The sequence below is a fragment of the Ursus arctos genome, unplaced genomic scaffold (genome assembly GCF_023065955.2).
Source record: "Ursus arctos isolate Adak ecotype North America unplaced genomic scaffold, UrsArc2.0 scaffold_9, whole genome shotgun sequence".
NCBI lineage: Eukaryota > Metazoa > Chordata > Mammalia > Carnivora > Ursidae > Ursus > Ursus arctos.
In genome coordinates, this window is record NW_026623111.1 from 81,869,548 (window position 1) to 81,941,636 (window position 72,089).

Here is a 72,089-nt window from a genome sequence, read left to right on the forward strand (position 1 = left end):
TATATATGTAATAAGTTGAAGAGCAGGGTCATATACCCTATGTCTTGTGTTTCACTAAGTGTTTTAGGCATCATGTTATTGTCTTAGGGGAAAAAAACCCTGCTTTATGAGCCTATAAAGAACATTTTGACACCCTTTGATTTATAAGATTTGTTAGTTGGGCATGCATCAGATTTTCTTTAGTGCACAACAAAATAAATTTAGAAGAGTAAGAATAATTCAAATTCCTAAAGACAACATTGAGTAAATATTTTTAAAAATCAAAATACTATCAAAGTTAACACACACACGCACCCACACACATACGCACACAGCACAAATTTCAAGATACACAGCACAAGAATTTAAAGTCTATCTCCCTTCTGTCTCTTGCTGCCAGAAGTATCCCAGCCAAACAATTATATCTCCCAAGCGAAGATATTGAAGCATGATTTCTTTTTGCTTCCCTGCCCTTTATTTTTAACACAATGATTCTGTCCTACAAATTAGTTTCAACTTTTATCACTTAGCTCCATGGACAAGTGTGCTTGCACGCGCACACACACACCTGGGGACGCACACACTCTTCGTTCCGTATCAGCACAGGATCTTCCTTATTTTAATGGCTATAGAAATGTGTTATAATTTATTTGACCAGTTGGACATTTAAGTTATTTCCAAATAAATCTTGCACAGATGTCATTTAGATAGCATGTATGTCACTGGATAAATTCCTAAAAGGGGAATTATTAAGCAAAATGAATTATACATTTCAATTTTGAGAAATATTGCCAAACTGCCTGTTGTATTGTATTAATCTATATTTCCACCAGCAACGCATGAGAATGCATGCTTTCCTGACACCCCATTGACACATTGTGTAATTTTTTTTTTTAACTATAGGAATAGGATAGGTATGTTACATAGCTGAGTTTCAATTTGTATAAGTGAGGATGAGATTTTTCCCCACATGCATGTCATCTTCCCAATCCTTCATTGGACATTGGTCTTTTCCCAACTGATTCACATGGATGCTGGACATGTTAAGAATATGAATTCCTTAACTGTTAAAGGAATTATAATTTTTTCCAGTTTTATCTTTTGTTTGTAGAAGTTTATATGCAGTTTTACTTTAATGTAATTAAACACAGCTATTTATATATTTTTGAGCTTTTTGTCATTTTAAAAAAGCTTTCTCCAATCCAACACCATAGCATTTGAATTGAGATTTCCCTTGATAAGTTAACTAGTGGTATGTTTTATATAAAATGTATCATGCAGATGAAGGAATTATCCTATTGGAAAAAAATATCTCCTATTTAAATTTTGGAGTTTGAGATAGTCAACATTTTGCTTTTTGCATGGTTAATATTCAAATGCACAGGCATTGGAAAACAGGCCTAATTGTTTCTAAAGCTATTTCTGGTTCTAAATGATAAAACCACATCTTTGACACAAACAAAGATACTTTGTTCTCATTTCCAGTAGAAACTGACAGCCTCCAAGTCATCTAGTAGTTACCCTAAAGGATCCAACTATAATTAAGATGTAGGAGATGTAGTTTACATCCCTTTGACCAGAATTAGAATTGTATTTGTCAAAATATTTTTCTTATGTTTATTCTAGCTGAAACTAGAAGCTACTTCTCATGAAGTAGATGGTGTAAAAGCATTTGTGGTTTTGTATCTTTACTGAGATTTTACAGTTTTCTGGTGATATTTCTATCTGTGGACTCAAAGCCTCGTAATTAATCATATATGTTGAAAACGTCTTTGTTCTTCAGGACATGAAACTGTATTTTTTGAGTGACTTAAATGGGAGTATCTACACATAAACCTATATGCTCTTTTTATATTGATATATACATTTAGTACAAAAAGTACACAAGTATACTGTTGGATAACAGTAATATTTTGAAGGGATATTCTATAGATTCATGGCTTTGTTCTTTTGTGAGAAAAGATTTTCCCTTTTTAAAAAAGAAAACTATACTCACATTTCTCGGTAAGGCAATTCTGTGTAGTTAAATCAGAGAAAGAACGTTTTGTAAGGTTTAGAGAACTCTTCAGGAGAGACTACAACATAGACTTGCAGTTAGTATACGTGAGTTAGTATAAGTGAAGTAATTATTTAAAGTCCAAGGACTTCATGTGAATCTCCAGAGCAAGTCAAAGCATACCAAGAATTCTCAACATAAAAGAGAGGAGTTGGGTTTGTACACGAATAAGATAATCAGATTTTAAAATTCCAATGTAGTTATCTAAACTGTCCGCCTGTACCAATTGTAAATTGTATTCACTTACTTAAAATGTGTAATTCTACCCAAAAGTTCATTTGTCCCTATAATTTACTTAAATGATGTACTTTTAACCAAGATTTCAATTTCATTGATGTCCCTATAATAACGTGGAAAGTAAAATGGAAAATTCGAACATTTATCCCACATGGAGCAATATGGAAGACTCTAAATAAGAGACTTCAAATAAATGAATTTGATACAATGAATTGCTTTGAATGAACCAAATTTCCAGTGTTAGTGACATATAAATGGAGATGAAGGAAAATCTTGTCTTTTACTTCTATTTTTATTATTACATACAGAGATAAGATTTTAAACAACAGAAGGAATAAAATCAAATATTTCAGAAAAATAGAAAGTTTTGAGGAGTAATTGTATATGGCATTGTTTATCCATGAGTATGATTTGGTAGGTCTCTCAACCCAGGTGGGAAAAGCAGGAGAGCAGCCCTGTGGGTGGGAGTGTGGGGTAGAGTGGGTGGGTGATTGGCACCTACAACTCCCAGACATATCCTGTGCAGGATTTAATACTGTAAGTGTGATGGAACTTCACTTTAACATTCCATAGCAGAGTGTAGCTTTGACATAAAGTGACTCTACCTTCGATCCACAGCAAGATGGTTAATTGCAAGTACAGAAGAACCCTATTAGGCAGTACTTCCTTAGACGATGACTACGGAGTAGTTTACCTGCCACCTGCCTCTTGGCCACAACTTTTGTAAGCGAAAGGCCGCCTAACTCCCTAAAGTTGGCTAGTATCCATTGCTTGCTTCTAAGCCAGTGCATTTCTTCTGCTCAATATCCCAATTAAATCTGATCTTTCTTTGGGATCAAGTAAGTGAGCTGTAAGTAATAAATAAAAATACTAGCTAGAGAACAGGTGGATAGGTAGTGAAGGTAAGAGTTTGCCTGGAAGGAAGAGAAAGAAAATACAAACATATTAAGAGTCTCTAAAAAGTTAATACACATTGAATGTGAATGTAACTACTCATTTTTTTTAAACTGTGACTCTGTCTAAAATAAAAGAGATGCTTTTCTGTGTGACTTTGGGATAATTATCTTTTATTTAAAAAAAAAAATCAAAATCTGTCCATGCGTTCCCAAGAACATGTACTTTGGCAATTAAATGCAGCAGTAGGGCTATCAGAATGGGAAGTATTTTAGCAATTATTAGTTCATAAAATAACCTTGATTTCTTTTTGAGTCAAGTTCATATGTTTTAAGTGGGATATGCATGGAGCACTTTACTGTGGTTTACAAAAAAACTATTTCATATGGGAATCTGATCTCCATCAAAGCATTAAATCCTAGTCAATCACTAAAACCACTAGATCTCAATCACGACATCACCTTTTAGGTTTACAGTTCTTCCTCCTATGTTGGAGGTTCTCAGAATAACAAAGTTTTTCAACTAGATCCAGGAGAACTATGGAGGTCCTCATGTCAGACAGGTAGGTAGCAGAATTTCAAAAATCACATTTGGACAGTCAGGTGCCTTTCTCAGTTTGCTACATAAATTTGCCACAGCCTAACAAGTCTACCATTTTATGTTGCAACCATGTAAGTTATATACTATTTTCCAAACTGAACTTTTAAGAGTAAAAGGGACACCGATAATAAGGATACCAGGAAAACAAACATAATCTGGGCCTATTTCAGGCTAGCTGGAACTTAATGGCCACCTTACCAGGGAAGTGTTAGGGTCCTTTGTCTGCTTCTATTTCAAGAATGCAAATATTGACTTTGATATTTATATTGATTAAAGCAGGAAAAACATTACATCTCAATTTCTTTTGATGAAATGTGGATACACCATTTAGAATGATGGCTCACCCTTTCACATCCTATGATCTACCAATCTCGTTACCACTTTTTAAAGCTGGTTCGTACAGAGAAAACCCAAAACACCACTTGTTTTAATATTGTAAATAAAAGACTTGAAACAGGGTAACAGGATCTCTGAAAAGCCAGGCCTTAAAAGGCATAAAATTGCAAGTCATTGTAATGTTGATCTTTATCCCCAAGATGATTTTGATGATGATAAGGTTTGTTATCATTCCTTGGATGAGTGCTGTATGCCAGGTGTTTTGCTATGTGCTTTTCATATATTAACTTTCCTCGCCTATCCAACATCACTCTCAATCTGTCCAGATTTGCTTTATTCTAAGAACAAGAAAAATCAGTCATAGATAAGTTTGATTGATTTGTTTAAAGAAGCCCAGCTAGTCACCCAATGGAAGCTTCTGTGTTCAAACTGGGATACAATTCCAATCCCCATGCTCTTCTTGAATAAGCTACAATACCTTTATGTCATCTTTCTTAGGAATTTTAGGATTCCTCCTGACATAGTACTGTGGTCAGCCTTGTTCCCACTGCTGACTTTTACATTAAGGAATTAGTGGAGACATTTGAGGCCATCAGGAAACAGAACATGATGTACATTTGCCAATGTGTAAAGAAGGAAAATGTCCACATTACTAGCAAAATAATAAAAGCCACGTGTACCTAATCCACAGCAAATAATATTGACCGGAGACAATAAACCGTGGGAACTGACATGGGATTGGAAGATAAGAAATTCTTAGTAACTGCTTTGTCAACGCCAAATTCCCCATGAACTCCTCTTTGCAGCCCAGTAATAAGGGGCTCCTCTACCCTGCCACCTACCAGGCAGTCACGTTAGGAGAGATGGGAGGTCTACCCAGTACACGTTCCATAGCAGGCACCAGAACACCTACGTGCTGGTAAATATCTGTTAATTGCAAGAAGGACCTAGAATTAACTAAATCAGGGCATTAGTCAAATGGATAGGAGTATTTCCCATCTGCAAGGCCTCTTTTTTCATTAAGTTAGTATTAATATATGACTATTATCATTTCCATCTCTCAAATCAGAAAACCAGGCACAGCAACGTTACTAATTAGATCACACCCTTTCTAAGTGATTTAATCAATTAAAAGATCTGGGTATTTTAATTTGAATAAGACTGTAGGCTTAAGTACTATGCCCCACTCTGCTTTTACTAAATTCTACAAATAAAAATTTAATTTGCAATACTGAAGAAAAATCATTAAAGTACAGATATGTTCGATTTTTAAAATGAAGTGCTTCTATTATTTCAATCCACATTATTATAAAGCTATATTTAAAAAAAAATTATCTTCAAAATGTTAACAAGGTTGCCCAAGGTCTACTCCTTAAATGATCTGAGCTAATCATCCTGCTTGGCCACTCCCTGACATCTCGATTTCAAGAAATAAAAGTTCTAGATGAAAACACATACTGAAAACATGTGCTGAAGTGGTGATTTGAAATCAGGCATATTTCACTTCATCAGCTACACGAAGTATCAGGGATTATGTGATGTTTCTACGTACACCTTGTCCTGATAGAAATAAAGTTGTATTTTTACCTATATTGTGATTTTACGAAAGGATCACTGTCTTCCTCTCTACTCTCAGCTTCATTCTAGCAACTAATACTAATTACAGGAAGGTTGAATCGCCATCACGTGTGATTAACTTCAATGGCATCCCTTTCTCCTCCACTTCAGACATCCTCTCCTTTCATGGAGTTCTTCTCAAGGCCACTTAGGACATCGGTGACACCTACAGAGAATACTAAAACCAAACTCATTATGAAAAGTAGTAGGGAGAGCCACTGTAGACAGGAGGAGGCATCTGGGGAAACCCAACAATAACAACAAAGGTAGAGCTGGAGCAAATGAAGATTGCAGCTGTGTCCCTACATCCCTTAGCACTATGGGAAAGATGAAGTAGGAAATGCTTTAAAGAAAAAATTACACCGAATTTTTAAAAAATTGTTTAACACTGTTTAATCCTGTTTAAAGCATACAAGAGAGTATCATTAAAAACTTCTCGAGAAACAGCTGTGTTTTGATGCTTTGCTACTTAGAAATGTAACAATGGAAGATGTAGGGTTGGAAGGGTTTAGATTTCATGTGAGCACTCAGGGTAAAGAGAGCAGAGCACTGGGATAAGGCACAAAGAGAAGATGGAGAGAGAGACAGCAAGAAGATGGTGGACTTGGTATGACATGCCAACCTTAGTGGGCTCAGCTACCACCCTGCAGGGCAGCTTCTGAGTCAGACGACAGGAGAAGAATGAGACACAGCTCAGTCCCTACAGATTCAGTGAGGACTTGGTCTCAGTTCTGAGATTCAGAGGTAAAACCGGTACTGCTGTGCTCTCTGTGGGTGGGTTCTGGCACTTGGCTAATAGCAGAAGAACTACTGCATAGGGGAGAGAGACAAGACTTGCCCCAGGGCTGTATATAGCCAAGGTGTACTTGAAAGTAAATCTGTCTTCATAAACCAGTAAGAAAAAACAAACTTCACTCATAGTGGGCAAGTTAAAACTAGACTTATATCTTTTTATTTTCACATCTTGCTTTATTTTTAAAAGACTATTTGAGAGACAGAGAGTGAGCAGGAGGGGCAACGGGAGAGGGGGAGAAGCAGACTCCCCACCGAGCATGCAGCCTGATGTGGGGGCCTGATCCCAGGACTCAGAGATTGTGCCCGGAGCCAGTCAGATGCTTAACCAACTGCGGGGTGAGGCGCCCCTCACATTTTGCTTTAACGTCATTTTGTCTTGTAATGGAAATGTATATATGTTTTATCCATATTTGCCTTTATATTTAATAAACAGCTATTTTTATATAGGTAAAACACTTTGAATTTTAGTAAACTATGACCATATAAAGGACGCTTTCTCAGAGCACTGCTTTTGTCTGTCAAGCAGCTACGTCATTTAGTGGAAACTAAGCCAAACTGTAGCCATAAGCACAAGCATGGTACTCCAATATATATGCTCTTTGAATGCATATTAATCACATATTACACTCTCAAATGGCTACTTGGACCAAGCAAGTAATACATGAGTGAAACGAGCCAAGATAAGAAAAATCATAATTGTTGAAATCTATGGTAAACTGATGTGTACTTGCCATGGCTAAAAGGACTCGACTCCAGAAGATTTCTTCCCTGTAGAAAGTGAACTCCATGTTGGCAAATCCCACAATTTTCAAAAGCCAGGTTACATGAAATTTCCCGATTTTTAAAAGTTATTCAATTAAAAAATACTACAGAGGTAAAAACAAAACAATACAACTCACAACAGTCATTGCAATAGAAATACATCTGCTGAATGAATTTGGCTTACAGGCTGCCAGTTTATGACTTCTGATCAAATTTTTGAAATTATCTTTGGGAGGGTGGGGAGGGGAAGACTCAATTTGAAAGGAGCCACATGTAGTTTTGCAAGAGAATTTGTAGACGTCAAGTATGCACTCAGAACATTGCCCAAGGGAAAACGAAAACTAAAATAAGACACATTAAGGTTAATACTCAAAGGAAGGAAAAGTCACTCCTTTGTTATCATGCAGACGTACATTCACACATGATTGCTGGCTGTAAGACCAAATCAGTCTGTGAGACTAAACCAGAAAAAGTAAAAAGAATATAAACAAAAATAAAATATAAAAATCTTTCAATTTCTCATAGACAAGGACTAGAAATCCAATGTCAATAAAAACAAACAACCCCACCAAACAACTTCCCTAGGTATTACCTGGCAAACATGGGCATTAATCACAGTTTCACACTAAACTGCAGATTTTATAGCAGTATTTGCTGCAATAAAACTTGCTTAGTCTTAGCGCTAGTTGTAATTTATGTTTTGTTTAGATGAATTCATGAGTTCTCTGTACCTAAATTTAATTAATGAATGAAAATAAATAGTTTAGCTTATGTGCTTGCTTTGAAAAATAGATATAAATAAAAAGTAATAGTATATAGGTGATGGACACTGGGGAGGGTATGTGTTGTAATGAGCACTGGGTATTATATAAGACTGATGAGTCACAGACTGTATCCCTGAAACAAATAATACATTACATGTTAATTAATTGAATTTAAATTAAAAATGTTTTAATAAAAAAATAAAATGTAATAGTACATTTAAAACCACATTTTGCATGGTAAGTATGTCCTATCTACTGGTGAGTTGATTACCAGAAAACATAGCAGGTGCCAATGGGGAATGTAAATATAGTTATTGACCTACTGTGTCAGTGACAAGAGATTAGTCTTTTTTTCCAGGAGGTTGTAATTAGCCTTGCAGAAAATATTCATTCCATACCAAATTAGACTACACATTGTATTTCTGTCACTGAATGTTTTCCTTGATGGTTGTCTGAGTAAAACAAATTGGATGTAGGTTGAAGGTATATCATTCAGGCACCTTCTTTCAAAAGTAATTAGGGTCTTACTCACTTGAAACCAGATAACTACATTTAATGTAATCTTAAAAGGGCCCCTAAGGATTGTTTTCCATTGGTAAATGAATGAGAAGTGGAACAAATTGACTTTCATGATCACTAAAGTTTAGAAGAACTAGGAAAAGAAAATAATGCTGAATCGAAAATTTAGTCTCATAAGACTAATAAAGGTAAAATACTTTTTTCCATTTATTCTCATGTAACCCCCAAGGGATTTTTGTCCAGTGAAAGTGGCACATGGAAGGATGTTCCACAAAGACTCATTCAGTGATCAGCTCAGCATGGTTCCACACTAGACCTCCAACCAAATGAAAGCTAGACACTCATCCCCTTGGCTTCAATTCATTTAGGAAAAAAAGTGTATCTTTGGATAGCTCACTGTACTCCATGCTAGCACACCAGGATGATAAGACTTCATTCCTGACTCAAAATATAGGTGGAGACCCATCACTGTCTGACCTAAACCAGGCCACCTGTAATTAGAAAATAAATTCACTACCAGCCCAAGAACTAGGTTAGTAGATACACAAAGATTTTAGGAGTAACATCATAAAATTAGAACAGAGGAGGTCTTGAAGGGAAAAAAAGGGTTTGATAATTATTAATGGGCAGAAATACTAATAATTATTTTAAAAATTCAGCAATTTTCAGAAGAAATCTTTCCCCTATTTCAAGTATTTCTAGAAAATGAATCTAGATGCAGTTTTGAATAGGTTTGTATACCAGAAAACATAATTATATTTGATTTTTCTTATTTTTCTATGTCCAGTGTAAGAAAAAAATTGTACTAAATCACTGCACGTACTGTCTAATTAAGTCATATTCAATATATTTTAGTCTTCGAATGTACCCTACTAAAAGAAATACAATTTTTGAATCAAATAAAAGCTATTTTAAATTTCACTCTGCCAATTTCTAAAATGTATTCAGAAATTTATATGAAAATTATTTCAATGGCCACCGTGCTTAAATCTATTTTAAAATATACATTTTCTTATTAAATCTATTTATTTGAATTTTAATTAACATTTGAATATGTTAATTTGTAAAGATACTTAAATATGCCAATGCTCCTATTTCCTTCCTCTGGGTGGGTATTTGAAACACATTTCTGTAAATTTAAAGGACCCTTTAAACTTTGAAAACATAGCTATTATTTTGTACTTTCAAAACTTGGTGTTGCCTATGACCCTTTTTAACTGAATGTCTTCTAAGCAGTAAGCCTGCCACACTTCACCCATGTAATGGACACCCTGTGGATAAAATCATGATGCTTCATCTTCCTGACAGCATTCTCTTCTCTCCTGAGGGAACTTCTAATGGGATGACTCCGGTGTCTTGAATGTTTCTTTCAATTTCCTTCATATGATACACAGCCTATTCTTATTATGCTGTTTTTTTTGTTTTGTTTTGTTTTGTTTTTAAAAATTCTGATCTAGAATTTGGCCTACTGTAGTGTATTGCTTATAGGACTCTCTTTTCAGCAACTTTGAACAGATTATTGAGGTTTAATTGACATACAATTAACCACACATGTTGAAGGATACAATTTGATAAGTTCTGAGTATGTAAATAAACATATATTGGTCAAATTCTAAAAAGATATGTTGAAATATTTGTTTCTTCAGGATGTGACCTTATTTGGAAATAGGGTAACTGCAGATGTAATTAGTTAATATGAGGTTGTATTGGAATTCCAATATGACTAGTGTTTTTTGTTTTTTTTAGTCACCATACAGTACACCATTAGTTTTTGATGTACTGTTCCATAATTCATTGTGTATAACACCCGGTGCTCCATGCAATACCTGCCCTCCTTAATACCCATCACCGGGCTAACCCATCCCCCACCCCCCTCCCTTCTGAAACCCTCAGATTGTTTCCCGGAATTCATAGTCTCTCATGGTTCGTCTCCCCTCTGATGCCCCCCCCCTTCATTTTCCCCTTCCTTTAAGAAGTGGGAACTTTGGAAAAAGACACAGATGCAGGGAAGATGGCCATATGAAGATGGAGGCAGAGACTGCAGGGATGTTGCCCCAAAGCCAGAAACACCCAGGACTATTACAGACTGGAAGAAGCAAGGAAGGATCCTCCCGTAGAGACCTCAGAGGAAGCATGACCCTGGAACACATTGAGTTTGAACTCCTAGTCTCCAGAACTGACGTCATAAAATTCTGTTACTTCAAGCCAACCAGTTTGTGGTAATTTATTATAGTTGCCCTAGGAAACTAATAAAATTTGCAATCAGGAAACTGACAACAAAAATAGCAAACAAATGCATCACCTCAAAGAGTTACATGATCCCCTTGCCATTGACATTTCCCTAACACTCACCCCATCCCCATGAAACCACTGAACATTTTTCTGTCATCCTAGATTGCATTTTCTACAATTTTACATATATTTTACATAAATTTATAAGAATTCTAGAATTATATGAAATATAGACATATGGCATGCACTGGATTCTTTCAGCGTAATTATTCTGAGACTCATTCATGGTGTTGTTCATTCACGTGCACATTCACTTGTTGCTCCTTTGTGTTAACAAACAGTATTCCATTACATGACTTTACCACCATCAGTTCATTCACTCACCTGCTGACATACATTTAGATGGTTTACAAAATCCTGGCTATCCGAAATACACCAGCTATATACATCATCCGAGTGTACAAATATCTGTATGGAGTTACACTTTCACTTCCCTTGGGTAGAGAGACCCCTAACTGTGGAATCACTGGGTCACAAAGCAGGTAAATGTTTACATTGTAAAGCAACTACCAAACTGTCTTCCCAAATGTATGAGAATTCCAGTTCCTCCACACCCTTGTCAACACTCGGTATGTGTATTAATTGTTCTTGGTTATTTTCTGTATATTATGACGTTCTGACCTCTCTTGGGAGCCTTCAGACCCGGGAAGAGACTGCCCTTCCCGGAGCTAGAGGATATCTGAAGATAATGACAACCTTCCCACAAGCACGTTTTCACGTACACACCAAGCAGTGCACTGTCCGTGCCCCAACTATGTCTTACCCAGCTCTCCCTCCCACGCCCGTACGGTCATGTCCCCTTGCTGGGGAGCACACGTGCCAGGACCGCAGCGGTGCCGGAAACCGTGGAGAGTACCCAACCCCGTGGACATGACGCCCTTTCCTATGCCTAAGCCCCTCTGACAAAGCTCAATGCCTACAGGAGGCACCGGAAGAGACACAGCAGTACCCAGTAGTAAAATAGCATCATTATAGCAATATACGTTCACAAAAGCTCATGAACGAACGTGGTCCCCCTCTCCCCAAATCCCTTATTACAACGCACTCACCCTTGTCTCTGTGACGTGCTACGAAACATCCACAGCAGGACAGGAAGTGGGACGAACGAGACGGGCGCGCCATGTGAAGCAGCTTCGGCAACCGGCTATTTACGCTCCGACCGGAAGGAGGCGGAGCCACAGCTGCTCCCTGATGCAGGTGCAAGTGCGGAGCTGAAGATGCGGAGTCCGGTGCTTTCTCTGCCCTGAATGGGTTTCAGGCAACTAGAGACCACCTCTGTGGCCCCAGACGCACCAGAGTAATTCGAACCAGCTGAGCCTAAAGTGTTGACTCCTTCTTGCCTTGTCTTTCCTGGGGGAATTCCAAGGCGGCTCTGGCACAACTGCCTTCCTGGTTGGATTTACACTCTGTTATTAAAGAAAGTCTTTCGTATTGATTTGTTTTTTCAAAAGTCTTCCCTAATTCATCTGTCTGTTCTGCCTCATCATTCCTTTTTGATAGGCATCGAGCATTCTCTCATCTGCAAGGATGAAAATACGGTAGCTATTTATGAGACCGCCATGAAATTGGAAAGGTTGAAAATCAGTTTTTGATACAGATTTCCATAAATAATTTTATTATTATATTCCTAATCTCTAACTGCTGAATGCTAGATGAATCTCTTACTTTGTTTTCTTGAAACAGAACATAATTTAAACTATTTTCGGGTTTTTTTGGTTTTGGGGTTTTTTTTGTTTTTGTTTTTTGTTTTTTTTGTAGCTGGTCTGTGATGTCTTTTAGCTTGAACGAAGTTTTGTTTAGAGAAAACATTTCTTCCTTTATCTGTATAGTCACACAGATTATAGTTTTAAGGGTGGGGGAGGGGCATAGGAAGAAGGAGACCGAGAATCTCAAGCGGACTCCATGCTGAGCACAGACCTGTCACAGAGCTTGATCTCACAAGCTTCAGGTCATGACCTGAGCCCAGATCAGGAGTAGGACGCTTAACTGACCGAGCCACACAGATGCCCCTCTTAGTAGATCTTATTAGGAGTGTATCAAATCTATTAGTCTATAATTTATAGAGAAATCAACTTTTGGCTGTTTAATACTTTTATTGACTATTTAGTGTTCCATAGATTTTAAATTTTAATTTCTGCTCTTTATGTTTTTCTTCCATTTTCTTAGAATTGATATTATCTAACTCCTTTAGAATAATCATTTTTAGCCTTTCTTTTTTTGTATATATACATTTAATGTAATACCTTCTGTCTAAACAATTTTGCCTGCCTCTGCAGGCAATACTAGATTTTTAAAAAATTGTAATTCAGTTCAAAATATTGTCTGTGGATTATTTAGTAATATATAGCTTTACTGTATAACGCTTGATCTGTGGATTATTTAGTAATATATAGCTTTATTTTCAAATATAAGGACATATTCTAGTCATCTTTTATGACTGAATTCCAGTTTAACTACATTGTGATCAAAGGACTTTCTGAATTATCTAGTACTTTAACATTTGTTGAGATTTTCTTTTTACTCCAGTCTATATAAAATTTTTTTACAATACTCTTTGATAAATGTTCATGTGAATGTCAAGAGAATCTGTGCTTTCATCTATTTTGGTCTGCAGCACTTCATATATATCAATTAGGTAAATATCTTAATAACTTCTATAGATCTTCTATGTGCTTATTGAATTTTTTTCCTGCTTGGACTTAGTTATGAGAAATGTGTGTTAAAATCTTCTTCATTGTGGATTTTTGCACTCCACCTTTTATTTTTGCCACTTTGTTCTGTATATATTTGGAACTTAAATTATTGGATGCACACAATTTTAGAATTATTAAATCTTCTTGGTAGATTGACCTTTTTCATTATGAAATGTTTTTCTTCTATTTATTTTTTTGCTCTCTCTTTATTTCTAGTGATACTTCTTGCCTTAAAATATTCCCTATTTGACATTGGCATAACTACATAAGACTTCTTTTGGATACTGCTGAAATAACATGTTTTTCCATTCTTTAGTTTTTTTAGCACTTTTACTCTTTTCTGTATTTATTTCTAGGAGTATTTTCCTTCTTCTTGAAGACTTCCTTTTAGTATCTATCTACTACTAGTGAATTCTCTTCACTATAATTTTGTGGACATGTCTTTATTTCACCTTTACTTTGAAGGATATTCTCAGTGGGCATAGAATTATATATTTTAAATTATTTTGTTTAAAATGATAATTGCCATTTTTTAAAAAAATTTCTATTAAGAATTCCACTGTCAGTCTTATTTTTAGTCTTTTGGGTTGCAGTTAAGAAATACACCCTTCCTATAACACTAACTTGACTACTAAGATAAGGAAAAACTGAAAAGCGGGAAAAGTTCATAGTGAGGAAAAAAAACAACTATAAGGGGAAGAAACACCATAGAAAATAATTTATTAGACAATTAAGTGACACTTACTTTGACCAAAGTTTGTAGACTGGCTGGAATTTGATTATTAGTGGTCAGATGAAAACAAGTAATGCTCCACTCTTTGTCAGAATACCTTCCAGAATGTCCTTTAGTAGAACCTGGATGTTACATGAAACTAATTGCCACAAATGAGGTTATAGTTTTAGTAAAATCCAGCATGGATGTAAATTTTGACTCGTACTCCAAACCTAAAATGAAAGTAGAACTATGTTAATAACAGTCATATTTGATGAAAATAATTAATTCACTTATTCATTGATCAATATCATATACCAATGAGGTGACAAAAGTTAATTTTCTTTCATTATAATTCACTTGATATATTTTGTTAAAGATATTTATAATATCAGTCAATAAAAATAAATACTGACTTTCAGTGAAGACACGATGCAGACATGGGTATTACATGAGAACATAAACCCTATGAGACTGTGAACTTTGTGTATCTTGTTCTCTGTGGTATCTCTTGCACTGAGATTAAGGTTTATTTCATAGTGCTCAAAAATATGTGTTGAGGGTGCAGGAATGCATTACACAGGTGATGGGGATTAAGACATGCCCTGGGGATAAGCACCAGGTGTTGTATGTAAGTGTTGACTCACTAAATTGTACACCTGAAACTAATATTACACCGTATGTTAACTGGAATTTCAATAAAAATTTAAAAAATATATATGTGTTGAACAAATGGATCAGTTTTTCTCTAAAAGTTGACTTAAAAACATCTTAAGGGTGATGATAATAAGCAGTATAATCTAGTTGGAGAGGCATCTAACAGAAGTCTGTAAACATCAATCTCTTATTCACTCTAAACACATAGTCCAGATAGTATTTACAAATGAGGCAAATCTTGAATGTCCCCTGAGATTGGCTCCCTCACTATTTTTAGGGGATACTGAAGTTACCACGTAGTGTGATCTGAGATGTCTTCAGGCCTAGTTTGCTCTAAAAATTATTAACACCTTTCAATGGTATAAACCACCTCTTGAAACTTTGAACTCTTCATCGTTTGCAGCACTTCTGGCGAGGCTACCAAGCTCTGTATATATTCAGTATGTTTTGATGGTAACAATAGTTTGAAAAGAAAAATATGGAAAATAACTACATATATTTGGGTGAGAAAGATAACTCCAAGTTTAGACATATGAGACAGGCCTACGTTTCTCACCAATAGCATTTCATGATTGTCTACAGTTCCTGCCTGGCTTGAAGATCTTTAATGTAAAATACTTATTTGGTTAGATAGTGGTGAGGCTCCTGCCTCCAGACTTATTTAGCAACTACCATAACTTTTACTCTCTTAGCATATTATTAGATTCTATGAGTGGTATAAAAAGTGCATAACACAGTCTGTTTTTATGACCATCACAATTTTGTTTTCTGCAAGGAAAAAATAGAGATATCTGCATTTGCTTGAACATGTATTAGAAATTCTGAAACCTCATATTAGAAGTCTGAAACTTCATAGTGGGATTATATATTTGAGGTCTAAATCTTGACTTAACTTTCCTAAAGATATCCATGGTTGGCAAAGCTGGGAAGTTGTGTTATGTAAAACCTTCCTGGTCTACTACTTCTGGGTTAAATTGAGAGTGTTATCACCCATCCTTGGAAAGAGAAAAGTTTCCTTCCCCACCCCCCCGGAAAAACCGGATTACTTTAACCTTTACAAATGTAAAATAATGCCACCTAAAGGAGCTCCACTGATACAAAACAGAATTAGCATGCAGAATCTACTTTCATGTGAAAAACAGAGCAAAGAAACTATAGTCTGCATCCTTCACCACTACTTCCCTGGAATAATGGAAAGATCACGGCCTTTTGAATGAGATAAATCTGGATTTGAGTCATGTTTGTGAATTAGCACAGGTTTCTTAGTTTCTCACCTACAAAATGGCCTTAATAATGTCGCCACAGAGCATTCTTGTGAAGATTAAATAAGAGAATGCATGTGAAAGCTCTCAGCAATTAGATTTTCAGTAAAAATGAAGTCTAGTCTTCTGTTGTTCTTATAGTTGTTTCCACAGAGTTTAACAGAAATTGTCTTTCATTTCATACATTAGCTTTGTCTTTCTATTGGGTTAACATATAATTGAGGAAATGGCCAAGAGTTACGTGGAAAAAAATCACTAATCATCAGGGAAATGCAAATCAAAACCACAATGAGATATTACTTCACATCTGTTAGAATGGCTGTCATCAAAAAGAAAAGAGGTAACAAGTGTTGGTGAGGATGTGGAGGAAAGGGAAGCCCCCCATACACTGTTGGCAGGAATGTAAATCGGTTCAAACACTATGGGAAACAGTTTAGAGTTTCCTCAAAAAACTAGAAATAGAACTACCATATGATCCAGCAATTCCACTTCTGGCATGCAGCCAAAGGAAATGAAATCTCTATCTTAAAGAGATATTTGCACTCCTGTGTTCATAGCATCCTTATTTACAATAACCAAGATATAGAAACAGCCTAGAGCAATGAGAGATGAATGGATAGAAAAATAGCAAATATACATATATATTTATATATTCCATATATATTCCATATAAATAGATGAATGGATAGAAAAATAGCAAATATACATATATACATATATATGGAATATATATATATTCCATATAAATTGATCAATGTGGAATATTATGCAAACATAAAAAGGAAAGAAATCTGGCCATGTATGACAACCTATATGGACTTTGAGGACATTATGCTAAGTAAAATAAATCAGACAGGGAAAAACAAATACTCATATGTGTAATCTGAAAAAGCCAAATTCAGAATCAGAGAACAGAATGGTGGTTGCCACAGGATGGGAAATGGGAAGAGTTGGTCAAGGAGTACAGACTTCTAGTTATAAGATTAATAAATTCTGGGCATCTAATGATAATTACAGTTAGCAATACTGTGTTATACACTTCAAAGTGGCTAAGAGAGTAGATCTTAAGTGTTCTCACCACAAAAACAAAATGGTAATTATGTGAGATAATGGAGGTGTTAACTAACTTTATTATAGTAGTCATTTCACAAAATATGTGTTCAAATAATCACCTTGTACATCTTAACCTTATACAATGTTATATGTCAATTATATCTCAATACAGTTGGAAAAAATACAATAATAATGTCTTAGTCTTCTCCTTAGTACCAGTTTTCAGTCAGTTATAACACTGTGGTCTGGAAATACTACTCACCAGTTTGAGAAATAGACTGGTTCTCTCATTGTTTCATTTATGCCTATCTGCCTATCTGCCTATCTATCTATAATCTATCTATCTATCCATCCATCCCAGATCTTCTATACCTGATATGGATACAAGTGAACTTCAATATTTCTGTATTTATTGTTAAATTTGGTATTTTATTCCTTAAATACTTGAACAAAATTATCGTAAGTGCTATATAAATAGTAGATGCCATTATTATAGCTCAATCAGTAAATACTTAATTTTACAATAATTCATTCAAAAAATTATAGGAGAAAAGATATAAATTTCTTCTGAAAACATGGTTAAAATCAAAATTCAAGTTCTAGGCTGATAAAATTCTTAGTAGTAACAATAAAGCTGACAATACTTACTCAACCAGAAAAGTAGTTGACTTATCCCAATCTTACTCAAAGATTTCTGTTAGGTGACTTTAAATATCTCTTCTCACATACAAAAATGTGTACCTCATTTAATTGAGATAAAGATGCTTTCAATTTCCATTTATAAAATAATGGCCCTAAAGACTTTAAAACAAATAGTTAACACCAGTATGATTTATGGTGGGGATTTCAACAAAACTCCATCACAGATAAAGGTCAAAGCGATAAACTTATATTCCTAATGACAGAGAGTTCCAGAAACAGAGGTAAATCGAAGGTCTGTATACATAATCATGGAATGATAATGTACTAGAGAACACCTGCATTATAACTCTGGCAGAAACCCTGCATCCTAAATGGCTAAGCAGGGAGCAGAGAATGAAAAGATGTTGATCACAACATAGTTACCAACACTCCCTTCACTGCCCCCCCCCCACCAAAAAAAGGAGTAATCCAGATTTATCAGGCAGTCATGGACATTTTTTTAAAAGGAAGTTTTTTTGTTTTTTGTTTTTAATTTATTTATATTGCATTTTCTTTTAATTTCTGGAAGGATGAATGCACTTACAATAAGTTTTAGCAAACGTATATGATATTTGTAATTCTGTCTTCTTTGTGTAGACCACTCATTATACACATTGGCATTGCCCAGGTGTGTCTTCTTCCCTTGACTACTTGTTTTTCCCATTCTGTGGATTTAACTATCACTTTAGCCGTGTGTGTGTGTGTGTGTGTGTGTGTGTGTGTGTGTGTGTCTATACATACAGATATAGAATATATCAGAATCCAGTGTCTCTGTAAGGTATCATTCACAATGTTGGATATAATCCCATATTATTAGCTATACAAAGAAACCTTAAAATGTAACTAATACTCAGAATAAAAGGCAATCAATGAACAACTCTATAAATATACTAAAAACCACTAAATTATAGACTTTAAATGATAAATTCTATCATATGAGTAATTTCTCAAACTATTTCAGCAATAACAAGCAATCACTGGGGTTTCTGAGATGATCCATATGTAATTAGCAGACAAGATTTTAAAAGCATTTATAATAACTAGGCTCAGTATGTAAATTAAAATACACACATAATGATTAAACACATAAATCTTAGCAGATAAACTGAAATGTTCATTGAAGAACCAAATGGAAATTCTAGAAAAAAGTATAGATACATAGATCTTATGTATATGTATACTCCATGTACTTATATCTACATTTATAACTATCTATAGTAAAGTTTTCAACCATAATCATTCTCTACTTGAGACTTCTGTAATAGATACAAGGGTCCAATGGCCATCTTCACTTTGTCTCATATGCACCTTGAAGTCAACACATTTAAAACTGAGCTTAACATCTTGTCTAAAACTCCACCTTCTGTATACCTCCACAGAAACAACAGATTCCACCCATCCCATCCAATATGGAAACTGAGATTTACCTTTGAACTCACATTTTTCTTCTCCACTCACATCTAAACAATCACCCAGTGAACACAGATTTTACTTTCTTAGTTTCCCTTTTCTTTCTTCTGCATCACTACTAGATCTATCATGGGTAATTGGGGGGAAAATCTCCTTTGTTCTCTTCTGCCTCTGGTCTTATTTCTTTAAATCCATTCTCTAAACAAAGCATAGTTACAAACTGAAATATAACTAGGGGCGCCTGGGTGGCGCAGTCGTTAAGCGTCTGCCTTCGGCTCAGGGCGTGATCCCGGAGTTATGGGATCGAGCCCCATGTCAGGCTCCTCCACTATGAGCCTGCTTCTTCCTCTCCCACTCCCCCTGCTTGTGTTCCCTCTCTCGCTGGCTGTCACTATCTCTGTCGAATAAATAAATAAAATATTTTTAAAAAAAAGAAAAGAAATATAACTATACTACGGTTATGATCAGGTATTTTCAATGACTCTACATATCCTTTGAATTAACTCCAATCTTCCTATATTATGTGCAAAAGAGAAGATAGTTCCACATCCCCTTCTTCAACTGGAAGAAAAAGATGGGAAAGGGAAATTTTAACTTTAAATCAACTAGGAATCTTGACTATTTTATGGGACTGGGCATTTTAATAATTGACTGAAGGAACTGACTGAAAAAATCATGAGGGAAATCCCATCTGAGTTTCAGCTGGAGAAAAGGGAAATGATTAGCCTCATCAAATGAATATAAAGAATAATAAGAGGAGGATCAGGGTCATGTATACTTTCATTCCAAGGAGGATGGATTTGATACACTAGTTATATGTGCAATTTTTTATACTCGATACAAGCTCTGTACTTCATGTTCATTTAAAAAAAGAGAAAGAAAAGCTTTATCCTTAGTTTAGAATGCCCTATCTCCTCCTTCTGCCTTACTTGAATAATTACTCTTCATTCTTTAAAACACAACTGGTGATTTTACTTAGCAATTCCTGATTATTCAAATCTTAGTTTGTATTCTGCATCCTTGTTCCCATCATACCCCTTGATCTACACATGCCATCATCCTTACAGTATTGGATTTTGACCATGTGTTTTGGTTCTGACTATTCCATGAATTCTTTAAAGCCAGAGAATATGGCCCATTCATCTTTGTGTTTTCAAAACTGCAAACTGGACCTGAAATATTAGGTTATCGATAAATAAATGAAATGATGTTGCAGAGAAGGAGAGACAAATGGAACTATCAACAACAATAGAGAAGTAAGTATGATTATTTTTGAGAGGGGATGAAGAACTCCATCTGGGGAAGTTCATACTGGAATGGCAAAAGGTCGTTTTTAAAAATAGAGCTTCCTACAGACCTAATAAGCACTAGTTGAAGTTAAAAGAGCACAAAAAGCTAGTTAGCACAATATCATTGGGATGCTTTGAAATTGCACTCTCTTTAGATACAGGAATCTGAACTGGAAATTCTGGGAGTTACAAAAAATAGAAGGTATGGTCCCTTCACTCCTTAACATCTCTGTAACCATGCACCACCTTTGGGGAATAATCATCTTCTGAGAAGATCCATCTGATGACTGAGATACAGAGAATACAAGTGATTCTCTCAATTGCTTAATAACGAAACTAAGACAAAACAAAAAACCTATCTTCTCTAAGGAAAATAACCCAGTGCTTTGTGTGAGAGAAAATAGAACTAAGGAATGATTTAGCTATAGAAAACACAAGTATGATGATTATTTCAGTTCCTCTCAGAAGAAAGGAATGTCTTATGATACCACATACAGAAAACCCAAAAGACTACCAAAAATCTATTGGACTAATAAAGGAATTCAGTAAGATCACAGGATATAAAAATAAATATACAAAAATCCATTACATTTCTATACACAATAAAGCAGCAGAAAGAGAGATTGAGAAAATAATCCCATTTACAATTGCACCAAAAATAATAAAATATCTAGAACTAGGGACCCCTGGGTGGCTCAGTCAGTTAAGCGTCTGTCTTTGGCTCAGGTCATGATCCCAGGGTCCTGGGATGGAGGCCCACATCGGGCTTCTTGCTCAGTGAGGAGCCTGCTTCTCCCTCTACTTCTGCTCCTCCCCCTTGTTTGTGCTCTCTCTCTGGCAAATAAATAAGTAAATCTTTAAAAAATATATCTAGGAATAAACTTAACCAAAGTGACGAAAGTCTATACTCTGAAAACTAGAAAACATTGATAAAAGATATCAAAGACAACACAAACGGAAAGATATTCCATGTTCATGAATTGGAAGGACAAATATTGTTTAAATGTCCATACTACCCAAAGAAATCTACACATTAAATGCAAACCCTATAAAAATACCAACAGCATTTTTTACAGAAGTAGAACAAACCAACCTAAAATTTGTATGGAACCACAAAAGACCCTGAATAGCCAAAGCAATCATGAAAAAGAAAAACAAAGAGGAAGTATCACAATCCCAGATTTCAAGTTATACTACAAAATTGTAGTAGTCAAAACAGTATGGTATCAGCATAAAAATAAACACACAGATCAATGGAACAGAATAGAGAGCCCAGAAATAAACCTGTAATTATATGGTCAATTAATCTTTGACAAAGGAGGCAAGAATATGCAAAGGGTAAAAGAGAGTCTCTTCAACAAATGATGTTGGGAAATCTCTATGCAAAAGAATGAAACTGGACCACTTTTTTACTTGGTACACAAAAATAAACTCAAAATGGGTTAAAGACCTAAATGTGAAACCTGAAACATAAAAATTCTAGAAGAAAGCACAAGCAGTGATTTCTCTAACACTGGCCATAGCAACATTTTCTAGATATTTCTCCTAAGGCAAGGGAAATAAAAGCAAAAATAAACTATTGGAACTACATCAAAATGAAATGCAAAGGAAATGACCAACAAAACTAAAAGACAATCTAATGACTGGGAGAAGGTATTTACAAATGACATAATCAACAAAGGGCTAGTATCCAAAATATATAAAGAACTGATACAACTCAACACCAAAAAAACAAATAATCCAATTAAAAATGGGCAGAAGACATGGGAGGTTACTCAAAAAATTAAAAATAGAACTACCATATGATGCAGTAATACAAAACCACCAATTCAGCTAGATATATGTACCCCTATGTTTATTGCAGCATTATTTACAATAGCCAAATATCCTAAAGTGTCCAACACTAGATGAATAGATAAAGAAATGGGATATATATACAATGGAATATTACTCAGCCATAGAAAAGAATGAAATCTTGCCATTTGCAACATGAATGGATCTAGAGAGTATAATGCTAAGTGCAATAAGTCAGACAGAGAAAGACAAATACCATATGATTTCACCCATATGTGGAATTTAAGAAACAAAACAAAGGAAAAAAGTAACTAACCAAAAACAGACTCTTAACTACAGGGAACAAACTGATGGTTATCAGAAGGGAGTTGGGTGGGGGGATGTGTGAAATAGGTGACAAGGATTAAGAGTACATTTATCACAATGAGCACTGAGTAATGTATGGAATTGTTGAATCACTATATTGTACACCTGAAACTAATATAACACTGTATGTTAACTATATTGAATTAAAATAGAATAAAATAAAAAGTCACTTTCATATTAAAAGAAAGGGGATTTCTTAACATGGGTTTTAACTATTTTTTTAACTTTATTTTTATTTTTTTAAAAGATTTTATTTATTTGAGAGAGAGTGAGAGAGAGAGAAAGAGAGAACATGAGCAGCGGGAGTGGGAGAGGGTGAAGCAGACTCCCTGATGAGCAGAGAGACTGATGCAGGGCTCGATCCTGGGACTCCAGGATCATGACCTGAGCTTAAAACAGATGCTTAACCAACTGAGCCACCCAGGTGCCCCTTAACTATTTCTTTTGAAAAAACTCTACAAAAAAAAAACCTATTACCTTTTCACCTAATATAAAAAAGTGAAAAATTACCATATAAATAAAATTAGGTGCATATGTTTCTATTTTCTTTTGAAAATATATCCCAGGGTAGAAAATGTTGCTTTAATAATGTTATGACTATCTATCATCTATCTATCTATCATCTTTGTGTATGTATGCACACACATTATATATCAAGGATTATCCCTTTTTTAAAAATTTTCTTATGCTACCCTTTAGTTACTTATTTTGAACATTAAGATACTAAATTTTTAAGAACTTCTTTTAATGAAAAGTTTCAAGTTTATTAATTTAGTTTTTCTAATAAAAATGAAGAAAACAAGGCATTTTACAGAACTGACTATAATCACTGTTATATAGCCAATGGAAGGGAAAGGGGATAAAAAAAATATCTTATGGAGTTAACAATGGTTAATTAGTATTTCATGTTAAAGTAAAGGCATTCAATTTAGGGGCGCCTGGGTGGCACAGCGGTTAAGCGTCTGCCTTCGGCTCAGGGCGTGATCCCAGTGTTATGGGATCGAGCCCACATCAGGCTCCTCCGCTATGAGCCTGCTTCTTCCTCTCCCACTCCCCCTGCTTGTGTTCCCTCTCTCGCTGGCTGTCTCTATCCTGTCGAATAAATAAATAAAATCTTTAAAAAAAAAAAAAAAGTAAAGGCATTCAATTTAAAATAATATTAAATGGCTCAAGTGGCATAAAAATGCTCCCAAGTTTGAGTAACAAAATCTAACAGATTGATTAGAGTTGGTTTGGGTCTTCAGAGTTCAACTCTAGAGGCCTTGTCTCTGCCACCTTACTTTTACAATGACATTTTCAGTGCACAGTGATTACTCATTGGGTTTTCCTTACCCTCTGAATGGTTTATGGCAACAGGAGTCATCGGCCATGAAATTGCAGGAGGTCTCCGAATAAATACTATCATTGACTGAAGGGAAACAGCTGCACACATTTGTAAAGATTTCTATAACACTTAATGTAAAACAAGGCATCACACTGGACCTGGCGAGGTGGTTCTCCTCCTTCTTCTTCCCCTCCTCCTCCTTCTTCTAATGGAAATATCCTGATTTAGGCAGGCAAAGGCTGGATATGTTTTCTTAAGTGAAAAGCAATGGAGACATCCTGGAACTGCTGCAAAGATTAAGCCCCATTCATATAAACACCCATTTCCTATTCCTTAAAGTAAAAAAAAAAAAGCTATAAATTAACTTACTGAAGAAAACCACAGGCAAGTATATGCATATACATATATGCACATATATCTGCATATTTAATTTACCTATTGGAAATCTTTTCCCCATTTAAATTCAAACAAGTCCCTTAATGAGTCTTCATCTGTCCCTTCATTTGTTCATTTGTCATGAGTCCCCAGAAATGAAAGACTCCATTTTATGAATGAAGATAAAATGTTCCTTGAATAGTGAATCTTTCTTAATAAAAGGAGAATTCAGGTTAAAGCAAGGGGGATAATCAGTACTTGAGGGCCTTGGGTTATTTTTTCTAAAGTTTTAATTCATTTATATCTTCACTAAAAAGAAAAATGTAAATTAATCTCTGGGTTACCATTTAGCACACAAGTGAGTTCTAAGATATTATCTGAGGGAATTAAGACAGCCGAAATTATCCTGATATAAGAGAAAATCAATAGTATTCAGTAATGTGTAATTGCATTTTATTTTAGTGAATGTTAGAATAACGACATATACGTGTTAAACCACAAGCATCTTATGGGCTTTAAAATATGTGGTTAGGGGATTTTCCAGCTGCCACATATCCTGCCAGATGCTTCGGGTTTTTGGGCTATTCCACAGATTTGGAATGAAGAAACTTGCTCTGCAGAAGTGCCAGGGCCTGCATTCAGATGCTTTCCTCCAGCCACGGAGCTGCCTGCAGTTCCCGCCCTCAGGATCTCTGCCCATCAACAACTTTGCCTCGAGTTTCAATGTGCTGATCATAATAACAAAGACGAGGAGAGCTACTTTCAGTCACATGAATTTAGAGCTGAAGAGCTCTAATTTTTTTTTTTTTTTTGGCGTGGTTATTCAGATGAAATTGTATAACACGGTAATGAAACTTACAAGGTTAAAAATTAAAGGCCAAAATAACATTTAAATAGGATGTGAAACACACAGCATAATCATAAAGCGGTAGACTAGTTTCCAAAAGTCACTACAGAACACTAATCTCATAAACTTATAATGAGTACTATGTATATAAAGATATGTGTGCATAATAAAAGCTTAGATATCTTTGACGCAAACATTTGTAATATAAATAACCTTCTCAGCAAACATGTGCACAGGGATATTTTGAAACTCACAACACTTGTCAAGGGGAAATTAATTTCCACTTGAAATAAGGTAATGTGAATGTCAAAAATGCCCTTTGGAAGTTTAATCACAAAACAAAAGATCATGCCTAAGGAGTAAATTTACATACAAAAAAATGATCTATCACATGGCCTAAATGTTGCTTTATTGCAACCCAGTTTAGTAAGTAATCTAGCTGTGTGATCTTGGGTGAGTCAGTTTCAGTGTGCGCATATAAATAACTGACTTGTGAGGGTACAGTGAGGCATGTATTCAACAATCATAAAAATAACAAAGCAAGTCCATGATACCTTATTTTAAAAATTGTAAGATATCTTTATATCCATACATCTATATGTATAGACAGGAGTTATTTACATAACTAATGATGGCTATACTTTCCTATTTCCATCTTAAACACAAGTATACATGTACTTATAAAAAATTTAATTTTTAGATTTGATAATAGTTTATAATATTATGAAATATTCTTCATATCAAAGGAAGAAAAGTCCTATAGGATCATCTCTTCCAAGAGTAATAACAAGAGGCAGATTTGTTCAAAATTTTAAAATGACTGTTGAAAAATGTTGAAAAGCTATCAGAGAATTTTTTTAATGATTTTTTATTATATTATGTTAGTCACCATACAGTACATCCCCGGTTTCCGATGTAAGGCTCAATGATTCATTAGTTGTGTATAACACTCAGTGCACCATGCAATACGTGCCCTCCTTATTACCCATCACCAGTCTATCCCATTCCCCCACGCCCCCTCCCCTCTGAGGCCCTCAGTTTCTTTCTCGTAGTCCATAGTCTCTCATGTTTCATTCCCCCTTCTGGTTACCCCCCCTTTCTTTATCCCTTTCTTCTCCTACCAATCTTCCTAGTTTTTATGTTCCATAGATGAGAGAAATCATATGATAGAGTCTTTCTCTGCTTGACTTACTTCACTTAGCATTATCTCCTCCAGTGCCGTCCATGTTGTAGCAAATGTTGAGAACTCGTTCTTTCTGATAGCTGAGTAATATTCCATTGTATATATGGACCACAACTTCTTAATCCAGTCGTCTGTTGAAGGGCATCTCAGCTTCTTCCACGATTTAGCTATTGTGGACATTGCTGCTATGAACATTGGGGTGCATATGGCCCTTCTCTTCACTACGTCTGTATCTTTGGGGTAAACACCCAGTAATGCAATGGCTGGATCATAGGGAAGCTCAATTTTTAACATTTTAAGGGACCTCCACACTGTTTTCCAGAGTGGCTGTACCAACTTGCATTCCCACCAACAGTGTGGGAGGGATCCCCTTTCTCCACATCCTCTCCAACAATTGTTGTTTCTTGCCTTGTCTATTTTTGCCATTCTAACTGGCGTAAGGTGGTATCTCAGTGAAGTTTTGATTTGAATTTCCTTGATGGCTAATGATTTTGAACATTTTTTCATGTGTCTGTTAGCCATTTGTATGTCTTCATTGAAAAAGTGTCTGTTCATATCTTCTGCCCATTTTTTGATTTATTTGTTTCTCGTGTATTGAGTTTGAGAAGTTCTTTGTAGATCTTGGATACCAGTCCTTTATCTGTAGTGTCATTTGCAAATATCTTCTCCCATTCCGTGGGCTGCCTCTTAGTTTTTCTGACTGTTTCCTTGGCTGTGCATAAACTTTTAATCTTTTTTTTTTTTTAAGATTTTATTTATTTATTCGACAGAGATAGAGACAGCCAGCGAGAGAGGGAACACAAGCAGGGGAAGTGGGAGAGGAAGAAGAAGGCTCATAGCAGAGGAGCCTGATGTGGGGCTCGATCCCATAACGCCGGGATCACGCCCTGAGCTGAAGGCAGACGCTTAACCGCTGTGCCACCCAGGCGCCCCAGAAACTTTTAATCTTGATGAAGTCCCATAAATTCATTTTATCTTTTGTTTCTCTTGCCTTTGGGGATGTATCATGAAAAAGGTTGCTTTGGCCGATGTCGTAGAGGTTGCTGCCTATGTTCTCCTCTAGAATTTTGATGGATTCCTGTCTCACATCGAGGTCTTTCATCCATTTGGAGTTTATTTTTGTGTATGGTGTGAGAGAGTGGTCAAGTTTCATTCTTTTGCATGTAGCTGTCCAATTTTCCCAGCACCATTTATTGAAGAGACTGTCTTTTTCCCACCGGATGTTTTTTCCTGCTTTATCAAATATTAGTTGCCCAAAGAGCTGAGGGTCCATTTCTGGGCTCTCTATTCTGTTCCATTGGTCTATGTGTCTGTTTTTGTGCCAGTACCATGCTATCTTTGTGATCACAGCTTTGTAGTACAGCTCGAAATCCGGCATTGTGATGCCCCCAGCTTTGTTTTTCCTTTTCAACAGTTCCTTGGAGATTCGGGGCCTTTTGTGGATCCATACAAATTTAAGGACTATTTGTTCCAGTTCTTTGAAAAATGTCATCAGTATTTTGATCGGGATAGCATTGAAAGAGTAGATTGCTCTGGGTAGCATGGACATTTTAACTATGTTAATTCTTCCGATCCATGAGCACGGAATATCTTTCCATCTTTTTATGTCTTCCTCAATGTCTTTCAAGAGGGATTTATAGTTTCTAGAATATAGGTCCCTTACGTCTCTGGTTAAGTTAATTCCAAGGTAACGTATGGGTTTTGGTGCTATTGTAAATGGGATGGATTCCCTAATTTCTCTTTCTTCGGTCTCGCTATTCGTGTACAGAAATGCAACTGATTTCTGAGCATTGATTTTGTATCCCGCCACGTTTCTGAATTACTCTATAACTTCTAATGGTTTGGGAGCAGCTTCTTTGGGGTTTTCCACATAGAGTAACATGTCATCTGTGAAGAGAGACATTTTGACTTCTTCTTTGCCGATTTGAATACCTTTGATCCCTTTTTGTCGTCTGATTGCTGTTGCAAGGACTTCTAGTACTATGTTGAATAATAGTGGCGAGAGTGGGCATCCTTGTCAAGTTCCTGATCTTAAAGGGAAGGCTTTCAGCTTTTCCCCATTGAGAATAATATTTGCAGTAGGCTTTTCATAGATGGCTTTTATGAGATTGAGAAATGTACCCTCTATTCCTATACTCTGAAGGGTTTTAATCAGGAAAGGATGCTGTATTTTGTCAAATGCTTTTTCGGCATCGATTGAGAGGATCATATGGTTCCTGAGTCTTTTCTTGTTGATATGATGTATCACGCTGATGGATTTGCGAATATTGAACCACGCTTGCATCCCAGGTATGAATCCCACTTGATCGTGGTGGATAATCCTTTTAATGAACTGTTGGATTCTATAAGCAAGTATCTTGTTGAGGATTTTGGCGTCCATATTCATTAGGGAAATCGGTCTGTAATTCTCCTTTTTGAGGGGGTCTTTGCCTGGTTTGGGGATCAAGGTAATATTGGCCTCATAGAATGAGTTTGGTAGCTCTCCTTCTGTTTCTATTTTTTGAAATAGCTTTAGGAGAATAGGTATTATTTCTTCTTTGAAAGTTTGGTAGAATTCCCCAGGAAAACCGTCCGGGCCTGGAGTTCTGTTATTTGGAAGGTTGTTTATCACTGACTCAATTTCTTCATCATTAATTGGTCTGTTTAAGAAATCAATTTCTTCCTGTTTCAATCTTGGTAGTTTATAGGTTTCCAGGAAGGATTCCATCTCTTCCGGATTGCTTAGTTTATTGGCATATAGCTGTTGATAAAAATTTCTAATAATCCTTCCAATTTCAATGGTGTTCGTCGTGACCTCTCCTTTTTCATTCATAATTTTAATAATCTGGGTCCTTTCTCTTTTCTTTTGGATAAGTGTTGCCAGTGGTCTGTCAATTTTATTGATTCTCTCAAAGAACCAGCTTCTAGTCCTGTTGATCTGCTCTACTGTACTTCTGGTTTCTGCTTGATTGATTTCAGCTCTAATTTTGGTCAACTGCTTCCTCGTGCGTGGATTAGGCCTGTCCCTCTGTTGCTGTTCCAGCTTCTTGAGGTGAGAATATAAAAACTGCATTTTAGATTTTTCTATTCTTTTGAGTGAGGTTTGGATGGCTATGTATTTCCCCCTTAGGACTGCCTTTGCAGTATCCCATAGGTTTTGGACTGTTGTATATTCATTCTCATTGGTCTCCATAAATTGTTTGATTTTTGATTTCCTGGTTTATCGAGTCATTCCTGAGCAGGATGGTTCTTAGTCTCCAAGTGTTTGAGTTTCTCCCAAAATTTTCCTTGTGGTTGAGTTCCAATTTCAGAGCGTTGTGGTCTGAGAATATGCAGGGGATAATTTCAATCTTTTGGTATCGGCTGAGGCCTGTTTTGTGTCCCAGAACATGGTCTATTCTTGAGAATGTTCCATGGGCATTAGAATAGAATGAGTATTCTTTGATTCTGGGGTGTAGTGTTCTCTATATATCTATGGGGTCCAACTCGTCGAGTATGGCATTCAAAGCCTTTGATTCTTTGCTTAGTTTTTGCCAGGGTGTTCTGTCTATTTCTGAGAGTGGAGTGTTGAGGTCCCCTACTATTAATGTATTTTTATTTATATGTCTCTTTATTCTGGTTAAGAGTTGCTTCTGTATCTTGCTGCTCCCCTGTTGGGGGCATATATATTTATAATTGTCATATCCACTTGTTGAATACTTCCTTTAAGAATAATATAGTGCCCTTCTGCGTCTCTAACTATAGTCTGTAGTTTAAAATCCAATTTATCTGATATGAGAATTGCTACCCCAGCTTTCTTTTGAGGTCCATTTGCGAGAAAGATGGTACGCCATCCCCTTACTCTCAGTCTGAATGCATCTTTGGGTTCAAAATGAGTCTCTTGTAGACAGCAAATGGATGGGTCATTTCTTTTTATCCAATCTGCAACCCTGTGGTGTTGTAAGGGAGAATTTAAGCCATTAACATTAAGACTGAGTACTGAGAGATATGATTTTAATGATGCCATGTTGCCAGTAAAGTATTTGTTTGTATCGGCTGTGACTTTCTGTTCTGTATCACTCTTGGGGCCTTTTTACTTTTATAGAACCCCCCGTAATATCTCCTGTAGGGCTGGTTTCATGGTTACAAAATTGGTTAGTGACTGGCGATTCTGAAATGTCTTTATTTCTCCATCAATTCTGAATGACAGCCTTGCTGGATAAAGGATCCTTGGCTGCATGTTTTTCTCTGAAAGAGTTTAAATATGTTCCCCCAACCCTTTCTCTCATTCCAGGTCTGTGTAGACAGGTCTGACGTAATTTTGATGCCTTTGCCTTGGTACGTGAGAAATTTCTTTGCCCTGGCCGCTTTCAATACTGTATCCTTGGATCTAATATTTGCGAAATGCACTATGACGTGACGTGGCGTAGGTTTGTCGTGGTTGAGCTTGGGAGGGGTCCTCTCTGCCTCTTGGACACGAATGTTTGTTTCCCTTGCTAGATTAGGGAAGTTTTCAGCTACAATTTGTTCAAATATCTCTTCTAGACCTCTGTTTTTCTCCACCCCCTCGGGGATGCGGATGATTCTAACATTGGATCGTTTCATTGAGTCAGTAATCTCCCATAACCTACATTCGTGGGCTTAGATTTTTTTAAGAGAAGCTTCTATTTTGTTTTTTTCCTCTATTAACCCATCCTCCAATTCACTAACCCGTTCCTCTGCTTCTGTGACCCTGGCCGTCAGAGCCTCTAGTTTTGCCTGCATTTGGCTCATGGAATTTTTAATTTCTGCCAGATTTGCTCTCATTTCTGTCCTTAGGGATTCTATATTCTCAGTAACCTTTTTGTTAATAGTTTTTTCAATTCTACTCATCATTTTGACCATCGTTACTCTGAATTCCATTTCTGATACTTTGGTTACATCCATATCCATTATTTCTGTGGCAGAGGCCACAGACTCACTGTCTTTTCATTGCTGGGGGGGGGCTTCTCCTTCTTGTCATTCTGATGAGGAGAGGTTGCGGGGTTGTCCAGAGCCCAAATAATTGACTGGGTCCCAGGCCGTGCCCCTTGTTTTATAGGGATCTTAGGGATGTGGGCTTCTTCTTTAAAGATTTTATTTATTTATTTATGTGGCAGCCAACCAGCAAGAGAGGGAACAGAAGCAGGGGAGTGGGAGAGGAAGAAGCAGGCTCCCAGCAGAGGAGCCCGATGAGGGACTCCTTTCCGGAACGCTGGGATCACGCCCTAAGCCAAAGACAGGCGCTGAATGATTGCGCCACCCAGGCACCCGGGTTGTGGGCTTCTTGATTTTTCGGCCTGCCTTCTGTGGTCTGGGGGAGGGGCCTGCCGTGCCGAGACTCAGGCAACCCTGTTTGGGTAGAGTCTCCGTGTCCTCTGTGAGGGGGGATGGGGATGGGCACTCTCTGAGCCGGTATTTCCAGTCTTTTGTTCTCTGGCGGCTTTCCCTGGTGGTTTGCTATGCCTTTTCTGAGAGTCAGAGCAGCCGGCCGAATTTCAGCCTCTGTCACAGAACAGAGGGATTGCGGCCCGTTCTCTACTAATGTTCTGGCCACTTTAACTCTGTTACTGTTGGTGCTGCTCAACCCTGCAGTGTCCTGGGATGTGCGCCCCACACCCAGCGTCCCAGCCCTCACTTCCAGGGCTGGCGTGTCTCTGTCCTTTGTGTTTCTAATGCCGCAAGCCGCCAGCCGCCCCACGCGCGCTCCGGAAGCTCCTGGTCTCAGTCTGGTTCCAGCGAGCGCACGGGGATTCCGGTGTTCCGTGACATGCCTGGTGGCGCGCGCACCCGGCTCACGGTCTCAGTCTGCTGTTTTGCGGGTGCCGTCCGCCCGGCGCCGGAATACGGCGGCTCCCTCCCCCTTCCGTTTATCTTCCGATATCTGTGCACGGTTTCACAGCTCCCCGCTTCGTACCTCAATACTCAGCGCCGGAGATGTTCATTTGTAGAGATCCAGATGCATCTTCCTGCGTCTCAGGCTGGTTCCGTGGTTGTTTAGGCTGGTCTAGTACCTATCCAGCTCGACTCGGGGACCGGCTGAAAAAGGTGTCTCCTACTCGTTCGCCATCTTTGACCTCTCAGAACTTCTAAAACCTGACTTTGGATGAGCTGTTCCCTTTTGTGTGCTCGGTCTTGCTAGGTATAAATTAGAACTGCAACTTTTGTTCTGCAATTCCTCAGAGTGGATGAGAATATAGGTTCAGATTTTTAATAAATCCTAGAAGCCTTCTTGGAGGTTCATTTCCTTCCAACTTAATGGTCCTTTGTTATTCGGTGTCTTTTCTTTTCCAATTTTCAAGCTATGCCCAGACTCGTCTGCTCTGGGATCTGGCACAACCGTGTGACCAAAACTAATCATCATCCCATTGATTAGTGGAGGTAGGCATGTGACCCAGGTGTTCCCAATGCCACGGGAGGTTTGCTGAGGAAGCAGGATGCTGACTCCGGATTCCTGGGATTGAATGCTGGTATTCTTCCATTAAATGGAAATAGTAATGCTGTTATCAGTGAGAGTTTCCAGTGAGGTCATCTGGGTCAGATATGCAGAGCACCAATCAGGAAGGGGTCAAAGAACATTTCCAGTTTCCTTACAGGTCCCAGAAAGAGAAGGCCTCTTTTAAGTTTTTGATGGTTTCTTTTGCCGTGTGGAAGATTTCAGTTTGATGTTGTTCCACTTGTTTATTTTTGCTTTTGTTGCCTTTGCATTTGGTGTCCAATCTGAAGACTCTTTGCCAAAACCAATGTCGAGAGACTTAGTACCTGTGTCTTCTTGGAGGTTTATGGATTCGGGTCTTATGTTCAAATCATTCATCCATTAAAAATTTTGTGTGTGGTGTAAGAAAGTGACCCAGTTATATTCTTCTGCATTTAGTGTCCAGTTTGCCTGTTACCGCTCACTGAAGAGACAGTCCTTCCCTCATGGCATATCTTCTGCTGCTGTGTCGTAAGTTAGGGTCATCTACGTGTGGGTAAGTTTCTGAGCTTTCTGTTCTGTTCCACTGACCTGGTGTCTGCGTTTCTGCCAGTACCATCCTGTTTTGATGACAACAGCTTTGTAATCTAGCTTGAAATCCAGGAGTGTGTTGACTGCACCTTTCTTTCTCCAGGCTGCTTTGGGTATTTGGGGTCTTTTGTGATTCCATACAAGTTTGAGGACTGTTTCCTATTTCCTCGAATAATGCCACTGGAATTCAGATGGGGATTTCATCACATCTGTCGATTGCTTTGGGTACGATGGACATGTTCACATAATTAACTCTTCCAGTTAAGGAGCATGGCGTATGCCTCCATTTGTTTGTGTTGCCTTCCAAATCTTTGACCCATACATTCTGCCCCCTCGACACACATGTTTTTCATTTCTTTTCTGCCATGTGTTGAGTGTACTATGTCTTTCTCATTGTTGGTTACTTTTATTCCTAGATTTTTTTTTTTTGATGCAATTGTAAATGGCATTGCTTTTTTAATTTCTCTTTGCGAAAGTGTGTCATCCGTATACAGAAATGCAAGAGGTTGGGTCATCTGGGTGGCTCCATAGGTGAAGCGTCTGCCTTCTGCTCAGGTCATGATCCCAGAGTTCTGGGATCGAGCCCCGTGTTGGGCTCCCCGCTTAGCGAGGGTCTGCTTCTCCGTCTTTCTGACACTCCCCCGGCTCGTGCTTTTTCTCTTCCTGTCAAATAAATAAATAAAATCTGAAAAAAAATAAAGACAACAGGTCTCTGTATATTGACTTTATATCCTGCAGCTTTCTTGAATTTGCTTATTCTAACAGTTTTTTTTTTTTTTTGTGGAATCTTTTGGGATTTCATGTCATTTGCAAATAGTGACCGTTTTCCTGTATGGATTTCATATCTTTCTCTTTTTTTAAAATGATGTTAGTCACCCTACAGTACTTCATTTGTTTTTGATGTAGTGTTCCAGGATTCATTGTTTGCATATAACACCTAGTGCTCATTATGGCACGTGCCCTCCTTAATACCCATCACCAGGATAACCCATTCCCCTACCCCTCCCTTTCTGCAACCTTCAGTTTGTTTCCCAGTGTCAATGGTCTCTCATGGTTCATCTCCCCCTCTCATTCCCCACCTTCACTTTTCCCTTCCTTCTCCTAATGTCCTCCATGCTATTCCTTCCATTCCACATAGGAGTGAAACGATATGATAATTGTCTTTCTCTGCTTGACTTAATTTCACTTAGCATAATCCCCTCCTGGTCCATCCACGTTGGTGCAAATGGTGGGTATTCATCCTTTCTGATGACTGAGTAATATTCCATTGTATAGATGAACCACATCTTCTTTGTCCATTCATCTGCTGAAGGACATCTTGGCTCCTTCCACAGTTTGGCTATTAGGGACATTGCTGCTATGAACATTGGGATGCAGGTGCCCCTTCTTTTCATTACTCTGTGTCTATGGGGTAAATACCCAGTAGTGCAATTGGTGGGTCGTAGGATAGCTCTGTGTTCAACGTCTTGAGGAATCTCCATATTGTTTTCAAAAGTGGCTGTACCAGCTTGAATTCTCACGAGTAGTGTTAGAGGGCTCCCCTTTCTCCACATCCTCTCTGACTTTTTTTTATTTCCTGTCTTGTTAATTTCTTCTCAAGATTTTATTTATTTATTCCACAGAGATAGAGACAGCCAGCGAGAGAGGGAACACAAGCAGGGGGAGTGGGAGAGGAAGAAGCAGGCTCATAGCGGAGGAGCCTGATGTGGGGCTCCATCCCATAATGCCGGGATCACGCCCTGAGCCGAAGGCAGACGCTTAACCGCTGTGCCACCCAGGTGCCCCCTGCCTTGTTAATTTTAACCATTCTAACTGGTGTAAGGTGGTATCTCATTGTAGTTTGGATTTGTATTTGCCTGATGGCAAGTGATGTGGAGCATTTTTTCATGTGTCTGTTGGCCATTTGTATGTCTTCTCTGCACAAGTATCTCTTTGTGTCTTCTGCCCATTTTTTGGGTGTCGAGTTTGAGGAGTTCTTTATAGATCTTGGATACCAGCCCTTTATCTGTAATATCATTTGCAGATATCTTCTTCGATTCCATAGGTTGCCTTTTTGTTTTGTTGATCGTTTGCTTTGCCGTGCAGAAACTTTTTATCTTGAGGAAGTGCCAATAGTTCATTTTTGCTTTTATTTCCTTTGCCTTTAGAGACGTGGCTTGCAAGAAGTTGTTGTGTCCAAGGTTGAAGAGTTCTTTTGATTTTGATATGAGACAGGAATCCATTATCTTTCTTTCCTGATTGCATTCGAGTCCTCTGTCTTTCTTGGTGAGTCTAGCTAAGTTTGTCAGTTTTGTTTATCTTTCCAAAAAAGGCAGCTCTCATTTTCATTGTGTGTGTGTTTGTTTTTTTTTTTTTTTTGTCTTTTTAGTCTCTGTTGGATTTATTTATGCCTTCCTTTTTGTTATTTCCTTATTTCTACTAATTTGGGGCTTTGTTTGCTGTTTTTTTTTTCTACTTCTTTACCACAGAAATCAGGTTGTTTATTGGAGAGCATTCTCATGGATTGATGAAGACTTGAATTTCTATGAACGTCCCCCCCGTAGAGCTACTTTTGCTGCATCCCGTAAGTTTTTGTAGGTTGTCTTTTTCATCAGTGTCAAGGTACTTCTAAAAATTTTTTTGATTTCTTCTTTGACTGTTGGTTGTTCAGTAGCATGTTGTTAAATCTCCACATATTTTTTTAAGATTATTTAAGTATCTGGCAGAGAGTGAGACAGCGAGAGAGGGAACGCAAGCAGGGGGGTGGGAGAGGGAGAAGCGGGCTTCCCACTGAGCAAGGAGCCTGATTCGGGGCTAGATCCCAGGCTCCTGGGATCACGACCTGAGCTGAAGGCAGATGCTTAATGACTGAGCCACCCAGGCCCCCCAATCTCCACCTGTTTTTGACTGTCCCATTTTTTTCTTGAGACTGATTTCTAGTTTCATATCATTGTGGTTGGACAAGATTTGTAGCAGAAGGTGAAGAGAGCATTCAGATGAAAGGTTTGTTTCCTGGAGGGTTTTCTGAGGGCAGACCATGAGTTCCGTGGGGACGGAGGAAGGTTTTGTGAGACGGGGGGTGGGGTTAGCCCTTGTTAGAATTACTGACTACTACCATGCAGGCTGTGTGCTACCGTTCACACCGTAGTCCTGATGGGCTTGTACTTCATTAGAAATATTTTCTAGGAGGTGTAGGCATAGGCTTCTCTAAAAGAAAGGTGCCATGTGGGTTCATGGCATGACCCCAGGTCAGCAACCAGGATGTATGGTATTGTGGGGGATCAGAACCAGGCTTTCTGTGGGAAGTGACGGAAATAGGGTATGGTGAGCTCCATGACCTCATAGGTGAGGTCCCGAGTGACCCACTGGGTGTTGGGTTCCGTGGATCTGTTTCATCAGGTGCTGTGGAATTCAGGGACACCCTCCTGTCTGTGGATTTGTGTGGAGACAGGTAGACATCAGTGTCTGGCCGGGCACGAGGGTCGCACTGGACCACCACCAGAGGTGCAGCATGCGGGAGAGCCACTGCTTGGTTTCCACGAAAGCTGACCAGGGTCTGTGACCGTGATTCCTAGCAGCTGCAAGGGGAGAGGAGGCCAGGGGTGGTGCACACTTCCTAGACTTGTGGTCAGGACTAGTCTGGAGCCCACTGAAGTCAGCCACACCTGGCACAGAAGACCCCCAGTCAGTGTAGCTGTGGGCACTGCTCCCATGGCACTTTTGGGCCGGCTCCATGCTGCCACCTCCTGCTTTTCTCCATCTGGCCCTCGTCCCTGGTGCCCTGTGCAGTCCGATGCCAGGGTAGCCTTCTCGAGACAAACATCTGGCCCTGATGGAACACTTCCATGGATCTCGTGTGATGCGAGGATGATGTCCTGCCCTGGAAGGGGGCTGCAGGTCCCCAATCAGGAGAGCCATGTCTCCCTTTTCAGCATGGCCTGCCCTCCCCTCAGTCTTCTTCAGGGAAGCTCTCCCCACTTCCTGAGATGACAGCTCTGAACTTAAAAGTGAATGTTATTTTACATATCTCTATGCCTTAGTTCATCCATGGCATGTCTTTCAACGCCGTTAGTGGGTTTTTTTTTTTTTTTTTTTTTTTTTTAGCAGTTCTGAAGGGCTGTCTGCTCAAGGAGGGGATGACCTGGGTGGGGCAGCTTTCCCTCTCATCTCCCTCAGCCTGTCTCTGAGCCCTGGGCCCAGCTGTCCCACCGAGGATTGAGGGACCCGAGCCAGCCCATCCTGAGCCCAGGCTGTGTGTCAGCTGTGTAGACTGATGCGTGTCGGAGCGGTGGGCAGCTGGCATAGGCCAGGGGCAGGCAGTGTCTCCCCATTCCTTCCCTCCCTTCCTCCCAGAGGTAGCTCAGAGCAGCCTTCAACCCCTGCATCTCCAGATCCCTTGACCTATGCCTCCTGTGTTCAGCCGGTGACCTTGGAGTTTCGCATGGATTCTACCTCCCATACCCTCTCCTGTAGCAGTTCCTGGATCAGGGGAGGGGTCGGACCCTTGTCTGATTTTGGTCTTCTTCCTGTCCCGCACCAAGCCCACTCACCTTTGCATCTTCCATGTATGTGCTTGGAAGCAAGTCCATCCACAGGGAACCTATTAGCCAAATGGATCCAGGTAATGAACATTGAAGTAGAGATCCAGGATCCATAATAAACCTGCTCTGAAACCTGTCCCAAAGTCTGTGACTCTCTCACACTGAAACAGAAACAATAATAGCTTTCTGGACTGTGAAGTGACATGTGTCTCTACTTCCAATCTTGAAGGCATAGGTGCTGAGCCTGGACAGAAAAGGACCATGGCTCCCGTGGGCTGGGATCCACAGTAAGAACTCAGTGAAATCTGAATTCGAGGCATAGAATGAATAATTATTGTAGAGTGAATCCTCCCAAGTAGGGCTTATGCACATTGCAGAGGAAAAGCTTTTTCAAAGAGGTTCCTGAAAGAAAAATCTTTTTAAAAAATTTCTTTTAATTCCAGTAGAGCTAACATACAGTGTTACATTCGTTTCAGGTGTACAAGAGAGTGATTCAGTAATTCTATATATTACTCAGTGGTCATCCAGAAAAGTGTCCTCTTAATCGGCTTCATCTATTTCACTCATCCCTCTATCCACCTCCTCCTCTCTGGTAACCATCCGTTTGTTCTCTATTGTTAAGAGTTTGTATTTTGCCAGGCCCATACTCAGGCAACCCTGTTTGGGTAGAGTTTCCGTGTCCCCTGCGAGGGGCGATGGGGGTGGGCACGCTGTGAGCCGGTATTTCCAGGCTTTTGTTCCCTGGCGGCTTTCTCTGGCGGTCTGCTGTGCCTCTTCTGAGAGTCAGAGCAGCAGAGGCTGAATTGTCACAGAACAGAGGGATTGCGGCCCATTCTCCACCGATGTTCTGGCCGCTTTAACTCCGTTACTGTTGGTGCTGCTCAACCCTGTAGCGTCCCGGGATGTGCGCCCCACACCTGGCGTCCCTGCCCTCACTTCCAGGGCAGGCGCGTCTCTGTCCTTTGTGTTTCTAATGCCGCCAGCCGCCAGCCGCCCCCGCGCGCTCCCGGATCTCCCGGTCTCAGTCTGGATCCCGTGAGCACACCAGGATTCCGGAGTTCTGTGAGAAGCCTGGTGGCGCGCGCACCCGGTTCAGGGTCTCAGTCTGCTGTTTCGTGGGTGCCGACCGCGAGTCCGCCCGCTCCGCCGTGCAGGTGGCCCGCCAACCGCCAGCCGCCCTGCGCGCGCTCCAGAAGCTCCTGGTCTCAGTCTGGATCCCGTGAGCACACCGGGATTCCGGAATTCCGTGAGAAGCCTGGTGGCGCGCGCACCCGGTTCAGGGTCTCAGTCTGCTGTTTCGCGGGTGCCGACCGTGAGTCCGCCCGCTCCCCCGTGCAGGTGGCCTGCCAGCTGCCAGCTGCCCCGCATGCGCTCCGGGAGCTCCCGGTCTCAGTCGGGATCCCGTGAGCACACGGGATTCCCGGGTTCCGCGAGATGCCTGGTGGCGCGCGCTCCCGGCTCACCGGTCTCAGTCCGCTCTCTCGCGGGTGCCCTCTGTGAGTCCGCCCGCTCCCCCCCCCCCCCCCCCCCCCCCCCCGTGCAGGTGGCTGCCGCTTGCCGGCGCCCGAACGCGGCGGCTCCCTCCCCCTTCCGTTTATCTTCCGATATCTGTGCCCGGTTTCACGGCTCCCCGCTTCGTACCTCAATACTCAGCGCTGGAGATGTTCATTTGTAGAGATCCAGATGTATCTTCCTGCGTCTCAGGCTGATTCCGTGGTTGTTTAGGCTGGTCTGGTACCTATCCAGCTCGACTCAGGGGACCTGTGAAAAAGGGGTCCCCTACTCCTCCGCCATCTTAACTCCTCTCTTGTACCTGAAATAGTATTTAAAAACACTCAGCTCAGCCTCTTCTACAAAGTGAGCCAATGCTTATAAACATGGCTAAAATATTCCCTTACCGACGATGACTTCCCAGCCATCGTAGTGTTTAACTGGTATGACTGTGACTTACATTAGTCAACATTTGCAGAGAAAGAACTTAGTGCATCCAGGGGGCACTTCATGTTGAAATTAGTTTGTGACAATGAGCTACTGTGTTTTATACTGTAGTCCAAGGGAATGGTGCCAGACATCTCTAAGGTGTCTAGCAGTTCTACAATTCTGATTTTAAGTGGTCCGTGTGCTTCAGAGATTTGGGCAGGAGAAGGGCAGGAGTCCAGAGACTGTGAACACTTCTGTTACCTGTGCTGACCATGGAGCAGGTAGCCTTCTGTGGGCATCATTTTGATTTCTTGGTACTCTTGTGAAAGGTGCTTTTGTCTCAAATTCCTCCATTTAGGAGCAATTATCATGATAAAAGTAATGTTTATCTTATATCATCTGTGGGCCCTGATCCTGGGCTCCCAGGGAAGCTATCCTTTAACATTTTACCCGGCTCAAAATGACTGGGCAAAACCTCAAAGCATGGGCCCTATTTCTGCCCCAAGCACATGTTGTACATCTGTTTCGAGAAGAAAACAATAACCAAAAATGCCAACATGAAGATAAGAAAAAATAAAGAACCTCTTTGGCTCCCATAAGATTAAAGTCATACTGACATGTACATACTGAAAATGCATGAAATCGTTGCATGTCCTAAAGCCCAAGCCTTGGAGGGTCTGAGAGCCACTGACCTTGCCCAGAACCAGGCACACCCCAGCAGAGAGGGCTGGTGCAGAAAGGGAAGGGGCAGGACGCTGAGGGTGGTCTGCAGCTAGAGGGGTCCCTGGAAGGGGCCAGGTGTGTGTGGGGAGCCCGGCCCACGACCCCCACCCATGCCTGTGCTGGGTGTTGAGTAGAGGAGGCGCCTCTTGGACCCCCTGCACTTTCAGGGTTCCAGGGGCTTGAGGGCGGGTTGCCCGGCATCCAAGGGGCTAGGGCACCACCCTCCCCGGCCAATCACCGCTTGGGGGTGGAGCTACGTCTCTGTGGGCGGTCCCAGAGTTGCAGCGGGTTGCAGACCTGGGGCAGAAGAAGGGGCACTGGGGGAGAGAGAGTTGCCCTGCGGAGGTCTGGGCTGGTGAGTGAGCAGCATGCCCCGGGGTGGGGGTCGGGGGGGGGGGGGTAGGGTGCGCCCCAGGTGGGAGGCAGGGTTCTGGAAGGGCACGTGGAGAGGGTTCATTGTGGGGACTCAGGTGAGTTTTCTTTTTCCCTTTAAAGTCTCTTCCACCCCATGTCCTCAACTGGCCTTATTCCCCATACCCGTGAACTCCAGGGCGCCCACTCACCTGAGCTTTTGTGGGATGGGTTGCAGAATTTCAGGGTTTCCCCTGTTCCCCGGGAAGAGTGCGGGTAAGGACCTCACAGAATCCCCACCTTCAGTGGGGTGTCCCCCGGTTCTCTGACACAGTGCAGGTGATGCATCTTGAGCAGTACCCCGAGTTCAGCAGGGTGTGCCCTGGTCCCCCAGGCACAGGTGTGGCAGTAGCAAGCCCCAGAGCCATCCCCCAACTTCAGCATTATGCCCCGTGTGCCCCCGAGTTAGTGGTAATTGGCTGTTAGAATCATGCAGGAAAATCCTCCAGGTGGGGGCCTGGAGGCGGGCGTAAACCAGACCCCACTCTAGTTGCATTGGGAATAGACGAATTGAGGGTTTCTTTAGAAGAGTAAGTCTGCTTTCCAGAAAAGGCAAGGTCATTGGTCTATTGAGAATGAAGATAATTACTGCTAAACAACAAGTATGTGTTGCCCCTTCGTCCAGAAACCGAAGCAGGTGTGCAGGCTTTAGGTCAGAGGTGCCTTCTTCTCCCCAGCTGACAGCACTTCTCTGCTCTGGCTCCATGAGACCCGAGGTTTTGAACGTCAGCATCTGAGTCAGGGAGGCAGCTTGTCACAGGACGCCAGTGTTCAGAGAAAACACAGCTATTTTGGCATAATGTCCTATCTATGTCAGGACTGGAGGTAAAACCTCTCATTATCCCAAAACCTCCTGGGCTTTTCTCTTTTCTCTAGTTGAGCCACAAAGTAAAATTGAAGTAGCTGTCAGCATTCTGGGTTTGGTGCAAGAATTACTTAGTTTCCCTGCAGGTAGAACTTTGCAGGGGATCACAATTTCTCTGTCCATTTATTGCTTACAAATGTATTTTGACTATCTGTTTCCTAGGAACCCTCTTTTATTAGAAAGGGAAGGTGAGATTCACTCTGTGCCTGTTTGTAACATCTAATTTGTTCCTTCATCTAACAATGTTTATTCAGTTGGGCCTAAGATATGGTTGAGTGGCCAGCATCTAGAGTTAGATGGCTTTTTTTCATCTGATACAGACTTGGATGATGTCATTTGACAAAGGTGATGTTTCATCATTGATTAGTTTATTCATCAGAAGAGTTAAAATTAGGGTGGAGGGAAAATTCAAAATTATCCAAATGGGCCTGTTCCTGTTTAAAAGTTGAGCTTGACTTTCTAGTTTTACTATTATCTCGATATTTTGAGGTGCCATATTCTGTCTGTAGTTTCTTTGGTGGTGGAGTCAGAAGGAGAGTCTGGGAATTCTTTTGGATAGTGGCATGCTGGTGGCTTCAAGGGGCTTGGCGTCAGGAGCCTTGGGGTGAATTCTGCAACTGCTTGCCTGACCCTGGGTGCATCTCGCAGAGGTTTTGTTTCCTCTTATGAAATTGCCAGCAGATAATGTTCTGCTTAAAGGGGAACCCTCCCATCCTGTTGGTGGGAATGCAGAGTGGTGCAGACAGTCTGGGAAACAGTGTGGGGGTTCCTCAAAAAGTTAAACATTGAACAACCACATGATCCAGCAATTGCTCTCCTAGGTGATTATCCAAAAGATACAAAAATGCACATTCGAAGGGGGTACATGCACCATGATGTTTATAGCAACAATGTCCACAGTAGCCAAACTATGGAGAGAATCCCAAAGTCCATGCACTGATGAATGGATAAAGCAGATGTGGGATACGTATGTATATGTATATATGTATATGTGTATATATATATATGTATATGTATATATATGTATATATATATATATATGTGTGTATATATATATATGTGTGTGTATATATATATATATATATGGGAATATGACCCAGCTTCAAAAAGAATGAAATCTTACCATTTGCAAGGATGTGGATGGATCTAGAGTGTATTAAGCTAAGCAAAATTAGTGAGGAAAGACAAATATCCTATGCTCTCACGCTTGTGGAATTTCAGAAAGAAAACAGATGAACAGAGTTGAGGGGTGATGAGAAAGGCAAACAAGGAAATAGACTCAACCTTGGAGAACAAACTGAGTGCTGCTGCAGGACAGGGGCGTGGGGGGAAGAGTTAAATGGGTGAGGGGTATTAAGGAGGGCGCTTGTGATGAGCACTGGGTACTGTATGCAGGTGAGGAATCACTAAATCCTACCCCTGAAGCGAATATTCCATGGCATGTGAACTAACTGGAATTTAAGTAAAAGAAGAAAGGAAAAAGTGTTCTGCTTCATGAAGAGTGAGGTAAAATTGTAGTGATTTGGGCTGTACTGTTCTATAGATGATAGTTGTAAAACACCCTGTTGTAAGATACACTAGTTTCTTATCACATAAGGAGTCCTCAGAAAGCTGCAATGAAAGATTCAGATCTCAGAGCATGTTCATGTTCCACTGATATGTTACAGTTTGCACAGGTAGGACAGAAGGAGAGAAAGGCAACAGAAGGGGAAAGTAGGTGTGAACCTTTCATTAGTTAGCATTATAGCTTTCTCATGAAAGCCTTGCGCCAGTGTGATTTTGCAAGAAGAGGGGGAATCCGGGAGCTTTGCAGGAGACGGGGGAGTTCCAGGTCTGGGTAAAGCTGACAGGGGTCCCAGAGGAGAGCTGAATGCATTCTGCGGCAGGGTGTGGGCAGGGTGGGCTCCAGGGGTGGCTGTGGGTCTCCTGTGTGAGCGTTGTGACAGGTGAGGGCTGTGTGCAAGTTCCTGGCTGAGGACAAGTGAGGCACAGGTGGAGAGCTGGCAGAAAACCTTTTTCTGGGCCACCAGCCTCACCCAACACACACAGCCTCACCTTCTGTCCCTGTCACTCCAATTCAGACTTCTCAGAAGGCGAGTGAGAACACATCAAGAGCATTCTAAACAGAAGGGAAAGCATGTGCAAAGGCTCTGGGGCAGGAGAATTCCAGATATGTCCAGGAGCAGCAAGAAGGCCCTGTGGCCACAGGCGACAGCTTAGGACATGACCTCAGGGAGGTGACAGAGGGCGACAGAAAGCCATTCCAGGGCTATAACCCCATGAGACCCTGTTTCACTAGGCCATCGTGGCTACAGCGTTGAGAGCAGATGACAGAGGGTTGAAGATGGCAAGGCAGGTCAATGACGAAGCTTTTCCAGGAACTCAGGCACTGTGGACCAGACAGGTGGCCTTGGATGGAGTGGTTAGACCTATTCTGGGTCCATTTTGAAGATGGAGCTCACAGGATTTGCTGATGAGTTAGATATTAGGAGCAGGAGAACGGAGGAATTGGGGTAACTCCCAGCTGTTGTGGGTTGTCCTGATCGAGGGGAAGGAGAGGGTTTCTGGGGTAAGGAGGTAGTCCGTGTTCCGCATGCTGAGGAAGGTGCCTTTCCCGGTGGATCTGCTGAGGTTTGTGTCTGGGAGAACCTTTCACATCTCCTCCCTCAGCAATGCTCAAGTACAAGTATCCCCCAGCTTTTAAACGTTCACAGTAAGACACTTGGCTTTCTTGAAAGAACTACGTTATTACCCAGCTTCAGTGAGAGGAAGAGACCTAAAGAGGATTTCCCTCTTATGAAAAAAGGTGAACAGTGAGAATCGCGTTCAGCATCTGTTTTGGGGAGAAGCACGACAGAGGCGGCGTGCACCCCAACCAGCTCCTTCCGCTGGGAACCGCTCTCCGCATCCAGCCACCAGCACTTTGAATTGTGTCTGTGAGCCTCTGCTGTGCTTTATCTTCATTTATGCTGGGCCTCCGTTAGAAACTTGTGTCCTGAGGCCTAAGAAAAGCCAAAGAGAAGGAATCTTGGAGTCTGAGCACACTGTCCAATTTTTCCGTGTAAATGAATGGTCATTCCTTCTTCACACCATTTCTGCTGTGCAAGGTTTCTCAGAAGCCCTGTACTTTCAAAGAGCAGGGAAACCTATACCCCATGCTGCGGGGTTAGTTTTAGTCTCCATGCTGGACAGAACATTTCATGACTGTCGGATTTTCTCACTCAAACATTGAGACTTGGACCACCTTCACCCGTTTCTACCACCCCATCCCCGAATCTGGCACCTACCAATCTGCTCTCAGTATCTGTGCGTTCAGTATTTGTTTATTCCACGTGGAATGTACATGAGAGCATCTGGTATTTGTCTTTCTGTGTCTGAGTTACTTGGCATAAGGCCCCCAAGGTCTGTGTTTCCATGTCTGGTTATTGTGAATAATGCTGCAGTGAACGCGGGAGTGCATCTGTCTTTTTGAGGCAGTATTTTTGTGTTCTCCAAATCAATACTCAGTAGAGCCATTACTGGGTCATGTGGTAGTTGTATTTATTTTTTCAGGAACCTCCATACCGTTTGTCACAGTGGCTGCACCAATTTCCATTCCCACCAACAGCGCACAGTGTCTCCTCGTCTGCACACCCTTGACCCCACCTGGTGTCTGTCTCTGGGACAATTGCTGTTCCAACAGTTGTGAGGGGATAGCCGATTGTGGGTTTGACTGATGCTTCCCTGACGATGATTAGTGATGTCGAACAACTTTTTCTGTCTGTTGGCACCTGTGTGCCATCTTTGGACAGTATCTATTCACATATTCACCCCATTTTTTATACAGTTTGTTTTGTTTTGATTTGTATGAGTGTTGTGTGCATTTTGGATATTAGCCTCTTCTCACACATATGATTCGCAGATATTTTTTTCTTATTGGGTCAGTGGCCTTTTAAGTTTTTGATGGTTTCTTTTGCCGTGTGGAAGATTTCAGTTTGATGTTGTTCCACTTGTTTATTTTTGCTTTTGTTGCCTTTGCATTTGGTGTCCGATCTGAAGACTCTTTGCCAAAACCAATGTCGAGAGACTTAGTACCTGTGTCTTCTTGGAGGTTTATGGATTCGGGTCTTATGTTCAAATCATTCATCCATTAAAAATTTTGTGTGTGGTGTAAGAAAGTGACCCAGTTATATTCTTCTGCATTTAGTGTCCAGTTTGCCTGTTACCGCTCACTGAAGAGACAGTCCTTCCCTCATGGCATATCTTCTGCTGCTGTGTCGTAAGTTAGGGTCATCTACGTGTGGGTAAGTTTCTGAGCTTTCTGTTCTGTTCCACTGACCTGGTGTCTGCGTTTCTGCCAGTACCATCCTGTTTTGATGACAACAGCTTTGTAATCTAGCTTGAAATCCAGGAGTGTGTTGACTGCACCTTTCTTTCTCCAGGTTGCTTTGGGTATTTGGGGTCTTTTGTGATTCCATACAAGTTTGAGGACTGTTTTCTATTTCCTCGAATAATGCCACTGGAATTCAGATGGGGATTTCATCACATCTGTCGATTGCTTTGGGTACGATGGACATGTTCACATAATTAACTCTTCCAGTTAAGGAGCATGGCGTATGCCTCCATTTGTTTGTGTTGCCTTCCAAATCTTTGACCCATACATTCTGCCCCCCTCGACACACATGTTTTTCATTTCTTTTCTGCCATGTGTTGAGTGTACTATGTCTTTCTCATTGTTGGTTACTTTTATTCCTAGATTTTTTTTTTGATGCAATTGTAAATGGCATTGCTTTTTTAATTTCTCTTTGCGAAAGTGTGTCATCAGTATACAGAAATGCAAGAAGTTGGGTCATCTGGGTGGCTCCATAGGTGAAGCGTCTGCCTTCTGCTCAGGTCATGATCCCAGAGTTCTGGGATCGAGCCCCGTGTTGGGCTCCCCGCTTAGCGAGGGTCTGCTTCTCCGTCTTTCTGACACTCCCCCGGCTCGTGCTTTTTCTCTTCCTGTCAAATAAATAAATAAAATCTGAAAAAAAATAAAGACAACAGGTCTCTGTATATTGACTTTATATCCTGCAGCTTTCTTGAATTTGCTTATTCTAACAGTTTTTTTTTTTTTTTGTGGAATCTTTTGGGATTTCATGTCATTTGCAAATAGTGACCGTTTTCCTGTATGGATTTCATATCTTTCTCTTTTTTTAAAATGATGTTAGTCACCCTACAGTTCTTCATTTGTTTTTGATGTAGTGTTCCAGGATTCATTGTTTGCATATAACACCTAGTGCTCATTATGGCACGTGCCCTCCTTAATACCCATCACCAGGATAACCCATTCCCCTACCCCTCCCTTTCTGCAACCTTCAGTTTGTTTCCCAGTGTCAATGGTCTCTCATGGTTCATCTCCCCCTCTCATTCCCCACCTTCACTTTTCCCTTCCTTCTCCTAATGTCCTCCATGCTATTCCTTCCATTCCACATAGGAGTGAAACGATATGATAATTGTCTTTCTCTGCTTGACTTAATTTCACTTAGCATAATCCCCTCCTGGTCCATCCACGTTGGTGCAAATGGTGGGTATTCATCCTTTCTGATGACTGAGTAATATTCCATTGTATAGATGAACCACATCTTCTTTGTCCATTCATCTGCTGAAGGACATCTTGGCTCCTTCCACAGTTTGGCTATTAGGGACATTGCTGCTATGAACATTGGGATGCAGGTGCCCCTTCTTTTCATTACTCTGTGTCTATGGGGTAAATACCCAGTAGTGCAATTGGTGGGTCGTAGGATAGCTCTGTGTTCAACGTCTTGAGGAATCTCCATATTGTTTTCAAAAGTGGCTGTACCAGCTTGAATTCTCACGAGTAGTGTTAGAGGGCTCCCCTTTCTCCACATCCTCTCTGACTTTTTTTTATTTCCTGTCTTGTTAATTTCTTCTCAAGATTTTATTTATTTATTCCACAGAGATAGAGACAGCCAGCGAGAGAGGGAACACAAGCAGGGGGAGTGGGAGAGGAAGAAGCAGGCTCATAGCGGAGGAGCCTGATGTGGGGCTCCATCCCATAATGCCGGGATCACGCCCTGAGCCGAAGGCAGACGCTTAACCGCTGTGCCACCCAGGTGCCCCCTGCTTGTTAATTTTAACCATTCTAACTGGTGTAAGGTGGTATCTCATTGTAGTTTTGATTTGTATTTGCCTGATGGCAAGTGATGTGGAGCATTTTTTCATGTGTCTGTTGGCCATTTGTATGTCTTCTCTGCACAAGTATCTCTTTGTGTCTTCTGCCCATTTTTTGGGTGTCGAGTTTGAGGAGTTCTTTATAGATCTTGGATACCAGCCCTTTATCTGTAATATCATTTGCAGATATCTTCTTCGATTCCATAGGTTGCCTTTTTGTTTTGTTGATCGTTTGCTTTGCCGTGCAGAAACTTTTTATCTTGAGGAAGTGCCAATAGTTCATTTTTGCTTTTATTTCCTTTGCCTTTAGAGACGTGGCTTGCAAGAAGTTGTTGTGTCCAAGGTTGAAGAGTTCTTTTGATTTTGATATGAGACAGGAATCCATTATCTTTCTTTCCTGATTGCATTCGAGTCCTCTGTCTTTCTTGGTGAGTCTAGCTAAGTTTGTCAGTTTTGTTTATCTTTCCAAAAAAGGCAGCTCTCATTTTCATTGTGTGTGTGTGTGTGTGTGTGTGTGTGTGTGTGTTTTGTCTTTTTAGTCTCTGTTGGATTTATTTATGCATTCCTTTTTGTTATTTCCTTATTTCTACTAATTTGGGGCTTTGTTTGCTGTTTTTTTTTTTCTACTTCTTTACCACAGAAATCAGGTTGTTTATTGGAGAGCATTCTCATGGATTGATGAAGACTTGAATTTCTATGAACGTCCCCCCCATAGAGCTACTTTTGCTGCATCCCGTAAGTTTTTGTAGGTTGTCTTTTTCATCAGTGTCAAGGTATTTCTAAAAATTTTTTTGATTTCTTCTTTGACTGTTGGTTGTTCAGTAGCATGTTGTTAAATCTCCACATATTTTTTTAAGATTATTTAAGTATCTGGCAGAGAGTGAGACAGCGAGAGAGGGAACGCAAGCAGGGGGGTGGGAGAGGGAGAAGCGGGCTTCCCACTGAGCAAGGAGCCTGATTCGGGGCTAGATCCCAGGCTCCTGGGATCACGACCTGAGCTGAAGGCAGATGCTTAATGACTGAGCCACCCAGGCCCCCCAATCTCCACCTGTTTTTGACTGTCCCATTTTTTTCTTGAGACTGATTTCTAGTTTCATATCATTGTGGTTGGACAAGATTTGTAGCAGAAGGTGAAGAGAGCATTCAGATGAAAGGTTTGTTTCCTGGAGGGTTTTCTGAGGGCAGACCATGAGTTCCGTGGGGACGGAGGAAGGTTTTGTGAGACGGGGGGTGGGGTTAGCCCTTGTTAGAATTACTGACTACTACCATGCAGGCTGTGTGCTACCGTTCACACCGTAGTCCTGATGGGCTTGTACTTCATTAGAAATATTTTCTAGGAGGTGTAGGCATAGGCTTCTCTAAAAGAAAGGTGCCATGTGGGTTCATGGCATGACCCCAGGTCAGCAACCAGGATGTATGGTATTGTGGGGGATCAGAACCAGGCTTTCTGTGGGAAGTGACGGAAATAGGGTATGGTGAGCTCCATGACCTCATAGGTGAGGTCCCGAGTGACCCACTGGGTGTTGGGTTCCGTGGATCTGTTTCATCAGGTGCTGTGGAATTCAGGGACACCCTCCTGTCTGTGGATTTGTGTGGAGACAGGTAGACATCAGTGTCTGGCCGGGCACGAGGGTCGCACTGGACCACCACCAGAGGTGCAGGATGCGGGAGAGCCACTGCTTGGTTTCCACGAAAGCTGACCAGGGTCTGTGACCGTGATTCCTAGCAGCTGCAAGGGGAGAGGAGGCCGGGGGTGGTGCACACTTCCTAGACTTGTGGTCAGGACTAGTCTGGAGCCCACTGAAGTCAGCCACACCTGGCACAGAAGGCCCCCAGTCAGTGTAGCTGTGGGCACTGCTCCCATGGCACTTTTGGGCCGGCTCCATGCTGCCACCTCCTGCTTTTCTCCATCTGGCCCTCGTCCCTGGTGCCCTGTGCAGTCCGATGCCAGGGTAGCCTTCTCGAGACAAACATCTGGCCCTGATGGAACACTTCCATGGATCTCGTGTGATGCGAGGATGATGTCCTGCCCTGGAAGGGGGCTGCAGGTCCCCAATCAGGAGAGCCATGTCTCCCTTTTCAGCATGGCCTGCCCTCCCCTCAGTCTTCTTCAGGGAAGCTCTCCCCACTTCCTGAGATGACAGCTCTGAACTTAAAAGTGAATGTTATTTTACATATCTCTATGCCTTAGTTCATCCATGGCATGTCTTTCAACGCCGTTAGTGGGTTTTTTTTTTTTTTTTTTTTTTTTTTTTTAGCAGTTCTGAAGGGCTGTCTGCTCAAGGAGGGGATGACCTGGGTGGGGCAGCTTTCCCTCTCATCTCCCTCAGCCTGTCTCTGAGCCCTGGGCCCAGCTGTCCCACCGAGGATTGAGGGACTCGAGCCAGCCCATCCTGAGCCCAGGCTGTGTGTCAGCTGTGTAGACTGATGCGTGTCGGAGCGGTGGGCAGCTGGCATAGGCCAGGGGCAGGCAGTGTCTCCCCATTCCTTCCCTCCCTTCCTCCCAGAGGTAGCTCAGAGCAGCCTTCAACCCCTGCATCTCCAGATCCCTTGACCTATGCCTCCTGTGTTCAGCTGGTGACCTTGGAGTTTCGCATGGATTCTACCTCCCATACCCTCTCCTGTAGCAGTTCCTGGATCAGGGGAGGGGTCGGACCCTTGTCTGATTTTGGTCTTCTTCCTGTCCCGCACCAAGCCCACTCACCTTTGCATCTTCCATGTATGTGCTTGGAAGCAAGTCCATCCACAGGGAACCTATTAGCCAAATGGATCCAGGTAATGAACATTGAAGTAGAGATCCAGGATCCATAATAAACCTGCTCTGAAACCTGTCCCAAAGTCTGTGACTCTCTCACACTGAAACAGAAACAATAATAGCTTTCTGGACTGTGAAGTGACATGTGTCTCTACTTCCAATCTTGAAGGCATAGGTGCTGAGCCTGGACAGAAAAGGACCATGGCTCCCGTGGGCTGGGATCCACAGTAAGAACTCAGTGAAATCTGAATTCGAGGCATAGAATGAATAATTATTGTAGAGTGAATCCTCCCAAGTAGGGCTTATGCACATTGCAGAGGAAAAGCTTTTTCAAAGAGGTTCCTGAAAGAAAAATCTTTTTAAAAAATTTCTTTTAATTCCAGTAGAGCTAACATACAGTGTTACATTCGTTTCAGGTGTACAAGAGAGTGATTCAGTAATTCTATATATTACTCAGTGGTCATCCAGAAAAGTGTCCTCTTAATCGGCTTCATCTATTTCACTCATCCCTCTATCCACCTCCTCCTCTCTGGTAACCATCCGTTTGTTCTCTATTGTTAAGAGTTTGTATTTTGCCAGGCCCATACTCAGGCAACCCTGTTTGGGTAGAGTTTCCGTGTCCCCTGCGAGGGGCGATGGGGGTGGGCACGCTGTGAGCCGGTATTTCCAGGCTTTTGTTCCCTGGCGGCTTTCTCTGGCGGTCTGCTGTGCCTCTTCTGAGAGTCAGAGCAGCAGAGGCTGAATTGTCACAGAACAGAGGGATTGCGGCCCATTCTCCACCGATGTTCTGGCCGCTTTAACTCCGTTACTGTTGGTGCTGCTCAACCCTGTAGCGTCCCCGGATGTGCGCCCCACACCTGGCGTCCCTGCCCTCACTTCCAGGGCAGGCGCGTCTCTGTCCTTTGTGTTTCTAATGCCGCCAGCCGCCCCCGCGCGCTCCCGGATCTCCCGGTCTCAGTCTGGATCCCGTGAGCACACCAGGATTCCGGAGTTCTGTGAGAAGCCTGGTGGCGCGCGCACCCGGTTCAGGGTCTCAGTCTGCTGTTTCGTGGGTGCCGACCGCGAGTCCGCCCGCTCCGCCGTGCAGGTGGCCCGCCAACCGCCAGCCGCCCTGCGCGCGCTCCAGAAGCTCCTGGTCTCAGTCTGGATCCCGTGAGCACACCGGGATTCCGGAATTCCGTGAGAAGCCTGGTGGCGCGTGCACCCGGTTCAGGGTCTCAGTCTGCTGTTTCGCGGGTGCCGACCGTGAGTCCGCCCGCTCCCCCGTGCAGGTGGCCTGCCAGCTGCCCCGCATGCGCTCCGGGAGCTCCCGGTCTCAGTCGGGATCCCGTGAGCACACGGGATTCCCGGGTTCCGCGAGATGCCTGGTGGCGCGCGCTCCCGGCTCACCGGTCTCAGTCCGCTCTCTCGCGGGTGCCCTCTGTGAGTCCGCCCGCTCCCCCCCCCCCCCCCCCCGTGCAGGTGGCTGCCGCTTGCCGGCGCCCGAACGCGGCGGCTCCCTCCCCCTTCCGTTTATCTTCCGATATCTGTGCCCGGTTTCACGGCTCCCCGCTTCGTACCTCAATACTCAGCGCTGGAGATGTTCATTTGTAGAGATCCAGATGTATCTTCCTGCGTCTCAGGCTGATTCCGTGGTTGTTTAGGCTGGTCTGGTACCTATCCAGCTCAACTCAGGGGACCTGTGAAAAAGGGGTCCCCTACTCCTCCGCCATCTTAACTCCTCTCTTGTACCTGAAATAGTATTTAAAAACACTCAGCTCAGCCTCTTCTACAAAGTGAGCCAATGCTTATAAACATGGCTAAAATATTCCCTTACCGACGATGACTTCCCAGCCATCGTAGTGTTTAACTGGTATGACTGTGACTTACATTAGTCAACATTTGCAGAGAAAGAACTTAGTGCATCCAGGGGGCACTTCATGTTGAAATTAGTTTGTGACAATGAGCTACTGTGTTTTATACTGTAGTCCAAGGGAATGGTGCCAGACATCTCTAAGGTGTCTAGCAGTTCTACAATTCTGATTTTAAGTGGTCCGTGTGCTTCAGAGATTTGGGCAGGAGAAGGGCAGGAGTCCAGAGACTGTGAACACTTCTGTTACCTGTGCTGACCATGGAGCAGGTAGCCTTCTGTGGGCATCATTTTGATTTCTTGGTACTCTTGTGAAAGGTGCTTTTGTCTCAAATTCCTCCATTTAGGAGCAATTATCATGATAAAAGTAATGTTTATCTTATATCATCTGTGGGCCCTGATCCTGGGCTCCCAGGGAAGCTATCCTTTAACATTTTACCCGGCTCAAAATGACTGGGCAAAACCTCAAAGCATGGGCCCTATTTCTGCCCCAAGCACATGTTGTACATCTGTTTCGAGAAGAAAACAATAACCAAAAATGCCAACATGAAGATAAGAAAAAATAAAGAACCTCTTTGGCTCCCATAAGATTAAAGTCATACTGACATGTACATACTGAAAATGCATGAAATCGTTGCATGTCCTAAAGCCCAAGCCTTGGAGGGTCTGAGAGCCACTGACCTTGCCCAGAACCAGGCACACCCCAGCAGAGAGGGCTGGTGCAGAAAGGGAAGGGGCAGGACGCTGAGGGTGGTCTGCAGCTAGAGGGGTCCCTGGAAGGGGCCAGGTGTGTGTGGGGAGCCCGGCCCACGACCCCCACCCATGCCTGTGCTGGGTGTTGAGTAGAGGAGGCGCCTCTTGGACCCCCTGCACTTTCAGGGTTCCAGGGGCTTGAGGGCGGGTTGCCCGGCATCCAAGGGGCTAGGGCACCACCCTCCCCGGCCAATCACCGCTTGGGGGTGGAGCTACGTCTCTGTGGGCGGTCCCAGAGTTGCAGCGGGTTGCAGACCTGGGGCAGAAGAAGGGGCACTGGGGGAGAGAGAGTTGCCCTGCGGAGGTCCGGGCTGGTGAGTGAGCAGCATGCCCCGGGGTGGGGGTCGGGGGGGGGGGGGTAGGGTGCGCCCCAGGTGGGAGGCAGGGTTCTGGAAGGGCACGTGGAGAGGGTTCATTGTGGGGACTCAGGTGAGTTTTCTTTTTCCCTTTAAAGTCTCTTCCACCCCATGTCCTCAACTGGCCTTATTCCCCATACCCGTGAACTCCAGGGCGCCCACTCACCTGAGCTTTTGTGGGATGGGTTGCAGAATTTCAGGGTTTCCCCTGTTCCCCGGGAAGAGTGCGGGTAAGGACCTCACAGAATCCCCACCTTCAGTGGGGTGTCCCCCGGTTCTCTGACACAGTGCAGGTGATGCATCTTGAGCAGTACCCCGAGTTCAGCAGGGTGTGCCCTGGTCCCCCAGGCACAGGTGTGGCAGTAGCAAGCCCCAGAGCCATCCCCCAACTTCAGCATTATGCCCCGTGTGCCCCCGAGTTAGTGGTAATTGGCTGTTAGAATCATGCAGGAAAATCCTCCAGGTGGGGGCCTGGAGGCGGGCGTAAACCAGACCCCACTCTAGTTGCATTGGGAATAGACGAATTGAGGGTTTCTTTAGAAGAGTAAGTCTGCTTTCCAGAAAAGGCAAGGTCATTGGTCTATTGAGAATGAAGATAATTACTGCTAAACAACAAGTATGTGTTGCCCCTTCGTCCAGAAACCGAAGCAGGTGTGCAGGCTTTAGGTCAGAGGTGCCTTCTTCTCCCCAGCTGACAGCACTTCTCTGCTCTGGCTCCATGAGACCCGAGGTTTTGAACGTCAGCATCTGAGTCAGGGAGGCAGCTTGTCACAGGACGCCAGTGTTCAGAGAAAACACAGCTATTTTGGCATAATGTCCTATCTATGTCAGGACTGGAGGTAAAACCTCTCATTATCCCAAAACCTCCTGGGCTTTTCTCTTTTCTCTAGTTGAGCCACAAAGTAAAATTGAAGTAGCTGTCAGCATTCTGGGTTTGGTGCAAGAATTACTTAGTTTCCCTGCAGGTAGAACTTTGCAGGGGATCACAATTTCTCTGTCCATTTATTGCTTACAAATGTATTTTGACTATCTGTTTCCTAGGAACCCTCTTTTATTAGAAAGGGAAGGTGAGATTCACTCTGTGCCTGTTTGTAACATCTAATTTGTTCCTTCATCTAACAATGTTTATTCAGTTGGGCCTAAGATATGGTTGAGTGGCCAGCATCTAGAGTTAGATGGCTTTTTTTCATCTGATACAGACTTGGATGATGTCATTTGACAAAGGTGATGTTTCATCATTGATTAGTTTATTCATCAGAAGAGTTAAAATTAGGGTGGAGGGAAAATTCAAAATTATCCAAATGGGCCTGTTCCTGTTTAAAAGTTGAGCTTGACTTTCTAGTTTTACTATTATCTCGATATTTTGAGGTGCCATATTCTGTCTGTAGTTTCTTTGGTGGTGGAGTCAGAAGGAGAGTCTGGGAATTCTTTTGGATAGTGGCATGCTGGTGGCTTCAAGGGGCTTGGCGTCAGGAGCCTTGGGGTGAATTCTGCAACTGCTTGCCTGACCCTGGGTGCATCTCGCAGAGGTTTTGTTTCCTCTTATGAAATTGCCAGCAGATAATGTTCTGCTTAAAGGGGAACCCTCCCATCCTGTTGGTGGGAATGCAGAGTGGTGCAGACAGTCTGGGAAACAGTGTGGGGGTTCCTCAAAAAGTTAAACATTGAACAACCACATGATCCAGCAATTGCTCTCCTAGGTGCTTACCCAAAAGATACAAAAATGCACATTCGAAGGGGGTACATGCACCATGATGTTTATAGCAACAATGTCCACAGTAGCCAAACTATGGAGAGAATCCCAAAGTCCATGCACTGATGAATGGATAAAGCAGATGTGGGATACGTATGTATATGTATATATGTATATGTGTATATATATATATGTATATGTATATATATGTATATATATATATATATATATGTGTATATGTATATATATATATATATATATGTGTATATATATATATGTGTGTGTATATATATATATATATATGGGAATATGACCCAGCTTCAAAAAGAATGAAATCTTACCATTTGCAAGGATGTGGATGGATCTAGAGTGTATTAAGCTAAGCAAAATTAGTGAGGAAAGACAAATATCCTATGCTCTCACGCTTGTGGAATTTCAGAAAGAAAACAGATGAACAGAGTTGAGGGGTGATGAGAAAGGCAAACAAGGAAATAGACTCAACCTTGGAGAACAAACTGAGTGCTGCTGCAGGACAGGGGCGTGGGGGGAAGAGTTAAATGGGTGAGGGGTATTAAGGAGGGCGCTTGTGATGAGCACTGGGTACTGTATGCAGGTGAGGAATCACTAAATCCTACCCCTGAAGCGAATATTCCATGGCATGTGAACTAACTGGAATTTAAGTAAAAGAAGAAAGGAAAAAGTGTTCTGCTTCATGACGAGTGAGGTAAAATTGTAGTGATTTGGGCTGTACTGTTCTATAGATGATAGTTGTAAAACACCCTGTTGTAAGATACACTAGTTTCTTATCACATAAGGAGTCCTCAGAAAGCTGCAATGAAAGATTCAGATCTCAGAGCATGTTCATGTTCCACTGATATGTTACAGTTTGCACAGGTAGGACAGAAGGAGAGAAAGGCAACAGAAGGGGAAAGTAGGTGTGAACCTTTCATTAGTTAGCATTATAGCTTTCTCATGAAAGCCTTGCGCCAGTGTGATTTTGCAAGAAGAGGGGGAATCCGGGAGCTTTGCAGGAGACGGGGGAGTTCCAGGTCTGGGTAAAGCTGACAGGGGTCCCAGAGGAGAGCTGAATGCATTCTGCGGCAGGGTGTGGGCAGGGTGGGCTCCAGGGGTGGCTGTGGGTCTCCTGTGTGAGCGTTGTGACAGGTGAGGGCTGTGTGCAAGTTCCTGGCTGAGGACAAGTGAGGCACAGGTGGAGAGCTGGCAGAAAACCTTTTTCTGGGCCACCAGCCTCACCCAACACACACAGCCTCACCTTCTGTCCCTGTCACTCCAATTCAGACTTCTCAGAAGGCGAGTGAGAACACATCAAGAGCATTCTAAACAGAAGGGAAAGCATGTGCAAAGGCTCTGGGGCAGGAGAATTCCAGATATGTCCAGGAGCAGCAAGAAGGCCCTGTGGCCACAGGGGACAGCTTAGGACATGACCTCAGGGAGGTGACAGAGGGCGACAGAAAGCCATTCCAGGGCTATAACCCCATGAGACCCTGTTTCACTAGGCCATCGTGGCTACAGCGTTGAGAGCAGATGACAGAGGGTTGAAGATGGCAAGGCAGGTCAATGACGAAGCTTTTCCAGGAACTCAGGCACTGTGGACCAGACAGGTGGCCTTGGATGGAGTGGTTAGACCTATTCTGGGTCCATTTTGAAGATGGAGCTCACAGGATTTGCTGATGAGTTAGATATTAGGAGCAGGAGAACGGAGGAATTGGGGTAACTCCCAGCTGTTGTGGGTTGTCCTGATCGAGGGGAAGGAGAGGGTTTCTGGGGTAAGGAGGTAGTCCGTGTTCCGCATGCTGAGGAAGGTGCCTTTCCCGGTGGATCTGCTGAGGTTTGTGTCTGGGAGAACCTTTCACATCTCCTCCCTCAGCAATGCTCAAGTACAAGTATCCCCCAGCTTTTAAACGTTCACAGTAAGACACTTGGCTTTCTTGAAAGAACTACGTTATTACCCAGCTTCAGTGAGAGGAAGAGACCTAAAGAGGATTTCCCTCTTATGAAAAAAGGTGAACAGTGAGAATCGCGTTCAGCATCTGTTTTGGGGAGAAGCACGACAGAGGCGGCGTGCACCCCAACCAGCTCCTTCCGCTGGGAACCGCTCTCCGCATCCAGCCACCAGCACTTTGAATTGTGTCTGTGAGCCTCTGCTGTGCTTTATCTTCATTTATGCTGGGCCTCCGTTAGAAACTTGTGTCCTGAGGCCTAAGAAAAGCCAAAGAGAAGGAATCTTGGAGTCTGAGCACACTGTCCAATTTTTCCGTGTAAATGAATGGTCATTCCTTCTTCACACCATTTCTGCTGTGCAAGGTTTCTCAGAAGCCCTGTACTTTCAAAGAGCAGGGAAACCTATACCCCATGCTGCGGGGTTAGTTTTAGTCTCCATGCTGGACAGAACATTTCATGACTGTCGGATTTTCTCACTCAAACATTGAGACTTGGACCACCTTCACCCGTTTCTACCACCCCATCCCCGAATCTGGCACCTACCAATCTGCTCTCAGTATCTGTGCGTTCAGTATTTGTTTATTCCACGTGGAATGTACATGAGAGCATCTGGTATTTGTCTTTCTGTGTCTGAGTTACTTGGCATAAGGCCCCCAAGGTCTGTGTTTCCATGTCTGGTTATTGTGAATAATGCTGCAGTGAACGCGGGAGTGCATCTGTCTTTTTGAGGCAGTATTTTTGTGTTCTCCAAATCAATACTCAGTAGAGCCATTACTGGGTCATGTGGTAGTTGTATTTATTTTTTCAGGAACCTCCATACCGTTTGTCACAGTGGCTGCACCAATTTCCATTCCCACCAACAGCGCACAGTGTCTCCTCGTCTGCACACCCTTGACCCCACCTGGTGTCTGTCTCTGGGACAATTGCTGTTCCAACAGTTGTGAGGGGATAGCCGATTGTGGGTTTGACTGATGCTTCCCTGACGATGATTAGTGATGTCGAACAACTTTTTCTGTCTGTTGGCACCTGTGTGCCATCTTTGGACAGTATCTATTCACATATTCACCCCATTTTTTATACAGTTTGTTTTGTTTTGATTTGTATGAGTGTTGTGTGCATTTTGGATATTAGCCTCTTCTCACACATATGATTCGCAGATATTTTTTTCTTATTGGGTCAGTGGCCTTTTAAGTTTTTGATGGTTTCTTTTGCCGTGTGGAAGATTTCAGTTTGATGTTGTTCCACTTGTTTATTTTTGCTTTTGTTGCCTTTGCATTTGGTGTCCGATCTGAAGACTCTTTGCCAAAACCAATGTCGAGAGACTTAGTACCTGTGTCTTCTTGGAGGTTTATGGATTCGGGTCTTATGTTCAAATCATTCATCCATTAAAAATTTTGTGTGTGGTGTAAGAAAGTGACCCAGTTATATTCTTCTGCATTTAGTGTCCAGTTTGCCTGTTACCGCTCACTGAAGAGACAGTCCTTCCCTCATGGCATATCTTCTGCTGCTGTGTCGTAAGTTAGGGTCATCTACGTGTGGGTAAGTTTCTGAGCTTTCTGTTCTGTTCCACTGACCTGGTGTCTGCGTTTCTGCCAGTACCATCCTGTTTTGATGACAACAGCTTTGTAATCTAGCTTGAAATCCAGGAGTGTGTTGACTGCACCTTTCTTTCTCCAGGTTGCTTTGGGTATTTGGGGTCTTTTGTGATTCCATACAAGTTTGAGGACTGTTTTCTATTTCCTCGAATAATGCCACTGGAATTCAGATGGGGATTTCATCACATCTGTCGATTGCTTTGGGTACGATGGACATGTTCACATAATTAACTCTTCCAGTTAAGGAGCATGGCGTATGCCTCCATTTGTTTGTGTTGCCTTCCAAATCTTTGACCCATACATTCTGCCCCCCTCGACACACATGTTTTTCATTTCTTTTCTGCCATGTGTTGAGTGTACTATGTCTTTCTCATTGTTGGTTACTTTTATTCCTAGATTTTTTTTTTGATGCAATTGTAAATGGCATTGCTTTTTTAATTTCTCTTTGCGAAAGTGTGTCATCAGTATACAGAAATGCAAGAAGTTGGGTCATCTGGGTGGCTCCATAGGTGAAGCGTCTGCCTTCTGCTCAGGTCATGATCCCAGAGTTCTGGGATCGAGCCCCGTGTTGGGCTCCCCGCTTAGCGAGGGTCTGCTTCTCCGTCTTTCTGACACTCCCCCGGCTCGTGCTTTTTCTCTTCCTGTCAAATAAATAAATAAAATCTGAAAAAAAAATAAAGACAACAGGTCTCTGTATATTGACTTTATATCCTGCAGCTTTCTTGAATTTGCTTATTCTAACAGTTTTTTTTTTTTTTTTGTGGAATCTTTTGGGATTTCATGTCATTTGCAAATAGTGACCGTTTTCCTGTATGGATTTCATATCTTTCTCTTTTTTTAAAATGATGTTAGTCACCCTACAGTACTTCATTTGTTTTTGATGTAGTGTTCCAGGATTCATTGTTTGCATATAACACCTAGTGCTCATTATGGCACGTGCCCTCCTTAATACCCATCACCAGGATAACCCATTCCCCTACCCCTCCCTTTCTGCAACCTTCAGTTTGTTTCCCAGTGTCAATGGTCTCTCATGGTTCATCTCCCCCTCTCATTCCCCACCTTCACTTTTCCCTTCCTTCTCCTAATGTCCTCCATGCTATTCCTTCCATTCCACATAGGAGTGAAACGATATGATAATTGTCTTTCTCTGCTTGACTTAATTTCACTTAGCATAATCCCCTCCTGGTCCATCCACGTTGGTGCAAATGGTGGGTATTCATCCTTTCTGATGACTGAGTAATATTCCATTGTATAGATGAACCACATCTTCTTTGTCCATTCATCTGCTGAAGGACATCTTGGCTCCTTCCACAGTTTGGCTATTAGGGACATTGCTGCTATGAACATTGGGATGCAGGTGCCCCTTCTTTTCATTACTCCGTGTCTATGGGGTAAATACCCAGTAGGGCAATTGGTGGGTCGTAGGATAGCTCTGTGTTCAACGTCTTGAGGAATCTCCATATTGTTTTCAAAAGTGGCTGTACCAGCTTGAATTCTCACGAGTAGTGTTAGAGGGCTCCCCTTTCTCCACATCCTCTCTGACTTTTTTTTATTTCCTGTCTTGTTAATTTCTTCTCAAGATTTTATTTATTTATTCCACAGAGATAGAGACAGCCAGCGAGAGAGGGAACACAAGCAGGGGGAGTGGGAGAGGAAGAAGCAGGCTCATAGCGGAGGAGCCTGATGTGGGGCTCCATCCCATAATGCCGGGATCACGCCCTGAGCCGAAGGCAGACGCTTAACCGCTGTGCCCCCTGCCTTGTTAATTTTAACCATTCTAACTGGTGTAAGGTGGTATCTCATTGTAGTTTGGATTTGTATTTGCCTGATGGCAAGTGATGTGGAGCATTTTTTCATGTGTCTGTTGGCCATTTGTATGTCTTCTCTGCACAAGTATCTCTTTGTGTCTTCTGCCCATTTTTTGGGTGTCGAGTTTGAGGAGTTCTTTATAGATCTTGGATACCAGCCCTTTATCTGTAATATCATTTGCAGATATCTTCTTCGATTCCATAGGTTGCCTTTTTGTTTTGTTGATCGTTTGCTTTGCCGTGCAGAAACTTTTTATCTTGAGGAAGTGCCAATAGTTCATTTTTGCTTTTATTTCCTTTGCCTTTAGAGACGTGGCTTGCAAGAAGTTGTTGTGTCCAAGGTTGAAGAGTTCTTTTGATTTTGATATGAGACAGGAATCCATTATCTTTCTTTCCTGATTGCATTCGAGTCCTCTGTCTTTCTTGGTGAGTCTAGCTAAGCTTGTCAGTTTTGTTTATCTTTCCAAAAAAGGCAGCTCTCATTTTCATTGTGTGTGTTTTTTTTTTTTTGGTCTTTTTAGTCTCTGTTGGATTTATTTATGCGTTCCTTTTTGTTATTTCCTTATTTCTACTAATTTGGGGCTTTGTTTGCTGTTTTTTTTTTTCTACTTCTTTACCACAGAAATCAGGTTGTTTATTGGAGAGCATTCTCATGGATTGATGAAGACTTGAATTTCTATGAACGTCCCCCCCATAGAGCTACTTTTGCTGCATCCCGTAAGTTTTTGTAGGTTGTCTTTTTCATCAGTGTCAAGGTATTTCTAAAAATTTTTTTGATTTCTTCTTTGACTGTTGGTTGTTCAGTAGCATGTTGTTAAATCTCCACATATTTTTTTAAGATTATTTAAGTATCTGGCAGAGAGTGAGACAGCGAGAGAGGGAACGCAAGCAGGGGGGTGGGAGAGGGAGAAGCGGGCTTCCCACTGAGCAAGGAGCCTGATTCGGGGCTAGATCCCAGGCTCCTGGGATCACGACCTGAGCTGAAGGCAGATGCTTAATGACTGAGCCACCCAGGCCCCCCAATCTCCACCTGTTTTTGACTGTCCCATTTTTTTCTTGAGACTGATTTCTAGTTTCATATCATTGTGGTTGGACAAGATTTGTAGCAGAAGGTGAAGAGAGCATTCAGATGAAAGGTTTGTTTCCTGGAGGGTTTTCTGAGGGCAGACCATGAGTTCCGTGGGGACGGAGGAAGGTTTTGTGAGACGGGGGGTGGGGTTAGCCCTTGTTAGAATTACTGACTACTACCATGCAGGCTGTGTGCTACCGTTCACACCGTAGTCCTGATGGGCTTGTACTTCATTAGAAATATTTTCTAGGAGGTGTAGGCATAGGCTTCTCTAAAAGAAAGGTGCCATGTGGGTTCATGGCATGACCCCAGGTCAGCAACCAGGATGTATGGTATTGTGGGGGATCAGAACCAGGCTTTCTGTGGGAAGTGACGGAAATAGGGTATGGTGAGCTCCATGACCTCATAGGTGAGGTCCCGAGTGACCCACTGGGTGTTGGGTTCCGTGGATCTGTTTCATCAGGTGCTGTGGAATTCAGGGACACCCTCCTGTCTGTGGATTTGTGTGGAGACAGGTAGACATCAGTGTCTGGCCGGGCACGAGGGTCGCACTGGACCACCACCAGAGGTGCAGGATGCGGGAGAGCCACTGCTTGGTTTCCACGAAAGCTGACCAGGGTCTGTGACCGTGATTCCTAGCAGCTGCAAGGGGAGAGGAGGCCGGGGGTGGTGCACACTTCCTAGACTTGTGGTCAGGACTAGTCTGGAGCCCACTGAAGTCAGCCACACCTGGCACAGAAGGCCCCCAGTCAGTGTAGCTGTGGGCACTGCTCCCATGGCACTTTTGGGCCGGCTCCATGCTGCCACCTCCTGCTTTTCTCCATCTGGCCCTCGTCCCTGGTGCCCTGTGCAGTCCGATGCCAGGGTAGCCTTCTCGAGACAAACATCTGGCCCTGATGGAACACTTCCATGGATCTCGTGTGATGCGAGGATGATGTCCTGCCCTGGAAGGGGGCTGCAGGTCCCCAATCAGGAGAGCCATGTCTCCCTTTTCAGCATGGCCTGCCCTCCCCTCAGTCTTCTTCAGGGAAGCTCTCCCCACTTCCTGAGATGACAGCTCTGAACTTAAAAGTGAATGTTATTTTACATATCTCTATGCCTTAGTTCATCCATGGCATGTCTTTCAACGCCGTTAGTGGGTTTTTTTTTTTGTTTTTTTTTTTTTTTTTTAGCAGTTCTGAAGGGCTGTCTGCTCAAGGAGGGGATGACCTGGGTGGGGCAGCTTTCCCTCTCATCTCCCTCAGCCTGTCTCTGAGCCCTGGGCCCAGCTGTCCCACCGAGGATTGAGGGACCCGAGCCAGCCCATCCTGAGCCCAGGCTGTGTGTCAGCTGTGTAGACTGATGCGTGTCGGAGCGGTGGGCAGCTGGCATAGGCCAGGGGCAGGCAGTGTCTCCCCATTCCTTCCCTCCCTTCCTCCCAGAGGTAGCTCAGAGCAGCCTTCAACCCCTGCATCTCCAGATCCCTTGACCTATGCCTCCTGTGTTCAGCTGGTGACCTTGGAGTTTCGCATGGATTCTACCTCCCATACCCTCTCCTGTAGCAGTTCCTGGATCAGGGGAGGGGTCGGACCCTTGTCTGATTTTGGTCTTCTTCCTGTCCCGCACCAAGCCCACTCACCTTTGCATCTTCCATGTATGTGCTTGGAAGCAAGTCCATCCACAGGGAACCTATTAGCCAAATGGATCCAGGTAATGAACATTGAAGTAGAGATCCAGGATCCATAATAAACCTGCTCTGAAACCTGTCCCAAAGTCTGTGACTCTCTCACACTGAAACAGAAACAATAATAGCTTTCTGGACTGTGAAGTGACATGTGTCTCTACTTCCAATCTTGAAGGCATAGGTGCTGAGCCTGGACAGAAAAGGACCATGGCTCCCGTGGGCTGGGATCCACAGTAAGAACTCAGTGAAATCTGAATTCGAGGCATAGAATGAATAATTATTGTAGAGTGAATCCTCCCAAGTAGGGCTTATGCACATTGCAGAGGAAAAGCTTTTTCAAAGAGGTTCCTGAAAGAAAAATCTTTTTAAAAAATTTCTTTTAATTCCAGTAGAGCTAACATACAGTGTTACATTCGTTTCAGGTGTACAAGAGAGTGATTCAGTAATTCTATATATTACTCAGTGGTCATCCAGAAAAGTGTCCTCTTAATCGGCTTCATCTATTTCACTCATCCCTCTATCCACCTCCTCCTCTCTGGTAACCATCCGTTTGTTCTCTATTGTTAAGAGTTTGTATTTTGCCAGGCCCATACTCAGGCAACCCTGTTTGGGTAGAGTTTCCGTGTCCCCTGCGAGGGGCGATGGGGGTGGGCACGCTGTGAGCCGGTATTTCCAGGCTTTTGTTCCCTGGCGGCTTTCTCTGGCGGTCTGCTGTGCCTCTTCTGAGAGTCAGAGCAGCAGAGGCTGAATTGTCACAGAACAGAGGGATTGCGGCCCATTCTCCACCGATGTTCTGGCCGCTTTAACTCCGTTACTGTTGGTGCTGCTCAACCCTGTAGCGTCCCCGGATGTGCGCCCCACACCTGGCGTCCCTGCCCTCACTTCCAGGGCAGGCGCGTCTCTGTCCTTTGTGTTTCTAATGCCGCCAGCCGCCCCCGCGCGCTCCCGGATCTCCCGGTCTCAGTCTGGATCCCGTGAGCACACCAGGATTCCGGAGTTCTGTGAGAAGCCTGGTGGCGCGCGCACCCGGTTCAGGGTCTCAGTCTGCTGTTTCGTGGGTGCCGACCGCGAGTCCGCCCGCTCCGCCGTGCAGGTGGCCCGCCAACCGCCAGCCGCCCTGCGCGCGCTCCAGAAGCTCCTGGTCTCAGTCTGGATCCCGTGAGCACACCGGGATTCCGGAATTCCGTGAGAAGCCTGGTGGCGCGCGCACCCGGTTCAGGGTCTCAGTCTGCTGTTTCGCGGGTGCCGACCGTGAGTCCGCCCGCTCCCCCGTGCAGGTGGCCTGCCAGCTGCCCCGCATGCGCTCCGGGAGCTCCCGGTCTCAGTCGGGATCCCGTGAGCACACGGGATTCCCGGGTTCCGCGAGATGCCTGGTGGCGCGCGCTCCCGGCTCACCGGTCTCAGTCCGCTCTCTCGCGGGTGCCCTCTGTGAGTCCGCCCGCTCCCCCCCCCCCCCCTGCAGGTGGCTGCCGCTTGCCGGCGCCCGAACGCGGCGGCTCCCTCCCCCTTCCGTTTATCTTCCGATATCTGTGCCCGGTTTCACGGCTCCCCGCTTCGTACCTCAATACTCAGCGCTGGAGATGTTCATTTGTAGAGATCCAGATGTATCTTCCTGCGTCTCAGGCTGATTCCGTGGTTGTTTAGGCTGGTCTGGTACCTATCCAGCTCGACTCAGGGGACCTGTGAAAAAGGGGTCCCCTACTCCTCCGCCATCTTAACTCCTCTCTTGTACCTGAAATAGTATTTAAAAACACTCAGCTCAGCCTCTTCTACAAAGTGAGCCAATGCTTATAAACATGGCTAAAATATTCCCTTACCGACGATGACTTCCCAGCCATCGTAGTGTTTAACTGGTATGACTGTGACTTACATTAGTCAACATTTGCAGAGAAAGAACTTAGTGCATCCAGGGGGCACTTCATGTTGAAATTAGTTTGTGACAATGAGCTACTGTGTTTTATACTGTAGTCCAAGGGAATGGTGCCAGACATCTCTAAGGTGTCTAGCAGTTCTACAATTCTGATTTTAAGTGGTCCGTGTGCTTCAGAGATTTGGGCAGGAGAAGGGCAGGAGTCCAGAGACTGTGAACACTTCTGTTACCTGTGCTGACCATGGAGCAGGTAGCCTTCTGTGGGCATCATTTTGATTTCTTGGTACTCTTGTGAAAGGTGCTTTTGTCTCAAATTCCTCCATTTAGGAGCAATTATCATGATAAAAGTAATGTTTATCTTATATCATCTGTGGGCCCTGATCCTGGGCTCCCAGGGAAGCTATCCTTTAACATTTTACCCGGCTCAAAATGACTGGGCAAAACCTCAAAGCATGGGCCCTATTTCTGCCCCAAGCACATGTTGTACATCTGTTTCGAGAAGAAAACAATAACCAAAAATGCCAACATGAAGATAAGAAAAAATAAAGAACCTCTTTGGCTCCCATAAGATTAAAGTCATACTGACATGTACATACTGAAAATGCATGAAATCGTTGCATGTCCTAAAGCCCAAGCCTTGGAGGGTCTGAGAGCCACTGACCTTGCCCAGAACCAGGCACACCCCAGCAGAGAGGGCTGGTGCAGAAAGGGAAGGGGCAGGACGCTGAGGGTGGTCTGCAGCTAGAGGGGTCCCTGGAAGGGGCCAGGTGTGTGTGGGGAGCCCGGCCCACGACCCCCACCCATGCCTGTGCTGGGTGTTGAGTAGAGGAGGCGCCTCTTGGACCCCCTGCACTTTCAGGGTTCCAGGGGCTTGAGGGCGGGTTGCCCGGCATCCAAGGGGCTAGGGCACCACCCTCCCCGGCCAATCACCGCTTGGGGGTGGAGCTACGTCTCTGTGGGCGGTCCCAGAGTTGCAGCGGGTTGCAGACCTGGGGCAGAAGAAGGGGCACTGGGGGAGAGAGAGTTGCCCTGCGGAGGTCCGGGCTGGTGAGTGAGCAGCATGCCCCGGGGTGGGGGTCGGGGGGGGGGGGGTAGGGTGCGCCCCAGGTGGGAGGCAGGGTTCTGGAAGGGCACGTGGAGAGGGTTCATTGTGGGGACTCAGGTGAGTTTTCTTTTTCCCTTTAAAGTCTCTTCCACCCCATGTCCTCAACTGGCCTTATTCCCCATACCCGTGAACTCCAGGGCGCCCACTCACCTGAGCTTTTGTGGGATGGGTTGCAGAATTTCAGGGTTTCCCCTGTTCCCCGGGAAGAGTGCGGGTAAGGACCTCACAGAATCCCCACCTTCAGTGGGGTGTCCCCCGGTTCTCTGACACAGTGCAGGTGATGCATCTTGAGCAGTACCCCGAGTTCAGCAGGGTGTGCCCTGGTCCCCCAGGCACAGGTGTGGCAGTAGCAAGCCCCAGAGCCATCCCCCAACTTCAGCATTATGCCCCGTGTGCCCCCGAGTTAGTGGTAATTGGCTGTTAGAATCATGCAGGAAAATCCTCCAGGTGGGGGCCTGGAGGCGGGCGTAAACCAGACCCCACTCTAGTTGCATTGGGAATAGACGAATTGAGGGTTTCTTTAGAAGAGTAAGTCTGCTTTCCAGAAAAGGCAAGGTCATTGGTCTATTGAGAATGAAGATAATTACTGCTAAACAACAAGTATGTGTTGCCCCTTCGTCCAGAAACCGAAGCAGGTGTGCAGGCTTTAGGTCAGAGGTGCCTTCTTCTCCCCAGCTGACAGCACTTCTCTGCTCTGGCTCCATGAGACCCGAGGTTTTGAACGTCAGCATCTGAGTCAGGGAGGCAGCTTGTCACAGGACGCCAGTGTTCAGAGAAAACACAGCTATTTTGGCATAATGTCCTATCTATGTCAGGACTGGAGGTAAAACCTCTCATTATCCCAAAACCTCCTGGGCTTTTCTCTTTTCTCTAGTTGAGCCACAAAGTAAAATTGAAGTAGCTGTCAGCATTCTGGGTTTGGTGCAAGAATTACTTAGTTTCCCTGCAGGTAGAACTTTGCAGGGGATCACAATTTCTCTGTCCATTTATTGCTTACAAATGTATTTTGACTATCTGTTTCCTAGGAACCCTCTTTTATTAGAAAGGGAAGGTGAGATTCACTCTGTGCCTGTTTGTAACATCTAATTTGTTCCTTCATCTAACAATGTTTATTCAGTTGGGCCTAAGATATGGTTGAGTGGCCAGCATCTAGAGTTAGATGGCTTTTTTTCATCTGATACAGACTTGGATGATGTCATTTGACAAAGGTGATGTTTCATCATTGATTAGTTTATTCATCAGAAGAGTTAAAATTAGGGTGGAGGGAAAATTCAAAATTATCCAAATGGGCCTGTTCCTGTTTAAAAGTTGAGCTTGACTTTCTAGTTTTACTATTATCTCGATATTTTGAGGTGCCATATTCTGTCTGTAGTTTCTTTGGTGGTGGAGTCAGAAGGAGAGTCTGGGAATTCTTTTGGATAGTGGCATGCTGGTGGCTTCAAGGGGCTTGGCGTCAGGAGCCTTGGGGTGAATTCTGCAACTGCTTGCCTGACCCTGGGTGCATCTCGCAGAGGTTTTGTTTCCTCTTATGAAATTGCCAGCAGATAATGTTCTGCTTAAAGGGGAACCCTCCCATCCTGTTGGTGGGAATGCAGAGTGGTGCAGACAGTCTGGGAAACAGTGTGGGGGTTCCTCAAAAAGTTAAACATTGAACAACCACATGATCCAGCAATTGCTCTCCTAGGTGCTTATCCAAAAGATACAAAAATGCACATTCGAAGGGGGTACATGCACCATGATGTTTATAGCAACAATGTCCACAGTAGCCAAACTATGGAGAGAATCCCAAAGTCCATGCACTGATGAATGGATAAAGCAGATGTGGGATACGTATGTATATGTATATATGTATATGTGTATATATATATATGTATATGTATATATATGTATATATATATATATATGTGTATATATATATATGTGTGTGTATATATATATATATATATGGGAATATGACCCAGCTTCAAAAAGAATGAAATCTTACCATTTGCAAGGATGTGGATGGATCTAGAGTGTATTAAGCTAAGCAAAATTAGTGAGGAAAGACAAATATCCTATGCTCTCACGCTTGTGGAATTTCAGAAAGAAAACAGATGAACAGAGTTGAGGGGTGATGAGAAAGGCAAACAAGGAAATAGACTCAACCTTGGAGAACAAACTGAGTGCTGCTGCAGGACAGGGGCGTGGGGGGAAGAGTTAAATGGGTGAGGGGTATTAAGGAGGGCGCTTGTGATGAGCACTGGGTACTGTATGCAGGTGAGGAATCACTAAATCCTACCCCTGAAGCGAATATTCCATGGCATGTGAACTAACTGGAATTTAAGTAAAAGAAGAAAGGAAAAAGTGTTCTGCTTCATGAAGAGTGAGGTAAAATTGTAGTGATTTGGGCTGTACTGTTCTATAGATGATAGTTGTAAAACACCCTGTTGTAAGATACACTAGTTTCTTATCACATAAGGAGTCCTCAGAAAGCTGCAATGAAAGATTCAGATCTCAGAGCATGTTCATGTTCCACTGATATGTTACAGTTTGCACAGGTAGGACAGAAGGAGAGAAAGGCAACAGAAGGGGAAAGTAGGTGTGAACCTTTCATTAGTTAGCATTATAGCTTTCTCATGAAAGCCTTGCGCCAGTGTGATTTTGCAAGAAGAGGGGGAATCCGGGAGCTTTGCAGGAGACGGGGGAGTTCCAGGTCTGGGTAAAGCTGACAGGGGTCCCAGAGGAGAGCTGAATGCATTCTGCGGCAGGGTGTGGGCAGGGTGGGCTCCAGGGGTGGCTGTGGGTCTCCTGTGTGAGCGTTGTGACAGGTGAGGGCTGTGTGCAAGTTCCTGGCTGAGGACAAGTGAGGCACAGGTGGAGAGCTGGCAGAAAACCTTTTTCTGGGCCACCAGCCTCACCCAACACACACAGCCTCACCTTCTGTCCCTGTCACTCCAATTCAGACTTCTCAGAAGGCGAGTGAGAACACATCAAGAGCATTCTAAACAGAAGGGAAAGCATGTGCAAAGGCTCTGGGGCAGGAGAATTCCAGATATGTCCAGGAGCAGCAAGAAGGCCCTGTGGCCACAGGCGACAGCTTAGGACATGACCTCAGGGAGGTGACAGAGGGCGACAGAAAGCCATTCCAGGGCTATAACCCCATGAGACCCTGTTTCACTAGGCCATCGTGGCTACAGCGTTGAGAGCAGATGACAGAGGGTTGAAGATGGCAAGGCAGGTCAATGACGAAGCTTTTCCAGGAACTCAGGCACTGTGGACCAGACAGGTGGCCTTGGATGGAGTGGTTAGACCTATTCTGGGTCCATTTTGAAGATGGAGCTCACAGGATTTGCTGATGAGTTAGATATTAGGAGCAGGAGAACGGAGGAATTGGGGTAACTCCCAGCTGTTGTGGGTTGTCCTGATCGAGGGGAAGGAGAGGGTTTCTGGGGTAAGGAGGTAGTCCGTGTTCCGCATGCTGAGGAAGGTGCCTTTCCCGGTGGATCTGCTGAGGTTTGTGTCTGGGAGAACCTTTCACATCTCCTCCCTCAGCAATGCTCAAGTACAAGTATCCCCCAGCTTTTAAACGTTCACAGTAAGACACTTGGCTTTCTTGAAAGAACTACGTTATTACCCAGCTTCAGTGAGAGGAAGAGACCTAAAGAGGATTTCCCTCTTATGAAAAAAGGTGAACAGTGAGAATCGCGTTCAGCATCTGTTTTGGGGAGAAGCACGACAGAGGCGGCGTGCACCCCAACCAGCTCCTTCCGCTGGGAACCGCTCTCCGCATCCAGCCACCAGCACTTTGAATTGTGTCTGTGAGCCTCTGCTGTGCTTTATCTTCATTTATGCTGGGCCTCCGTTAGAAACTTGTGTCCTGAGGCCTAAGAAAAGCCAAAGAGAAGGAATCTTGGAGTCTGAGCACACTGTCCAATTTTTCCGTGTAAATGAATGGTCATTCCTTCTTCACACCATTTCTGCTGTGCAAGGTTTCTCAGAAGCCCTGTACTTTCAAAGAGCAGGGAAACCTATACCCCATGCTGCGGGGTTAGTTTTAGTCTCCATGCTGGACAGAACATTTCATGACTGTCGGATTTTCTCACTCAAACATTGAGACTTGGACCACCTTCACCCGTTTCTACCACCCCATCCCCGAATCTGGCACCTACCAATCTGCTCTCAGTATCTGTGCGTTCAGTATTTGTTTATTCCACGTGGAATGTACATGAGAGCATCTGGTATTTGTCTTTCTGTGTCTGAGTTACTTGGCATAAGGCCCCCAAGGTCTGTGTTTCCATGTCTGGTTATTGTGAATAATGCTGCAGTGAACGCGGGAGTGCATCTGTCTTTTTGAGGCAGTATTTTTGTGTTCTCCAAATCAATACTCAGTAGAGCCATTACTGGGTCATGTGGTAGTTGTATTTATTTTTTCAGGAACCTCCATACCGTTTGTCACAGTGGCTGCACCAATTTCCATTCCCACCAACAGCGCACAGTGTCTCCTCGTCTGCACACCCTTGACCCCACCTGGTGTCTGTCTCTGGGACAATTGCTGTTCCAACAGTTGTGAGGGGATAGCCGATTGTGGGTTTGACTGATGCTTCCCTGACGATGATTAGTGATGTCGAACAACTTTTTCTGTCTGTTGGCACCTGTGTGCCATCTTTGGACAGTATCTATTCACATATTCACCCCATTTTTTATACAGTTTGTTTTGTTTTGATTTGTATGAGTGTTGTGTGCATTTTGGATATTAGCCTCTTCTCACACATATGATTCGCAGATATTTTTTTCTTATTGGGTCAGTGGCCTTTTAAGTTTTTGATGGTTTCTTTTGCCGTGTGGAAGATTTCAGTTTGATGTTGTTCCACTTGTTTATTTTTGCTTTTGTTGCCTTTGCATTTGGTGTCCGATCTGAAGACTCTTTGCCAAAACCAATGTCGAGAGACTTAGTACCTGTGTCTTCTTGGAGGTTTATGGATTCGGGTCTTATGTTCAAATCATTCATCCATTAAAAATTTTGTGTGTGGTGTAAGAAAGTGACCCAGTTATATTCTTCTGCATTTAGTGTCCAGTTTGCCTGTTACCGCTCACTGAAGAGACAGTCCTTCCCTCATGGCATATCTTCTGCTGCTGTGTCGTAAGTTAGGGTCATCTACGTGTGGGTAAGTTTCTGAGCTTTCTGTTCTGTTCCACTGACCTGGTGTCTGCGTTTCTGCCAGTACCATCCTGTTTTGATGACAACAGCTTTGTAATCTAGCTTGAAATCCAGGAGTGTGTTGACTGCACCTTTCTTTCTCCAGGTTGCTTTGGGTATTTGGGGTCTTTTGTGATTCCATACAAGTTTGAGGACTGTTTTCTATTTCCTCGAATAATGCCACTGGAATTCAGATGGGGATTTCATCACATCTGTCGATTGCTTTGGGTACGATGGACATGTTCACATAATTAACTCTTCCAGTTAAGGAGCATGGCGTATGCCTCCATTTGTTTGTGTTGCCTTCCAAATCTTTGACCCATACATTCTGCCCCCCTCGACACACATGTTTTTCATTTCTTTT